This window comes from Cucumis sativus, chromosome 7 (assembly GCF_000004075.3).
Source record: "Cucumis sativus cultivar 9930 chromosome 7, Cucumber_9930_V3, whole genome shotgun sequence".
NCBI classification, from domain to species: Eukaryota; Viridiplantae; Streptophyta; class Magnoliopsida; order Cucurbitales; family Cucurbitaceae; genus Cucumis; species Cucumis sativus.
The window spans coordinates 19930708-19998327 of NC_026661.2; the positions used below are offsets into that span (position 1 = coordinate 19930708).

Genomic DNA, 67620 nt, shown 5'->3' on the forward strand with positions numbered 1-67620 from the left:
ACTGCACACGTTTCTTCAAGAAAAAATTTTGCACATTTCTGACCCGGGCCTCTAATATCTTGTCAAATGGCTAACTGAGCTTAACTCAATTGACACTTATATACACTCGTGGACAAAATGTCTAGCATTTAAATCTCAATCCATTGTATTTATTATAATACCTTTAAAAAAATATATTTTTTTTTTTGTCAAACTTCACACATATTTGTTTTTATTAACCGGATCTTAATTACGATTGGATGCATACACACCCATAAGGTGTACTTGTCCAAATTTTATACCAATAATTAAATAAATAAAAAAATGCTTCTAATCCTTGGATTTCCAACGAGACCGTCCAAGTGTTGTTAGGTTTATGGTTCGAAAATTATTTTGAAAAACAAAAAATTAAGTGAAGAAAACAAATTATTTTTCTTCTTGATGTATTCGAACACATGTTTGATTCCAATATAGCAAAATTTCATTTACTATATTGTATACATTGATATATGTTGATAAACACCGATAAATATGTATCACTTGTTATTGTTGTCAACAACAATAAACTATAAAATCTAGAATTAAAATTAGGGTAATTATAATTTATGATCATTTCAAAAATAATAATTAAGGATATAGCAACATTTAAAAAAATTACAAATATAGCAAAATTATCGCTGATAGATTCACATGGTCTACCAATAATAGATCAATATTTACAACATGATCTATGGGTGATAGATTTCTATCATTGATATAATTTGACAAATTTTACTATATTTGCATATTTATATATTTACAACTATCCCTTCAAATTAATAAACTCTAATTATGGTATTTTAACTTGAAGTAAACTTAATAGTTTTTTTCTTTCTCCTAGTTTTCACTCTCCTTGCCATTCTCCCATTTTTTTCAGTCAAAATTATCACTTACCTTTATATTATCCCTTTTCACCCTCACTCTCTCATTCAACTTTATCCCTATAGTAAGAGAGCCATTGACTAATTCAATGGAAGAGAGAAAAACGATTTAAACAGGAAATGAGAAAAACGATTTAAAAAGGAAATGCAATGGTAAAACTTGACAGCAAGAAAAGAACATGAGAACAGAGGAATATTTTTAAGGGATAGAGAAAATAGATAAATTAGAAGAAAAAAAAAATGGAGAATTTAAAAGATTCCATTGCTTTAGTCACAATTATTTCTTCACTTTAGTTGCTTCATCACATTCAAACCCTAATTCTACTTTACTCTATTATTTATCCACGAGTTTTCATATTCTCTATTCCAATCCCTACGACTCATTGGGAATAAAGTGTTCAACCAAAGCTATATATTTGTAAAAATTGGTCAAATTTTAGCTTTTGGTTTGCACGTTTCTCTCATTTTTATTTACCATATATTGTTCCTTTTAATGTCGAGTGTAAATAATCTACGATAATGAGTCTACGTAAGACGAGAGAATACACGTTTCCACGAATGATGGAGTTTTACTTAAATAATACTTAGATTTTAACCCATTTTAATTTGTAAGATAATTATTAGATAAAAAATGGATATATTTTGATAAATAGTAAGAACAAAAATCAACAATTAAGAAATTTGATGAAGGAGATGTTAGATGATATTTTCAAATATATGAAATTTAACAACACTAGAACAAAATTTAACAATAATAAACTTCTATCACTTTCATGAATAGTTTTACTATATTTTATAAAAAAAATTAAACTAAGTAGCTTTCGTATGCTTTTTCTTTTTAAAAAATGCATTAAGATATTTTTTCCTCGAATAAATTTAAACCAAAATCTCGATGACACCGATGCACGAAGCCGACGGGGAAAAACTTGCAGCAAAGGTCAAAATAATCGAACTTCACACTTTCCGAATCCGATAATCCAAAAGCCATAAATTTCTGACCCTTCACACCGCCGAAGAGCCGAAGGAATCGAACAGGAATGAGCGGTCGATCACGTCGGTTTCCGTCGTTCTTCTCCGGCTCAGCTTCTGGATTCAATTGAATCACCATCGTCTTCTTCAACCTCCTTAATCGGAAGAATACTGCTATTGATTCCATTATCTTTCTCTTCTGGATATTTCTATTTGTTTCCTTTTCACACGAACTCGTTGTTGATGGCTTTGGCGACTAATATGAGAAGAAATGCATGCGTCGTCACCAATTGGCTTGTAGCGTCTGGAAAATTAAATTTCCTATCGGTTTGTGCTTTCCGTTTCCATTAATTTGCTGCCTCGTTTTTTTTTTTTTTTTTTTGTATCGGATAAACTAGCTTTGTCTGCTGAAATTTTGATGATAATCAAACCATGATTCGTTTTTGCTTTAGGTGCTTTGAATTGCTTGTCTCAATTATTCCCGCTTCCTCGTCGATTTCATTTTTACTATTTTTAAAGTTGATTGTACTTTAGGAATAGTCGACATTTAATTACTGTTTAAATTATTTGGTTTGAACTTTCGGGAGCATTCTATATCCAATATTTAGAAATTTAGTTGAGATAGAGATATTTGCATTATCCTTCTCATATTCTTTCATTGTTTCTTGACATTTGAATTGTCATAACTGCTATTGAGCTCTTATATATATCTTATTTAAAATAGGTGGGATCTGAAAATCCATCTTTCTCCATCATCAGAAAAATGAATGGTCTTAGAATCTTTGGGAATCAACTGGAGGCTTCAAGAACGTATGCTACTTCTTGTGCTAAGTTGTCGGATGAAATCCAGAAAGAGAATTCAGACTCTAATATGTTGGTTGATTCATTTGGAAGGATGCACACTTACTTAAGGATATCACTGACAGAACGGTGCAACTTGCGATGTCAGTACTGTATGCCTGCAGAAGGTGTAGATCTGACTTCCAGCCCGAAGCTTCTTACTCGGAATGAAATTATTCGATTGGCTAATCTTTTTGTAAGCTCTGGTGTAAATAAAATTCGCTTGACTGGTGGGGAGCCTACTATTAGGAAAGATATTGAGGATATATGTTTCGAACTGTCTAATTTAAAAGGTTTGAAAACATTGGCTATGACCACGAATGGAATAGTGCTTGCAAGAAAACTTCCCAAGCTTAAAGAATGTGGGCTTTCGGCTATTAATATTAGTTTGGATACATTGGTGCCAGCAAAGTTTGAATTCATGACCCGGCGCAAGGGGCATGAAAAGGTTATGGAATCTATCAATGCTGCAGTAGACCTTGGTTACAATCCTGTTAAAGTATGTACTATCCTTCAATAGAAAACTGTCCTTTTTGGACTGTTAATTATTCTCATTTCTCTTCTATCAATTCTGTGTTGTCTTTGGAAGTTTGCTAATTCATTTTCTGGTTGATTCTTAATATGCAGACATAAAATGTTATTATTCATGTCTCATACCGGGCACATGCTCTTACAAGGAATTTTCTTTTACGTGACTTTTTTTCCAGGTGAACTGTGTTATAATGCGTGGTTTCAATGATGATGAGATTTGCAATTTTGTTGAGTTGACTCGTGAGAAACCAATTAATATTCGATTCATTGAGTTTATGCCCTTTGATGGAAATGTTTGGAATGTTAAGAAACTGGTACCCTACTCAGAAATTTTGCAAACAGTGGTAAGGTAGAATTCTCACGGGCAATCAATCTAAAAGATTTTAGATTTTTCCTCTAATGTTCTTTCTATATGCTAATTCCTTATATATTCCTATTTTGCTGCACAGGCTAAAAACTTCACAAACCTTACACGACTTGGAGATCATCCTACAGAGACAGCAAAGAATTTCAGGATAGATGGGCACCAGGGTAGCGTTTCGTTTATCACATCAATGACAGAGCATTTTTGTGCTGGTTGCAATAGATTGCGACTTTTAGCAGATGGAAACTTCAAAGTCTGCTTGTTTGGTCCCTCGGAGGTAAATTTTCTTCTAGTCTATTGTTGCACTTATCTTAGAATGAGAGTATGAGAGATAAATTTGTTTTGAGTGTAAATCCCCAATTGATAGTCTCCTTGGAAAGTCTTGTAAATTCGTTGATATTTCACGGTCTCGAAGATTTTATTTATTTATTTTTTTTCCAAAGGTGCTTTTGATTGGTTTGCTATCGACTAACATCTGTCCTTGGCTTTATAATGCTTGTGACAATGGAGGGGATGTAGAACATCACTTGGATATGTGATGAACCTAGGCCTTAAAAGATGGCCATGGTTAGTATTTATTTGGTTCTCAGAGGTACCTGGTTTTTCTTGTGGGCTTCTTGAAGTAAGGCCCACGTGTATCCTAAATCTTGATCTTAGTGATATTTAGATAAAATGATTTCCTCTTGCAATAGCTATTACTTTTTCAGAGGACGCATCCTCTAGACAGGGGAGAATTTAATATTATCGAACCTAGTGAGTAAGTACATGGATGAGAATAGTCTCTTCTGATGACCTTACTAATATTTCTTATTCATAAATAAATCAGTCCTCAAAAGACCCGTACTTTTTTCAGACCAAATTGAATTTCATACATATGCTGTTTCAATAGCCAAATGGCAGTACAAAAAGGTTTTCAGTTGAATGCCTGCAACCATAATTTCCTCCCCCTCCCTCTTCCTTATTACCTTGCTAACGACAATATGATGCCATTGTGCACAGAGAGAGTTGGATGGACTTTTAGATTAATTACCTTTTCAAAGTGTTCCATTTGCTACTTGATCTTCATTTGCTTAGTTTTACACCACCTATGGACCAAGTTATTCTGTAGTGGACTGATGGCATGGTTTCCTGGTAGGAGGCCCCATCCTGTGTTTTAAGTGTTTGATTCATTGATATTCCGAGCAGAAAAACTCTACTCTGCACATTAATATATTAGAAACCATTAATTTCAGGTTAGCTTGAGAGACCCACTTCGTCAAGGTGCTGATGATAACGAGCTAAGGGAAATAATTCGTGCAGCGGTACTCAACTATATCTTCTTAAGATGCCCAAAATTTCATATTCTCCCCAATTGATGGATTTCAAGCATTAACTTCTGTGTAACTTTCCATGTCATTAGGTATTGTTGTTAATTGTACTCATGTGTCTCAGGTAAGAAGAAAGAAAGCTTCACATGCTGGAATGTTCGATATTGCAAAGACTGCAAACAGACCCATGATACATATTGGTGGCTAGTCTAAGCTTGGTAATAATACCTTTGCCAATACTATATTGCCTCTCTCCCCTTCCAAACATATTCTAAAGATAAACACACATCTCTGTCAAATCTAAACTGTTTAACTCATCTCGTTAAGGACTAGATGTTTCAGGTTCCATGTCCGTCCAACTAGCTTGACTGGAGTACAAACCTGTTGGTGTATATGGAAACTGTAAAGAAACCGAAGTCAAACCTGTAGTGACAATATGAAGAAGCCTGGTAAGTCAAAATCCATTTAAAGAATAATATATTATTGTAAAATATATGTTTGGCTGTTTCTTGTGCAAGGTTGGTACCATGTTGTCATTTGTAACTTAAATGCTAATACAGTGGTTAGTATTGTTCATTTTGCACCATAACTTTAGTGCAGTAAAGCAAGATTTAATTTCAAATTCAGTAGATCTTCTGATTTTTATTAATATCACATGAAACAAGTGGGTTAGATCAATGAATTTTTTGGTATGACGGGGAAAATTTCAGGAAAATGACACAAGAAAACTGAAAATAGGGTAATGCGAGTAGAAGACATCCTCTTCAATATGTTCTAATATATATTGAATGATAGTAGATTCTTTTTTATTGGTTCAATTGTGATTTGTTACTACTGCATTTAATAGTTGAAATTTAATACGAAAAGTAGATGACACCGAGATTTGAATAGTCTGGTTTACTTTTCTCATGAAGGTATATATATATATTTTTTCTATTTTAACCTAATTAAATAGAAGAGTGTATGCAGCATAATTCTTATTTCATCCGAAGTTTTAAGATTGGGTTATACGCTTGACTTCTTAGGTGCTTAAAAATATTTCTTTTATATATGTATTTGAAAACACCTTTTAAGCACCCGGATAACATGTCCAGAATTCGACTATTTTTTAGTTTGTCCTGTCATGCCCTCTTTTATAAAGCAGGAAAAAGGAAAGAAAAATCTCGATTTGGTTTGGTTTCGTTCAGGGAGGGTGGAAACTACCATCAAACATGGTAAGCAACTTTTAATATTTTACCACCTTGACATCTAGAATATGCATAACAATTCACCAAATTAGAAAGAAAGAAAATGGAACACAAATGACAATTAACAGGCGGAAAAGAATCATTTCAGAACTGCATTCATCTAATGTCGTTTCACATTCTTCATGACTGCCACCGGTGCCAGAGGGAAATTGGAGGGAGCTTCAATAGTCCGAGACCGGACCCGTCGAAAACTGAGAGATCGGTTTGTATTTTTGGAGAATAGTTGAGAAGACTTTGAAAGAATTAGATAGAGTTGAATGTGCACAAAGATGAGGGTTACTTTGATTAGCCTAAGCTTCATCAACGCATGATCCGAAGAGACGGTAGAGTCGTGGAAGTTTCAAAGGTAGTAGTTTTAGTGTTTATGCATGTTCGTTCAATTTCATTCTACAACAAAAGCAATTGAATTTACAGTACTAACAGACTATATAAAAAAAAACCTATTATTTTTGCCAAAATTAAGGATATTTACAAATTTGAAGGTATGAGGTCAAATTGAAAGAGATGAAATTTCATTATTAAAAAAGATTAGATATAAGGTCAAATTGTTTTGAAAATTCAAACTTCTTTGTCACCCCTTTATAATTATGTCAGTGTAATATCTTTTGAGGAACTTATATTATAATCCAATTCTCTAAATTTCACAACCTCCACTTATTTATTATTGGCTCGAACTCGAAGTTCTAATTGAAACTCCGAAGAAGAGGATAAGCGGTGGAACCGTAGAAGTTGTGTACATCATTTGCCTCCATGTTCAAGTCTCAACAACATTCCTCGAAAAGCGTAAGATTGAATTATAATTCCTTTTTGGGTAAACAATAATTTGTTGGAAAATCCAAATGGCATTTTGTTTTATAAAACTAGCACTCATTTTTAAATTCATTTGAACATTTTTTCATCTAGAGCAAGATGGATCACTAAGATTTTATTAAAATATTTTTTTTTTTCAATTTTAAGAGAAGCTTATTGGTCCATCGAAAAAATGTTTAAACTATTTTTCAAGATGTGTGCTAGTTTTACCCGATAAAATCTATTAAGAATTATTTTTAATAATTTTTCTAATTTGTTTCCCCAACTTTCTTTTTATTTTACAATTGTATTAATTTATTCCATATTTTGGAAGATGTGTGAATTAAACTTCAAATTAAACTCTAAATTAATAATTATATCAACTTTTATAAACATATCAAAATTTAAATCATGAAAAATGTATCATCATCCAAATAAAACATGACAAAAGGTTTTAATGGATACATTTAAAATAGTTTAAAATTTAAATTGATATTAAGTGGATTATTGTTCTATTTTTTTTTTCAAACTATTGTTTTATTTTTTGGGTTAAATTACAACTTTTAAACTTTTTATTCTTTAGGCCAGGTCTCTAAACTTGTAAAACTGTAAGTATAATTTCAGGGCTTTCTATTTTTGTATGTAATGAGTTTTAGAATTTTGCTCTCTTACGTTCTTACGTTCTGTGTTAAATTTGTGTTTACCCATTAATTTAATCTTAAAATTCATTAGATAATGAAATAAACAAAACCCAAACACAGATCTAGGGTTCTTAGGGGAAGATTGTGAAAGACGTTGGGGCGTCACTTTCAATGGTATATAGAGGGAGATAGGAAAAAGCGTTTTTTAGTGTTTGAAAAGTGCGTGTCAGTTAATTTGTCTACGGCGGCTGTGCTACCTTTTATTTTCTTATGAAAGATTCCAATTTAAAAGGAGCAATTTGGCCCGACGACTGATGGGTTAACAGAAAAAAAGAAGAAGTGAAAAGGAACGATGAGGAAGACCACCATGAAAATGACTTTCTATGTTGCTTTTTCAATTTGTTTGCTTCTTTCCAAATGCAATGTCTATTTGGATCTAACTCGCACCTTTACCGAGGGCAGTTTGTATCGACTTAAGTTCCTTTACCGTTAATGTCGACCCTAATCCTTCAATACAAATGTAATCTATCTTAACAAAGTGCACTACACGTTTTGTAATCTATCAAATCACATGTTTATTGTAGTCCTAAAGTGAATAAGACAGTCGTCTACTGCAACAAAAAAAAGTTAACAATAAAGGTGAGAATATTTTTCTAATGAATCATGTATTTCTATTGTGATATTTATTTTTCATACAATAGATTGTGAGAACAATAGAAAAACACAATGAAGATGGTTAAGGCTACAATAAACATAAACAATCTTAAAGTAATAGTTTATAACTTATGTAGATTTCAAACGTTTGTTAAAGACAAGTTATTAATGCATGTGAATGGTCCATACAAAACAATTTGATTGAAGTCGATGTTAAAATGGTTTAGAATAAGTCGAAGATCTAATTAGACTAAACAAGGTTGGAAGTTTAGGATGTCAATTAAAAGTGCTAAGCAAAATGGAACTTTGTTTTCCTTAAGGGAATATTCTGCTTGAATATACCAAATGTGAAACTTTTACGAGAGGGGACCGATGGAGGAAGTTGGAATTCCCATGGATTCGTCTAGTAGTTAATATGAGTGAACAAATCTTTCAATCCATGAAGTTAAGTGATGGTGACTAACTAGCCACGATTTAAATGAGCCTTAGACCATATGTAAGTGGAAAAAAATTATATTTTGATTTTTATACTTTAATTTAATTTAACGAGTCTCCTTAAAAAGGGACATTTTGATCTTCATACTTTAAATCTTGATGTATTCATCATTAAATTTTTTGTTGTCCAAAATCACAAGAGAATCGCTATAATTAAATAATTATATTCAAAATTCTCATTAAAAAATTAGTATATGTCAACCTAATATCTATTAATATATAGTTTCTTTTTTTATTTATTATTATTATTTTGGAAAGTTAAGTAAAAAGTATCTTCAAACTAACGATGAAAACTAAGTTTATTGATTGAAAGTACATCAACTGAACCTCAAAAAATATAAGGATCCAAGTAACATTTCAATCCAAGAGAAAAAAAAAAAAAAAACCAACGCAAGTAAGAAGAAAGAAACAAAAGAAGGCACAATGAAATATGGATTATAAGTTGTTGAATCTATTTCTCAATAGATTGAAACTGCAGAACTTTATATATAAATATATATATATATATAGAGAGAGAGAGAGAGCGAGAGCCTCATAGACTCAAACCATGACTAAAAGAGAGAAGGGAAACATTGCTAGGTGATAAGATTAACAATGTAAACAAGGTTCATCTCTTATTATGTTGAGACATGGTTACCGAAGATGAAGAAGGAGAAGAATAAGAAGAAGATAGCAGAGTCTTTCTCTGTAGCAATTTACACTTCCAATCAATCATCTACTTGGGGTAGCTGCTTTCTAAGATTCATCTAACAACCATATATTCTACTATATTACCTGCATTAACAAAATAAATGACAGTAAAAGTAAGTTAATATTAACTAGATGAATCCTTGCTTTAAGGAAACATGTAAACATTAAGATTCCTCCAATACAAGTAAAATCATTAAGCATTGCTAGCATATGATACAACTTAGTAAAATATGTATACAGCACATCACAAATAAGTTGGGTGATGGGGTTTCTTCATGTTTAAGGTGCCTTTTTAGAACTCAAGGCCATAACAGATCGTGTTCATATAAGCTTTGTCCTATTCAAGGTTGTTTTAGAGAACACAGAAGCATAAATCTCACTTTTGCAGTTCACAAGGACTCGGAAGTTGCATAAAAACATGAAAGAAATTGTGCAATGCTAGAAAGAACTCCCATCTTCCTTTCAATTGGTCTAAGCGTTGGAAATTTGCAGGCATGAAGTAATGACTCATGTTAAAGTTTTAGGAAAGACGAATCATTAGGGTGGTACAAGAGCATAAGATTATAAGTTCTGTAGACTAACTTGCATTGTAAGCCTAGAGTCGTGAGTGTCCTTACGGCCCATTAACATATTCCTTGTCATCGCCAGGTATGTCTTCCTAGTAAATGTTTATAGTATTTAATGAATTAGATTTTGCAAAACTTAATGTCTTACTAGGTCATGTTTTACTTGACTGAGAATCTAATAGAAGCCAGTTGCATATGGTTGCTATGATATGGCAGCCAAGCTTATCCTCTTCTTCAGCCTGCTTATCATACCTTGTATTGGCGGAGAAATACTGCTCATAAAAACATTCCTTAAATCGTTCTCAAGTCATAGGTCCTGCTTTGGTATCAATTCATCTTTCTGCGAACTGCCACCAGATCTCATCACTGTTTGTAAGCACAAATACTGAACACTAAAGCTTCTATCATCAGGGCACTTTAGAAAACGAAAAATAGTCTCAATTAAGGACAAGCAAAATTCTGCCTTCATGGGGTCCTTTGATGATCCATCAAATGTGTGAGGATTATACTTCCTAAAGTCCCGCAAGTACTTGGCTTCAAGCGATCAATCTTGTTGGTCCTAAACCTAGACTTGAATCTGCTGGCTACCTGATCAGCCACAGCTGTTCCAACCATCTACTGTGCATTCTCACCATCATAGTTGTAACGATTGCCTCTACTTGTGCTGCCAATGCAACAAAATCACTTTCGATGTTGGATGGGGCTTGCTACTATGAAGCCACTGGCGCATCCTAAGTTTGACCTCCTGCAACGTTCCCTTGCATTTATGACATGAGAGGGTCTTGTGGCAGTGGAGGATCTTACAGCACTAGAGGGTCCTGCAACTTAAACTTTTCCTCTAATAAGCCAACCTCGTCTAACCCTTCCTCTTCTGCGTGGTGCCGTATCCTAAGAACCATACGTAACTAGCTTTTATTATTTTCCCAGTCCAACGAAACATGACCTACTGAGCCATTAAGTCAAACAAAATCTCATGCATTAAATATTGTAAACATTTACTGGGAGAACATATCTGGCGATGAAAATGGGATTTGTTAATGGACTATAGGGACATTATGGACTTACAATATAAGTCAATCTACAAAACCTATAACATTATGGTCTCATACCAACGATAATGAACCAACTTTCCTAAGACCTTTTACATCAGTCGATACTTCATACATGCAAATTCCAAAACAAAATGCCGAACCAATTTCAAGACTTTCGCTCAGCTTCATGATTCTTGCAGGTTACTTAAAGTTTAAAGATAGGCCAGAACCATCTTACGATAGTGCACATAAGCCAACGATCATCAAATAGAAAGAAGGCAGCAAAAGCATGGGAAACCAAGTTTGCGATGAGATGATAGTCGTATACATGCACCAACCATTGGTAATGGTATGGACGTATGGTTTATAGTTCAAAACCAGGAAGGTTATACAAAGTTAAAGTTCAATGGTCTTTTCTATGGGAGTTTTAAACTAGATTTCTAAGAATTCTTGAAATGTTTATAACAGGCCCTGTTGAATTCATTTTTAGTCTTTTTGCATTATCACCACAGAACCATTCGAAGAGCCATCAGTAGGAAATAAAAGCAGAAAGCTTGGATCAAGCTTCCATCTTTATCTAAGAGCGGTATGCTCTAGATGGATGTTTCAAGTAAAAAACACAACCATCATAAATCCTGAAAAGACTATCAAAACTGCCCAATCAATGAGTTCCTAAGCTCTAAGAACTCAACTCAGTCATTGGCACTCTATTTGTTATTACTTGTCAATTTAGATCAAATATAAACTCCTTCATTTATCATTTCCAAGCTCGGTGTAGAAATCCATCTTCTCAACACAAACTACAAGAACATGGAAAACTAATAAAAACAAAAGTCAAAAGAGAGGAGAACACAAACCTCAATTTATGCAGAAACAAAACTCGAAGGAGAAACTCCAATATCCTGAACTACAGTCCCAGCATCCTCAGTTATAGGTCCATCCATTCCCAAAAACCCATTTTCATCACCATTGCTATTGACAATTACAATCCCATCATCAGTAGCCACACTAGAAACAGTTTCAACACTGTCGGTCTGTTCCCCACTCTCCATCATAGCAACCCCAAACTGAGTGGGTGATTGAAACGAATCCACATGAATTCCCTCACTAGAAATAGAACTATGCCTTCTAGCCATGAGTTCCAAAGTAGTCCTCAACCCATAACTATCTTCTTGATGCATCAGATCTCTAGCCCTCAACAAGGCACTAGTCCTACATCTCACACGATCCGAGGGGTCATCAGAAGGAAGCTTAAAACGGCAAAGCGGACAAGAATCATGATTAGAAAGCCAAGGAAGAATGCAATCTGGATGATAAAGATGAGAACAAGGGAGCTGTTTGGCTTCAACCTCAAGAAGGAACTGATCCTTACAGATAGCACAAATTAAAACTGGGTCTTCATCGAGCAAGGCGGAGGTGACTTTAATAGTGGGAATCGCCATGACAGAGGCCTTGATCGGAGTAAATGGGTTGAAAGGGACAGATGGGACGAAATCAGACTCGGATGAATCTGCAAGGTGCTGGAAAAGACGGAGGAACTGAGGGCTATTAAGGAGGTAATTGTCATCGGAAGTGATCGGAAGTGGGTCGACAAAGACGAAGGATGATGGATCGGAATCTGTGGGGGGAGAAGAGGAATTGGGGTTGTCGGAAATGGAAGAAGAGGAAGTGGGTATGGTGAAATCCATGTGTTCGATGAAGTCAGTGAGGCAGTGGGGGCAAACAAGAGAGGAAGAGGAAGAAGAAGAAGAAGAAGACGATGATGAAGAAGAAGGGGAAACCAAAGTGACGCTCATATCGCACTCGTGGCACCAGTAGGTGTGGCGTTCGGCGGCGGCGGTGGCGGTAATAGTGGCGGAGGACATGGTTTTTTACCACACCTGAGGTGACGGTAGCGATGAAATTAGGCGTTTCAATCGATCTGGTCCCTCAAAATTGGGTAAAGATGAGAGATTTTGAGAGATTGGATGTAGTTTTGAAAATGGGTTTTAGCGCAGTTGTTAGTGGCAGAGTTGCCCGCGTGGGTCCGTCCCCCATTCCCTTACCTTTATTTGGTGGGTTGTAGCTTTCCATAGATTTCTCAATTTACATTTTATATCAAATTTACATTCTTTCATTTCACTGATTCACTCTCTTTGCCTATTTCCCTTGCATTTCATCTCAACTCACTTTAGTTTTAGTTACGCCCTATATCTAGAATCTTAATATATAAACCCTTTCATAAAAAATATACATATATCATCTAATGTTATAGCATAGTGTCACGCTCTTGTGTGTTAATTTTGTGTGACTAATATGCACTAAAACCTACCTTATCAGGGAGGTACAAATTTAAAAGGGTTAATTTACATTAATCGTTAATAGATTTAATGAAGTACAAAGGGGTCTAATGTGGGTAAAAAGAAAGTTAACAACTCTTGTGAATTAAAAATAATAATTACAATGGGAAGTGTAACTTCTTTTTTAAAATCACTCCAACACAAATTACTTTATATAAGGCCTCGATCCACGCTTTGGATTCCATCTAAAATTAAAATAACAATTAAAAAGGACTAATAGTAATCTTTACATTAAAAATTAATATAAACAGATATCTTATGACACATCCAAACTCTTCGTCAACATAAAAACAAATCCAAAGAGTGCATATCAAAGACACTTACAATAATACTTTCAATTGATCAGTACTATAAAGTAGTAGAAAATTTTAGCTAGGAGTAAAAATTCCTATTATTCCATCGTTGAACGTATGGGTTGTCTCGTTCGGATCATCACCGGCTCAAGAGAGGAAACCACCGTTCTTGGAAGTAAGATTGATAAGAGACCATGAAAAGAAGAAGAACCAACAGAAACCCCACGCCCCAAGGTGTTCCTCCAGCGCGATGGAGCGAGTCTTTTTCCGGTAGGGGGATGAGGGATGGCAAGTGACCGCTTTTGGTGTTGGAGAGCCAGTGGACGAGGAGGAGTAGGAGAAGAGGTGAGACGATGAGGAGGAGCTTGAGTTGGTCGAAAACGTCTTCCACCGCAGACTCGTAATTGGAGTACCAAGAGAAGGACAAGAACATGAGGAGGATGAGGAAGAAGAAGCAAAGATGAAGAGGAAAAGTGGGCTGAGAGTGGGTATTTGCCATTGGAACGAGGACGACGGCGGTTTAGAGAGGTTGCTAATGAGAGGCGATTTAGGAAGAAAAATGGTGTGTGTGTATGCGTTTGGTTTAGGACTTTGTTTTGTTTTTTTGGTGCATTGGGAAAATTTCATGTGGCTATTAAAGGCTTTATATATAAGTCGGAAATGGGAATTTGGGATTATTATTCATCACTTTATCTTTCTCATATTTCTTTATTAAACAAATAACATCTATCCCTTACTCTAATTAGGTTTATTTGACCCTTTTTTTCACTGAGTTTTTAGACTAAAACTTATTCTATTACATGCAACTCGGTTCATATCACCGTGATATCTTCTAATATTTATGAAGATAAATTTACAGTGTAGATAAAAATAGAGTGTGGTATGATATACTTTTGTAGAATTGTAAATTATTTTAAATGTAGAATATACTTTTAGTGAGTACGTACAACATATTCAATTAAGTGGTGTCTAATTAAAAATACTAGGAAAATTGTAAAAAATAGTAATTTTGATAAAATATTTATAGCATATAACAAAAAATTTAGACTTTGTTAATAATAGATATTGATAGTCACTGATATCATTATGTCAGTGCTAGTGATAAAATTATGTTAGTGATAGTACTATCATTCATAAAATTCAAAATTTTGTTATAGTTCGTAAATATTTTAATTTTTTTATTTTAAAAATACCTCAAAATACTATTATCGTATTCATAAATCACTTTGAAATGTGTTTTCGATATTACATATATTCAATTCAATTTGAATTTTTAAATAAATTTTCATACATATTGAAAATTTGATTTTGAATGATTAAACATTTTCACGGTGCATAATTTTTAAAAGTGGTATTTGTAAAAAGAGCAAAAAAAATTATTATAATATGATACATGTCACCACATTTTATAAATTGGAAAAGTAACAAATTTAAAAGTCAATAACACTTTGATAAACCTTTAATAGTCGTCTGGTATAATTAATTACTTATCATATTCGTAATATGTAAAAATAAATGTTATATTGTTATTATTGTCACCTGATGCAGTTTTTCTTTTAAAGATGATTTTAACTGTTTTAAAATTACTTACAAACAGATGGCGTCGTATCATAAATAGATGCACAACAATCATAGTAAAGAAATCTACTTCTACCTAATCATTCAATAAAATTAATAATAATAAAAACAAAGATTAATATAATTAAAATGTACATCTTCATCGAAAGGTTTGATGTCTATGTTTATTATTGGGTAGGTTAGTAATTAGTATTATTGTTCCTTTTACCTTAAAGAAAGAAAAAAATTTAAATTTCTTAAAGAATTATTCAAGTTTGGTGGTTACAATTATTGAATATATACTCCAACGGAAGAAAAAAATGAATGCAATTGAATAATTGCTCATCACCATTTATTTTTACTACATTTTTATTATTCAAACAGTAACTCCTTTCAATTTGTAATACTTCCTATTGATTTTAAAATTAAATTAAATGGTTCATGTACATAACATCAAATTTTGAATTATCCTATATGAACAAAAATCCAAGAGGAACAACATTTTGCCACGAAGAATTAGGTTGTAGACAAAAAGAAATATCGTTTTTCTATTAATATTTTTTCACATATCATTATATGAATAAGAACAAATTCTTGAACTCAACCAATCGCCAAGAAAAACAATAAATTTTATTTAAAATTCATCCACCCATATATTATCTAAGATATCAACCAAAATTTCACATCTTTTAAAAGTATAAAAACCAAAGCAAAAGAGTTAAATGTAAGTTCAATCACATCAATATAAAAAGTTCTCTCCACCATAATAACAAAACAAAATGGGAAAGCCAAATAAATATTTTTTAATTTAAAGCATAAGAAAAGAAAAATATAAATTAAAAATATAATAAAAATAAAAAGTGTATGGTGGAGATTGGAGTCAGAAACTAAAAGCCAACCAGAACCCGCCACGTACGACCGACCTTACATCTACCTAGGAAAAGTAAATATTAATTAAAAAGAAAAAGTCAGGAGAAAAGAAAAGACATAGGAGAGGTGGAAAAATCGATGGCCACGTCATTTTATCACTTTACTTTTCTTTAAATTATGTGATTGGGCCTCATCCATTAGCGCACTGCCATGTGTCCTTTTTATATTAATAATAAATGACGTTATAAAAGTATGTTATTATAAGTAGTTAATGTGTAGAACTCATCTTTTAAAGTTACCTGTCTGTCAGATATTGGAGATGAATGTAATTGCTCATCCACTTACCTTTGGAGTGCAGCTGTATTATTGTTATTACTATCAATCTCTCATTTTTCATGTGTCTATTCTCCTCATTGTCCTCTACTACCATAATTATTTATTCATCCTTCATAAATTTAATTCATTATCCAATTTTTTAGTTTATAGGAAAATTTTAGTTTTTTTTTTTTTTTTTACAGTTATTTAGTTTTTGATATTAATGTTTATTGATTAATTTATAATAATTATAAAGTATAATTTATAAATTATTTTTGATGAATATGTTTTTTTGATTCATGAATTTTAAAAATAGACGTTTTTTTGTTATCTCTCTTCTCTCACGTTCCTTTCTATTCTCTTCCATTCCATTATGTCTATTAGATTAGACATCATAGCTTTATTCCCATATACTTTTCATTTTTTTTTAAATGTAATGAAGATGACAATAATAGAACAATGGCTTCCCAGATGGAATCATCAATCATGCATGTGCTGTGTTGTATATACGTAGCTCAACACACACATGACTCACTCAGAAAGTTGCTTAATTAATTCATTACTTTTATCACTTTAAAGTAAACAAATTTGAAAACCTTAATGCATAAGCATATGAGAATTCTGCAACAAGAAAGGGACAAAAAAGTATTGGAAATAATTAGCTAAAAGATCAGAAAGATTAATGTATTAAAAAGAAAAACTAAAAGATCTCATACAGTAGTAAGTAATAAAGTGAATATATCATATTATAAACATACAGTGGTAACAGAAAAGAAAAATGATTGGTGCATGGAATCTAAACCTTATGTATATATTATAAGAAAAACAATAATACATATCTCTAAAGTTTAGAACTACATGTACTCGTGAAAATTCTAAACCAAATTTTGATGTCAATTTAAATTCTCAACTTTATAAGTCGTTGAAAAATATTATTTGAGACTCGTATTTGATTAATAATAGATTGAAATGTCACATTTGAAATTGTCTTGAAATATTTTCCCTCCATAAATTCTTCATATGTCGGATTTTTAAGAATATAGATGAATAAATTAAAGTTTAAACTGATTCGTGCTTGTAAAAATTTGGAAAGTTCAACAGATAGAATTATAAATTTTACACATATTGTTTGTTTAAATTGGACATTGAAATCTGATCACTCCTAAACCATAAATCAGGGTTTAGGGTTGTTGAACTAAAAGACATTAAAATCGAATCTTCAGGCTTCAAAGAAGCGGGGTTCAGGATGGCCCAACAGGCCACGGGACTGGAGACTATGAAGTTGGGCTTCTTCACGATATATCTTATATTGGGCTGTCTAGATGTCAATATGGGCTTTTCTTTGTTGTGAAATGGACCCAAGAGAGGAGGATGTCATTTATCAATGTTAGTGTGGAAAATGCCATTGTTTGTATATTAATGTAAATGTAGCTATGTGGTTCAAAAGTATACATAGGTCGCTAGAATGGTTAGAGCATATATTCTCGAACAAGAAATTAAAGTCGTTACTAATCTACCTCTATCGTCTACAATGGAGAAGCCATTATGAATAACACGAAATCTTATTTCATTATGCGATTTATAATTTTATAATTTGATAGTGATGCATTATTAGATGTTTAATTGAGAAGTGCGATTGAGATAACAACATGGCTGGACTCATTTTTTAAAAGGGCAAAATGTTTATATTTCAATTTAAACACATCTTTTTAAAAATTTCCTATTTTTAACCACCACGAGCATCAGCATCAGCATTTATACTTCAAACATTGACAACTCAAATTGTACTGTTTATAATTTCACATCTCACAATGTTGATTTGTTATTGAAGCTGAAGAATAAAAGTTGTATATGTCACTATTACGTAAATCACATCTAGAAATTGGAATTTATATCGTCATGGAAAAGCCATTAATTTGTCCCGAAATACACTAGTGGGTTTGGTGAAAGATTCCCACCACTATCCTTCCATTCCTCATTTCATGACACGTGTCCATTTAATTAAAAACGTCGTTTTCTTATTACATAATAATAATAATTCCATCACTTTCTTTTTCTTTTTCCTTTTTCAAATCACTCATTTTTAGTACATCCTAAAAACAATATTTGAATTTCAAAAAGTCAGAACCTCTATTCTTATTATATAACAAATATAAATATTATTCCATCCTTTTTTTCACCTATAAATGTTGGGTATATAGTAGATAAGATTTTCAATATTCTGACGTCAATTTTTATTCCCCAATTCACTCATTAAATTGACCCATTCACTTATTGCCCCCCACACACATACATAGGTGTGACGATAAATCAATATAATAATTTTAGTTGTCAAGACAACATATGAAGTGTTTTTATATTATTGAATATTTTGACCAAAATGATAAATGTTTGTTGATGGTAATTTAACGTATATATTTGTGCGAAGGAAAAATTATTTCAATAATATCTATTAATTTGTAAATAAAGTAGTTGGAGTTAAGATATACAAAGATGTTTCTAGAGTAATCAAAGGGGAAAGGCAACAAAAGAAAATGTGTTTTTGGACGTGTTTATATATAATTTATATCAGTGGAGTGGTATGAAAGCACAAAAAAATTTGTCAATGCAAAATGATGACTTCTTTAGTGCAACCACCACCATAGGATTGTTTTTCTTTTTTAAAAATAACTATATGAACCTAAAACAGGATGTTGGTTTTAAATCAATTTTAAAATACACAAACTATATTAAATCTAAATTATTTATAAGCAAGTTTGCACTTAGAAAAGTCAATTGATACTCCATATTCGTTTACTCGATGCACACTACTTTATGTATTATACGTTTTACAATTATCTCAAATACAAATTTTTTAGTTGTTATGGTTCATTTTTTTTTTATGAATATATAAAATTAAATAAAAATTTAGAAAAAGAAAAAGAAAAAGAATTCCTACTACAGCATTTACTTGCACACATAAAAGGAAGTGGAAACCTCTAAACTTTTCTCTTCATCTTGGCTTTCTTCTACTTTTCACCAATTACCAAAATGGAGGGTTGTCGTCGTTTTAGTTTCAAATGGCTTTGGTTAATAATGCTGCTGCTAAGGTCACCGTCGTGGGTGAGGTTTGTAGGTGGAGATGATAAGAAAGACAGAGAGGAATGCACACCGCAATTGGCTGGGATGGCCACATGTCTGCCCTACGTGAGCGGTGATGCAAAGGCTCCGACGCCTGACTGTTGCAGTGGACTAAAGGAAGTGCTTCAGAACGACAAGAAGTGCTTATGTGTTATAGTTAGAGATCGGAATGACCCTGACTTGGGGCTTCAAATAAATGTCACGTTGGCCTTAAGCTTGCCTGATATTTGCCATGCCACTGCCAATGTCTCCAATTGTCCAGGTAAATTCACCCAATCAAAATTACTGATCATTTTATTTTTTTTACATACATGTTTTAGTCCTTCTTCCCATTAGAGTATTCATTTTTTTGGGCTTAGATTTAATGTTGGCAGTGTTTGGGTTGTAACGAGTAAAGTTGTTTAGTTGTGGTTAATATGCTATTTCTTTAATTGTGACGTTGATAATTTATTTAAGTAAAACATAGGAGTAGAGTTAACATTTGAATCGAATATGTTTTAGAGTTCGGCGTGATTCTTCAGTTAAAGGTTCGGTCATAACGAAATATGATGCTTTGGTATGTAGATTGACAGAGACTTGAAAGATAAAAAACAAAAATTCTTCCTAAATTCTTAGAAATTTAGAAAAGTTGGAAAATTATTTGTTCCTTATTTGAAATTTGTTTTTCTTTCTTTTAGATGAAGAATTAGAACTTGAGATAACTAAGCTAACCTCCGTTAGTCTAACACCTACTACTAAGTGTGTGGTTCGATATCCATTTCAACTTGAAGTTTTTTTTTTATTACAAAAAGCAAACAAAAGAAAATTAGTTCAATTCGATTTTTAATCATAACGGTATAAATATTCAGGTTCACTTTCCAAACCCAAAATTAGATTGAACTTAATTTTCTCATATTTTTAAATTAAACAGAACACCGTCACTATTAATATTAAATTTTTAGTTCAATTTTGTTAAGGATTTCGAACTAAATTATTAAATTAATACAAATCAAAATTTGATAGATTCAATCATATTTAAAATCTATATCATAACATATATTTTTAAATATTTGTTTGTTTGTTTTTGATGCAGCTCTATTAAACATGCCATCAAATTCAAGCGATGCGCAAGTCTTTTATCAATTGGGGAAAGGAAAAAGCTCCTCTGCTTTAGCACCTGCTCCCATGCTAAGCCCTTCTTCTTCTCCTACCATTAATTCCACAGGTAATGTGCCAGCCTCTTCACCTTTTTTCTTTTCTTTTCCTTTTAATAATAATTTTAAAATTATTATTCATAAAAGAAAATTTATATGGTTATTAATGGTTTTTTTGTTTGTGAAAATTGTAGTTGGAGGGGGAAGTAAAAGTGGGGCAGAGGGTGAAGGTTACAAGAGAGGAAAGAAAAGGGTAGCATTGGAGATTTTGGTTGTTGTTGCTCCTCTATTGCTTTTGCTTTAGTTGGATTATATTATTCAATATCATGTGTACAAAAAGGCACACATTTTCAGCATATTCATGCTTTTATATTCCTATCACATATCTAAATTCATCTTCTAAAATCCACTTTGAGTATTGATGTATGTTATCTTAATTTAATAAAATATGTGTTTTAACCCATCATCTAAATTATGTTTCTCAAATTGTTCTTATATTAACAACTTTACCACAACTTGAACGCATGAAATTCACATCTCCTGTGTTTAGATTAAATACTAACCATAACTTTCATACAAATATATTTTGAACGTTTTTCAAATATAGTATGTAGAAGTTGATAGGTAGTGAAATTTCAATAAATTTTATAAATATTTTCAATAATTTTGTCATTATAAAAAATTACCATAGTTTGTTATCGTGTTTTTAAAACTTATAATAAAATTAGAGATATTTTTAAGAGATGTTTACAAAAATAGCAAAAAAAAAAAAAAAAAGTAACAAATTTAAAAATGGATAGCTGTATGATATATTGTTATAATTGCAATATGTAAAAAAGAAGTGCTATTCACTATCTTTTTTCTAAATTCTTTATTACACAATGCAATTTTTCTATTTTCAAAATTAATGAAACATTGAAATTATTTAACCTAAAAAAACAAATTTTCATATGAAAATGATATATATTAGGAATAGTTACAAATATAATAGTTATATTTAAAATAATTAATTATACAACAATCTTTTAAAAATTATAATATAATAAAATTTACAAATGGTAGAAATCTATCGCGAATAAATTTTACTATATTTATAATTTTTTAAAAATACTACTATATACTTTACTACTATATACTTAGATTATTATTATTACTAAAATCGTCAAGTCGATGTATTAAAATATGAGGAGAGGATGATCAAACAAAAGTCTCGTCAAATTTTTGTATTTTTGAAAAAAAACAAAAGAAGACTTCTCAAATTGTTTAGTGAAAGGTTAGTTATATAGTTGAAAGAATAATTCGTGGGAATTAGAATAAAATAAGAGTTTAGGGTTCTAATTCCAAAGACGTAGCCATCTCGTGCCGAATACTGAATACAATCAAACAGATTAATCCCAAACTTTTCAGAATCTTTGAATACAATTACTCACCGCAAAATCGAGTGCCAAAATGAAGATCATAATTATGAAGGTCCCACGATCCACACTCCAAATTTCGAAGCAATGCCCTAAATTCAACGGTTTCAAACCCATAATTGAAGCTTTTGTAATGAATCAATTTAACACCACATCATCAGAGCACTTCCACACGTCTTGGCATTGGCGGCGGCGGCAACAACCTAATGACGGTATCATCCGTTTCTTTTTGTGGCTTTGATCAAGTCTTTCCATTAGATATTTTAGTATTTCAATGGCCACGTTCTCGATAGATTAGAATCAGAGTATGGCTTATCGTCATTCTGTGGCGGTGCACGCATAACAATGAATGTAACAGGTCATAAAATAGAGAAGGTGAAGAAAGAGAATCAAACTAGGCGATGTTTGATGAAAAATTCGAGGCTGATACTTGTTTACACTAGATTTTTTATATCCACTTATCTCTCTTTTCAAACTGAACCTTGACTTGGGATGAATGTGCTTTTCCTTCAACTATAATACACAAATGGAGGCTTCAGCTAGGAGCTAGGGCTGCATTTATACCTTGCTTCTTCTGTATGCTTCGTTTATGATTGAATTTTCGTCCATTTTGAAAAAGCTTATTCTGGCTTCTGTCTGTGCGTTTAATTTCCATTTCTGTAGTTAGAAATTTCTTTGTGGCGTTTGGTGGGAACGGGGTGGAAACTACTATAATGGTAAAGTTTTGGTATAGGCTTATTTTGATTGGGTTTCGCTCTCTTTTTCTGCTCGTTCAATTCACGAAATTGATTGGTATTGGTATTGTAAATACTGAAATTGTTTGTTTAAATGTCACTTGATTGCTAGTAATTTAAATATGACTTCGTTTGCTGGTTCCGTCGTTAATTTAGGAACTCTCCTTTATTTCTTCGGTCTGTCTTTCCCTTTCGGATCGATGGGATCGGGTTTGATTTTTAGGAGCTAAGATTGCTGTATTGTTTAATGGTTATATTTGTGGGACAGCAGAAAAATGATCTTCTGGGTTATCGTAAGGAAATTCGTTTTGTCGTAAATAAATCACAGTTGATCTTCCCCCCTTTTTTTTGGTGTTTAATCGAAACTCTTGTTGTGATTACATTCTGTTTATTATTTCAAGGTGTAATTTGTGACTGTTTATTTCTTTTGTATCAGGTGTCGTAGGCTGAAGGAAGGGGGACATATGAAAAAGAAAAGGAAGTAAAAGAAAAGAAGACACTTAGGGGACGGCTCCTGTGGACAATACCAGGTTTGATGATGTTGAATTCCACTTAAATTTTGAGTTACCAGTAAAGCTCTTAACAAGTCAATTCGACGATCAATTTAAAGATGTAGTACGAACAACTTTGGTTTCAAATTCTTAGAAATGCTCTTTCAGCTAGTTAATTGAGAATTGGGAGCTTAAGTCTAGTTTACCAAAGCTTTTGATTCTTTCTTTTCAGGAAACCAAGTTTGTTAGTGTCATTACCATAATGAGTAATGATGATGAAAGCTCTCTGTCGTATACTCAACCCATTGGAAGATGGTCGATATTCTGTTTTGGCTTGGGGCATATGCTCAATGACATTACTGCTGCCTGCTGGTTTACTTATCTGCTACTTTTCTTGACGGATATTGGATTATCTCCAGGGTATTTATCTCGTAACAAGAACTTGATTTTATTTGCTCACTGAAACTGCTGTATTCTACTTTCTACCTTTGTATTCCACGTATACTATTGGAAACAAAGTATGTTTAAATTCTCTATTGTTTTTCTATCTCTCTCATCGGCGGACAAGCATTCTCTTTTCAAACATTTAGAATAGAAGTTTTGGGTACTTTTGATTAGGTTCTTAATATATACATGGAGTTGAAATTAAAATTAAGTTCACTATACTGTACGACATTTTTCTCCCATGTTCATGGAAAATATTCGTTGTTTTGGACCTTGTGCAGGATTTAATATAGTGGAACTATGCACGAATGGAATGACAAGCTTATGTTAATATAATAAATTCTAGATTTTAAGGTCACTTGCACAATACAACCATCTGTGTACATTTTCTTGACATAGGAATGCAATGATTGAATTTTCGCGATGTTGGTAGATTTGACTGGAAAGACGACCACACCCATCAGCCTTGCTTTGGCTGCTGACCCACTTTCAGGATTGAGAATTTCTAGAAATTAGCATCAGCACTTTAGATTCAATTTTACTCCTTTTTAATTTTGGAGTTAAATTGAATTTTTATAATTCCACCACGTTGAGGATTTCTCTTGCTTATTGTGAATTTATCATATCATAAAATTTTTAGGAATGCTGCTACAGTTATGCTTTCGGGTCAAGTAGCGGATGGAGTAACGACAATTTTTGCTGGTGAACTGGTACATCACTCATAACATATTATATGTGTACTCTTGGTTGGTGCATCATTCAAAACTTGGGAGACAGCTATGTTCCATTTCTTACGTGTTTTCCATTTTTGACGTTCCATTTTTTTTTCTAATGTGCTGATCGTGGAGGATTGAGATGGTAGATTGTTGCAGCTACCATATGGATTTTTAGTTGTTCTGGATGACTGTTACTTCTTGTCTTCCCTTAAAAATTACATTTTGGGGTAAATTACATGGTCCTAAGTTTATGTTTAGTGTCTATTTGATCAAACAAAATAATTCAGCCCCTGCGGTTTAAAATTAATTCTGAAGGTCCCTAGGGCAGTTGACCTATTGGAAATTCCACATCATGTAAGAAAGTTCTTTGCCATCTCACTTCATAATGGTACATTAGCAAAGGTCCATCACCAATTAACTGCTGTGTCATTTTTCTTTGTTATTAACTAACGGTCAACTAATCCTAGGGACCATTTAGAACTATTTTTTGATCTTCAAGGACTAAAATATTGCTTTTAGAACATTATTTATCAAATAGACATTAAACCTAAACCTCATGGCTCAAAAGTATAATTTACCCTTTATTTTTTATTGGTTCCCTCTACAGCATGTCTTTCATTTGGCTTCTAGGCTCTTCTATTTCAAATATTCAAGTTTTGAATATATTGAGGATGATCATCGTTTTTCTATTGATATATTTCTGCTTTTTTACTACTCTGAATCATTCATTTATTTCTATGTAAACCAAGTAAAATGTTTTGTCCTTTTATTACACAAAGCTTTAATAATTTTAATTTCCTTATTTATATGATAGATAGATCGGTTTGGACATCTCAAAATATGGCATGGTGCTGGATCTGTGTTGGTCGCAGTTTCATTTTCTTCTGTTTTTGGTGGTTGCCTACCCTGCATATTGTTTTCCAGAAGTTCGTCAACATTGCAAACTGTAGGCTACAGCTTTTTTGCGGCAATCTTTAATGTTGGTTGGGCTGCCACTCAGGTTTCACATATGTATGACCCTTCTTGATCGGACATTTTCAAATATAATACTTTTACTAAGAAAAATGTTGGAGAACACTAGACATCATAGTTGATCACCTTTATTTTCTTGAGTTTATTACATCCTCTGCCTTTGGAAATACAGTCGGCTGTTCTTAAATATGAAGCTCAATCTTGATTTGGTCTTGGTCACAATTCACTTCGAAAGGTCTTGGTTCTTTCAATCTAGAAGATTTAAAATGAAAATAAATCTCAGTTCTGGCATTGGTTGTACGCAGGTCTATGGTTAATTGTATTACATTAAATTCAACTAGTAGAGTGGCATTGGCTAGCTGCCGCAATGCTTTTAATATGGTAAGACCCTAACTTCTTATCATTTTGATGTATCTTGTGCATTTCATTGTTTGAGTTTACTTTAGATGTTGAACTGAATTCTTCTTATGTAGATTGCAAATCTTAGTCTGTATGCAGTGGCTCTGTTAGTGTTCAGTATCATCAAGGCAAAATCACATGCAGATATTGAATATCAGGTACTGTAATTTTGCAAGGTTTTTATCTTTTAAGAACTTTTTTCAAAATTTTGACGTTCTTTCATTCATACAGTATCGAGTGATAGCATATATTTCAATTTTCATTGGGTGCTGCTTTGTGGTCATATTTCTAGTGGGGACAAAGGAGCCAAGGTATGCTAAAGAGCTTAATTGATTTTTGTATATTTTTCTCCACAATCTGTTCATGCCCATGTCCATCTAACATTGCTGTTTGTGGCAAGGAACTTGCCTTTATTTCCGTTGACCTATATTTTTCGTTTTACTTTTTTATGATGAGATGAATTGATTACGTAACTTTGTTGGTCAGAAAAAACGGTGGTAATCTAACTATTTACTAGTTGTTGACATTGTACTTTAGGTGAACATTTGGTTGAAATAATCACTTTCTTTACTAAGACTTCCAGCTTTATTTATATGTTGAAAATAATTTTAGTTGACTAAATAACCTTTTGATGCTTGGTGTACATGTAGTTTGAAGGTTGCTGTACAGGGAAATCGGGGTTCAAGGATCTCATGGTCATATTGGTTCAAGAAAGTATTATACTATCAAGTTGCTCTTGCTTATGTACTTACGAGACTGATAGTCAATGTTTCGCAGGTGAGCAGACTATATTTATTCCTTTTCAGTCCTTATATTTTTAAATGAGCAAAAGAGGGAAAAAAACAATTAGGCTTGGTTCACAAATATATATAATGCACTTTGGTTATGTCGAATCTTTATGGTTGCTGTTGGTATTTGCAATTGCTTCCATTTTCTATCTCGGGAGATATCGAGTTTACTAAACTCAGAGAATGCTTGGTGAATGAAAAGCTTATAAATTTAATAATCAACATTCAATTTGAATTTCATCGTTTGTTTTCCTTCCTACTACATTATTGTGTTTTTCCCATACTTGATGAGTTTAAGGTTAGATTAAGTATATGCACATTAACATGGCTGAAATCTTAATGGGGTGGAGGGAAAGTAGAACTAGAACATATTTCAAACTTACTTAAGAATTGTTGGCTAGGTTAAACTAGTGGAAAAAATTCAACATGGCACTCAAATAGAAGGTTTATATTAATATTCAGTCCGATTATATTCAACCAAAAGTGCCAAAAGTAAATGGATCGAATCATATTGGATATATGAAGCAACTGTTCCTCGAAGGCCTCCAGTTTAAAAGGTTTTTACTAGGTCTGGTGATTTTGCCCCAGAAATTTTATATTCACTGTGTTCAAAGTGTGATTTCAGCTTGACTCAAATTTACTTTTTAGTAGCTGCCATTTAGCTGCCATTTCAATTTTGATTTTTGTTTAGAAATATGTATTTTTATGTTCATTGTTCTGGGATTTGACTACTAATTGCATATTTTAACTATATTTCTTTTTCATTGATCAGGCATTTCTGGCATATTATGTTATTAACGATTTGCATATGGCACAGTCGGCCACAGCTTTGGTACACCACTACCTTCATGCCATCAAATTTCTTCTAAATATAAAGTCTTGTACTTTCAATGCGAATTATGACACATGTTTTTTTGTTGATTGTTAGGTTCCTGCAATAATCTATGTCTTCAGCTTCATCATATCTGTGGTTCTCCAGGTCCCCTTTAGATACTAAGTCTAAATTATTGAATAAAGATTAGTTCCAGCTTCTATATCATCTTGATCATTTAAGTTCGTATTTTAGGAGGTTGTTTGGACCGGCCAACGCCTGAAGATCTATTATTCTGCTGGAGGCATTATTTGGATGTTTTGTGGTGCAGTGATTCTCATTTTACCTTCAAGCTTGAGTACTTTTATGTACGTCATGTCCACGTTTATCGGCATAGCAAATGCTTTGATGATGGTATGTCTAAGTTAAGAACCCTTGTGTTTATGCATATCATTTATTGCGGGAGTCTCTTTGGTCCTTGCGAGGATTTTTCATACCGGGAACAATTTATTTCATTGAGGATCTAGAATGGATTATAAAGGACTTGTTCATGCATACACACACATATATTAAAATTCTAACTAGTCAAAAGTAGAGTAGTTCCTTTATTCCAACAATCTCAGTAAAAGAAAAGGACGTCTATGAGTTTTTTTATGGCCTGCCCTTCTAATAGTTGCTTAGGAAGGATTGGTGGGAAGTTTATGAAATACCGTTGGAGATGAATGAAGCATGTAATTTGAATTTGATTTGGAAATGCAACAGTCCTCCCATGTCACTACTTGACTGCACCATGGGGCAAGTATTGTTTTGGAGACGGAATAATGGCAACATAGTCAATTAGTAATTTGAGGTAGACTAGTCATAAGACCCTTGGGAAAGGGAAAGGACTCTGAAGAGTTTGAAGTTGGAAGGACGAGTAAGAGTTCTCAAAATTTTCTTGGTCACTTTGTAATTTTTTCTAGTTTTATTGTGTTAATATGATCATCAATTTGTCTCCTATCAAGATCGTTTGTTAGAATCTGTTCTTTTAAGTGGGTCATTGTAAATTGAATGTTGATGTGGACAAAAAAATGTTTCAAGATTTTATGGGGAAAAATTAGATGGTGCACAAATAATATTTTTGCAACCTTTTAATGATAAATTATTTTAAATTTTTCATGACAGGTGACTGGAGTGAGTATGCAAAGTGTTCTAGTTGGTACGGATCTGAATGGTTGTGCATTTGTGTGTGGTTCATTAAGCTTCCTCGACAAAATCTCATGTGGGCTTGCGCTATATTTTCTGGAGTCATTTCAGAGTGAGTGTTTCTTTGCACAAGCTTTGAACTCAAAACTTTTACGTTCAGTTCCACTCTACTTAATATTCCTTTCCATTTGTAGGTATTTCTGCATTACATGTTTCCGAAAACACTCCTCTCGATGCCACCTATATTTCAGTTACAAGATATGGTCTCGGACTTGTGCCCGCAGTTTGTGCATTTCTTGGAGTAGCAGTTACAATCAGCATGAACCTTGGTGCCCCTTATGCCAAGTACTTAACAGAATCTCTACTGGAATAATGGTAGGAACGTTAGCCCCCAAGCAGAAAATCTGTATATAGACCTATCACAATTCACTATTGTCGACATTGATTTCACATCGGAAGAACAACAAAAAACCATCTGCAAAATAACTATGTACATGACAGAAGATCAAGTTGCCGAAACAATTTGATGAAATTCATCGTCAAAGCGATTTCTATACTGATATATAGCACAGGTATCAAACTATTTTCTGCTCAAAGAATTACACATCCAGTTAGTTTTAGTTGCTCGCTGAAAATGGATGGATCATTATCTGCTCGTCCCCAAGGGATTCTAAGATTAGCTCTGATTCTTGTTATTGACTGCCTCGTTTATTTTTTGCTGCCTCTAGTTGTAGAATGTTCATTTCAAGGCAACAATTTCATAAACTATTCTTAAGCCAATCTCTGGTTGGTTTGTATACTAGAACACTCATGTGGGATTACGATCTTCTCTGTATATTTTTTAGTTTGCTTTATTCCTTTTTCTATGTACTTTTGGATTCGTAATATTGATTTGATGATCTGATGGGAAAAACTTTGGTAAAGTCAGTGTCTTGTCTAGTCTAGTCTAGTCTACAAGTGGGGTCTTTGAGAATGGAATTTGGTTGTCTTATAATAGACAAGGAGAAAGGTTTCAGTAGTTGAAATTCACTTCCAAAGATTTGTTGATGCTGTTTTCAGCCAACTCACTGATCTCTTTCAGATTGACATCTACTCTTATAATTCAGTCAGGTTGATTAGTCATTGTCAGCTTTATTTGGAAGATATGGGAATATAACCCTTTTCATGTCACTCTGTCAGCAAATAAATGCATCACTACTCTCTCTTTCTCTAATGGGGTTTGTTCCCTCTTATGACTGTATCATTTTAAAGCACAATATACACAATTTTCTCTCTTTTTTCTCTTTTTTTGGGAAAAAAAAATTAATATTAGAGGTTTCTTCCCTACCTTGTGTGAAACTTTTGAGTTGATGCTTAGAAATTTGAATCTTTTTTGTTCGTTTAACTAGTTGAATGATTTTGAATACAACTCGTGGATGATGTCTTTGAACATTCAAATTAGTCAAGGATGTCTTCTAACTAGTTTAACAGAAGAACCATGTTTAGCTGTGAAGGAAATGAAATCAATATTCGAATCAGCCTGTTTAAGAAGGAAACTTTTACTTTTTTTTTTTTAATTTTCTAAATCGTAATGTATGTCCTTGATTTATTTTCTTGAAACATGTAACTTTTCATTTATAAAAATATATAATAACTTTTCATTTATAAAAAATTCGTATTATTACTATAATAACGTGGAATACATGAAATTATATTAAATGGGGTGGAATATATGAAAAACAAAGTATGAAAAACAATTCTTTTACGATAAAGTAAAAAGTAAGTGTGATATTTTTTAATAAAATGAGACATTCTTTAATAGAATGAGAAATTTTTTATTATAATGTTATTGTAATATAATTAATCACTTACCATATTTATCTAAAATATTTTTATTTTTTTCTATTTTTAATATATTAATATATTAACAAAGTGAATGAACATATTATTAATAATATAGAAAATGAATAAATTGATATTTGAGCTTATATTTGTGTAAAAAATCAATTTAGGACATTTTTTATTTTAAGCTATAGGTTGAAGCACCATTTAAGTTTTAACCCAATTCTCACTCTATGCTTGAAGCACCTTTTAAGTTTTAACCCAATTGTCAATGAGTTGGGCTAAATTGTGTATAGGTGATTAACTATTTTACTTGGATTTACGATGCTACCAAACAACTTAAAGAAAAGAGGCTACTGTGTCTTCACAATCAAAGCATTATTTAATTAATGTACAATCACTTTTGGATATTGGTTTTAAAGAAAATATAATTAATTATCATTATGTATAAGGGAAAAATATCGAAAGTTGATTCTTAAAAAGAGAATGATAGTGCAAATGATAGATCTATAATTTTTTTTAATGATTGACCATCTCTATAGACCATATTGATATTTATATGTAATAATGATCGGAAATACAACATAGTTTTAAATATTTATACAACATAGATACACACACACATATATACCCTTTCATATACAATCTCTTATGAGAAATTTAATCCTCTTTTTCTATGAAGTATTGAAATTAAACAACAAAGAAAACAAATACTCCATTTTCACCAACCTCTGCAAAATGATGAAGTTTTTAATGGATATTTTTCCTTTCAACGTGAATTACAGAAAAGACTTTTTTCTAATTGGTTTCTTCATCAGCTGGTGTTGATGATGATCACCACCACCTTTGATCAAATTTCTCAAAAATTTCCCAACTACTTTTTTCAGCTTCACTCCTTGTAATCCATCTTGATGTTGTTTCTTCACAATTTGAAGATTGTTGATCTCTTCTTTACTAAAGTGTTGGCCAAGCGAGTTCCTTTCTCGGTTGCCCTCGTCCGACCTTATTTCTGCCTTCCCTTCGCCACTGATGAGTTGTTTTAAGCTTTTATGGTCGTTGTTGATCTCGGATTGATCTCCTTTACCAATGATAATAAGATCGTCATCGTTTGTTGGGAGAATCTGAAGCTCATCTTGGATTTTGGCTGGCTTTCTAGTTCTCTTTGACATGGAGATATCATAATGTTGTTTATGAGATATGCTCTCACTCCCCATTTGCTTCACAAAATGGAAAGGCCATTGGCCATGTGTTACATGCTCTTTTATATATATATACATATATCTTATGAAAGGGATCGAGGGAAAATAATTGTGAAGATTGCTTAGCAAACAATGAAGGTGGTAGCTTTAGAGGCATTTCAAAAAGGTGGAAAGTCTTTTTTTAAATTTAGATTGATTTTTTTCCTTTACAGGTGAGAGAAAAATGGTCACAAATCAGCTGCATAAAGGAAAAAGGCTTGTGGGTTGGTGTTGTTTTTTAAGTATTACCAAACTTCTCTTTTCGTTCAAATGAATTGAGTAATGTTGTTGCCATTAATTTGCTTGGTCCAATCATGGTATGTGCTCAATTCCTTCTTCAATTTGGTTTTCTTGGGCTCTTTTGCTCATTATTCGGTAATTTTGTGTTTTAAAGTTAAAAGTTACAAATTCTACTTCCTTACCTTTATGCATAAATTTTCATATTTTATTATCAAAACGAGTCATTTTTGCGTTTCAAAAAACTTACGAGTCCGTCTTAACTAAACCATTATACAAAGATGTGTTTCAGTAGCCTACAAAGAACTTTGATCTTGATAAAGCTAAAATAAATTGTGGTGACACACTATCAATATTGACTAAGTCATTGAAACCGAACGTCTTTGTCCATACTTATAAAACAAGTCTAAAAACAATAATTTAAAATTTAAGATAAAATTAATGAGCGCAAAATTTTAAAACATAAACCTATAAACAAAATTATTACCACAGGAAACCTTTCGTTATTAATGGATATGTGAAAGAAAAAAAGATAGTCCAAATCAAAATAGGTTTATAGAAGTGTAAGTTTTGATTGCAATATTAGTTTAATCCATAGGTTTACGATTTGTAAAACAATTAATTTGTGAAGGAAGGTGTAAAAGACAATGATCAATTGAATGAAGTGTATAAGTCTATGGTGTAGAAGAAGAGAGGGTTCTAAAAATAAAAGAATTAGATCACTTGAGTAGGAGTTCGCACATATTCTACTTTACTTTCTTTCTATGAAGTACGTAAGAATGTGGACTTTTCATCTGAGAAGTATGAAGAAAAATAATTTCAAAGGTTGTAGGAATGGGTTTAGGAATGTTTTCTTTATAGATAGATCAAAATGGAAGGTCCAAAATGAAATCTAACCTACATTTTGAATGCAAAATTTTTTTTTTTTTTTTGACATTCTACCTGCTTCATTTCCCATTGCCTAAAGGACCAACAAATCATGCACTCCTACTCCTTGCTCTCCTTCTTCGTCTTTCATCGTCACTTCAAGTCTCAAACATTTCTTCTTCTTCCTCCTCTTTCGCTGAATTGGGTGTACCCTTTCTCTTGCTCCTCAATCACTCTCGTTTTCCTTACCCATTCTTACTTTTGCCTCTCTCCTATGTTTAGGCAATGACAAACCCCAACCTTCCTTGATAACCATGTTCAAGTCTTTTGGGTAGCCAACCCAAATTTCTACGTTGGTCCAAAAAACTTCCTTAGCCCAACCCCAACTTGTGTGTAAAACCTCTAGCAATCACACTTAGTTCGCTTGGTCCGACTAGTCATTTCAAATTTAAAACTTTTAGAGGGTGGATCATTTTCATTTGGGCTTCATCCATTTTGAACTATTTTAAAATAAAAACAAAAACATTCTTATAACAATTATATTTAAAGTATACAAGATTTACATACACCTCTCATGTGTTAATAATAGTATATAAGTGATAGGCCATATAATTAGTAGAAGTCTATCAATGATAGATTTTTTTTGTATTTTAATTCTTTTAAAATAGTGGTATACACTTCATTGCTATTTCTAAAAAATATTGTCAAATACTCTTATAAATATAAGTTGTGAGCTACTTAAGTATATAACAGAGAACACTCGTACTCGTGTAACTCATAATGATCACACAAACAAATATATATTTTGAAAAGAAATACCACGTAGTAAATTGTGGATGAAAATAAAATTAAAGTGAACAAGAAAAGTAAAAATCAAAATACACAAAAAGTATTCATAGTATATAATTATATGTATAAAAGGATGGTTTTGTAGTTTGGTGAGTGACAAGACATTCCGATGAGAGTAGCCTACAAGTAATATATGATGTTGAATAATGAGATGTGTAAAAACAAAGTAGGTTAGTGTGTGATTTATCATTTATGTATACTTCCTAATTGCTATCAAACAACTTATGTATACCAACTTCCTAATAACATGGCCTTTCTTTCTACCCTTTTGAGTTACTTGGATTGTCTATTAATTTTATTGAGCAGTCACATAAACGAGCGTGAAAAATTCAAAAGGAAAAGAAGAAGATAACATATTACATTAATAAATCACAAAAGAAGGAAAAGAAAACAAGAAGTCAATTTTGAAATATCATCATGTGTGCATACAAGGAGTCAATTTTGAAATATCATATCACGATGATATAAACAAAACGTTATAAACTCTATAGTTTAAGAAGTAGGTTATATTTCATTTGAGGATATAACATGTATATAAAGAAAAAAGAATGAAAAAAAAAAGAGTTGAATGTTGTTGAGGATGCTGCTCAATGCAAAACTTAAAATACCTACAAGCATGTCCAAACCCAAAGGATATTGGAAACAACATATGGAAGCACACATCCCAAAATAAAAATTAAGTGCTTGTTAATTTGGATCATCAATAACGAAACATCACCAACACCACTGTCATCACACATAACCGAAAACGTATGTACATATTTATAAATTATAGCCTCGTTTGATCATCCAAAATGGAAAAGTAAGTAATCTCCAAAGAAAATACATGACCATGCTCGTGTAAATACTTAGTTTAATAAACTATCATAGAACTAACTTAAACATAACATAGCAGTGTAAAAAAACTCGTGCAACGCTAGTGTAAGAGTCTTTACATTGGTCAACTAAAAGCATAGCAGGACTGGATGGAGCAAAAGTAGGTAAGAATTCTAAACTACTAAACAGTCACAATGAAGCCAATTCAAACATTAACAAGAAAGAATATAATAGAAGTTTATTTATATATATATATATATAAAAGGTAATATTGTAAGTGTCAGAAAATGAAGCAATTAGAGTTGAGTAAAAGAGAACATTGGTAAATGGGTTGAGTTTGGAATTTAAAATATAAATGTACATACACAGATGCATATATATAGATATAAGTGTATTTGTTTTTGAAGTGATGGATGATGGGGCATTGCTCTCGGCTACCGAGCTCTCTCTGTTTCTGTTCCTCCTTTTTTAACCTTGTAAATCTCAAGGCTCATCCCTTCCTTCTCCTTTCGACACGTCTCCCTCTCTCCTTCTCTTCTGTCTTCATCACTCTAATATTTCTACTCTCTAACTTTCACCCATGCTTCTACATATGTGTATATATTTAATTTAGCTTAACTGTAGTAATAAAATGAATTATTATTAGTGGAGGTTGGACTCTTCATTTCAACTTAATCTTGGCAGCTGCTACTTCCTACTTAGTGAGGTGAGAGCAAGGAAGAGAGGTTTATCTTTGTAGAGAAATACTAGAGTGCTTCAAATCCTTGGCTTTCTTGGAAGCTCTTTGTCTTTACCCAAGCGACTAAATTTAATATTTAGTAGCAATAAAATTGAACAAATGAAATGATGTTTTAACGATTTTTTCTTCATAAAGAAGAGTTACATATGGAGGAGCTGTAAGAAGTTTTTTATCCACTTTCTCTCTTTTTCTAAAGCTTTTTCACACAGCAACGATGGCGTCTCTCACTCCCGGCGTCCTCTCAAAGCTTATAGAAAATGCCGGTAACAAGAACTTCAAAGTCACCGGCCAGCACCGGTCTCCTCTTCTCCAAGTCCTCGAGATCGTCCCTTCACTTCCCGGTGCAGGTGACGACGACCAAAACGACCCCTTTCGAACCAGAGGCTTCTTCTTGAAACTCTCAGATTCTCTCCATTCCGCTTACGCTTCCATTTCCGACGACGATTTGGATTTGATTTACAGCGACAAGATTCAGTTGGGTCAGTTCGTTCACGTCTCCCGGTTCGACCCGGCCGGTTCCGGTTCACGTGTCCCGGTTCTTCGAGGCTTGAAGCCTGTTTCCAGAAGAAAGCCTTGTGTTGGTAATCCCACTGATTTGGTCTCCAGCGATGCCTTACCGATTTCACGCGCCGCTGTCTTGCCTAGGAGGAGGTTGAGTTTGGACTCGGCGCGCCGTGGCTGGGATCGAGGGTTTTCGCCACCTGCCTCCGCCGTCAAGGCTGCCGGTTCGCCGCCAGGTAGGGCCTCTTCCGAGGTTGGGTCGGCCAAGGCTCTGAAGTTTTCGCCGTTGAAAACTAAAGACCAGAGCTCTTTAGTACCGAAGCTGACGAGTACGGTTAAACGGAAAGATGTGAAGTCGCCGGCGGAAATCCGACCCGTTCCAGTGGCTGTGGATTTGAGAAGCGTGTCGGAGAAGAATATAGCGTGGAGGTCGCTGCCGTCAACAGTGGCCGTTGCTGGAAAGGTATTATTTTATTGTTTGTTTACCGCTCAGTTCTTGAATTTTGAATTTCTATCTTGAAATAAGTTTAGCCATTTTTAAATATAATTAAATGAATCTATATATATATAGAAAATATAACAAAATTTTAAATTTTATTAACAGATATGTTACTTTATACACCTTTTTATCATTTTCTATAGAAATTGATAAAAGTGTCTGTTAATTATTTTGAGTTTTTAAAAGTAAATGACTATTTTGGTTTATGACATGAAAATAACTCTTAAAAGTAAACCTTCAATATTGAGCTACAAGAAACAGAGATTTTTTTTTTAATCTTAAGATAGGAAAGGGTATTATTAAAGATAATTAAAAGTAGAGAAGAAATGAGTAGAGGGTTAAAGGAATGGGAAAGAAAATGAAGATATGGGAAGAAGTGTAAGTGTTTTTGGAATGTGAATATTTGCAGAAAGCAGTTAGAGGTCGAAATCTTGCATTTATGGCTGCCGTTGATGCTTTAGAAGAAACAGCAGCTATTGAAACTCTCCTCCATTCCATGCGGTATGTCTTCTTATTTTATTTTTACCTATTTGTTTTTTAATTTTATTTTTGTTTGTTACATACAATTACAAATGATTTTTTTCAATCTAAACCGTCTTTGTTCTTAATGTTCTATAAACTTTAAGGGTGGGCATTGGTACACTATAAACTTTAAGGGTGAGTATTGGTACACTGATCGATTTACTGCCAGTAGATCACTATATTTGGTTTAGTAAATGTTTAAACCGACCTCGACTATGTAGGAGTACAAAGGTTTATAGGTCAGTTTAAGTTTTGTAATTCCTAAAAAATGTTGTTAAGTTTGAATTTTTTTCGACTAACATTAGTCGAACCCCTCCTTATCTTTGGCTTGCCACTTTTAGTTCAATAGGTTCTAATCCGTCTGTTGAAATGTCACATGGTTCATACTTTTACTATATTTCTCATTTTTTCTATAATATATTGAGATGTTAATCCAACCTAATATGCATATGTATATATTGTTTTTAAATTTTTCATAGAAATCATTGCCAAAAGTTATTTTATGGTTAATTTTGTCCCTTTGTTTTCCAGCTTATTTGGAGAACTATGTGAAACTTCAAAGCAAGTTTGTAGTGGTAAATTGGCAGATCAATTTTTACAACTCTATAAGAGAATCCAAGAAGCACACTCAACTTTGAATTCCTTACTCAACAAAATGCCATCACCTAATCCAAACTTACACAACAACTCTAATGCCATTTCATGGATTCAGGCTGCTATTGCTACAAATCTTTCCAGTTTTGATTTGTTCGAATCAAAAGATCACAAGCTCGAAACTCTATCCCAAAACAAACAACTCTGTATTGTCATTGACTATGCTACGAACAAACTCAATTTGGAAAACCGTTCACCTAAACTGGTCCCTGCTAATCGCAAAAGTTGTCCGTCTAATTCAAGTGCTAAACTTTCACATTCTTCCAAAAAGGAAGATTGGTGTAAAAGGAATGGTTTAAAAGAAGCTGCTGAACTAGCAAACAAACTACTCTTAGTCTCACGTCGATGGTTCATGAAGTACTTAGAAGATTTACTTGGGAATGATTTTGGGCTAAGAGTAAAGGAAGAAAGTACTGACATTGCATATCTTCTTAGACAACTTAAAAAAGTGAATGAATGGATGAACGAGTTTATTGAAAGCAAAGTTGAGATCGATGATAAAATGGAGCAATTGAGGAAGAAGTTGTACAAGTTTCTTCTTACCCATGTCGATGTTGCCACTCGATCACGTTAGTAAAGATACAAGTTGAAAAGGATCACATCAATTCTAGACTTGAGTAACAACTTCAAACGCTAACTTCTTTCAAAGTTTAGAGTAGAAGATTTAATCAAATGTTGACCTTGTTACATGTTTTCATTTTCTTGTAATCATCTTAGATTTTTGTTCGTAGTTTTATTGTTTCATATATCAAATGTCATAGAATTGACTTTCTTAATACTTTCAAAGTATCTAAAAAGTCATTTGAAGCAAGAAAGAGCAAATTCTATTTCATTATTTGAAGCAGAAACTTAGCTCACATTTTTTACTACAGATCCTTTCTATAAAACTACTTTTTCCATAATATACTTATATATATATAGTCTTCTAGCTTTACATCATATTTGTAAAAGGAGAGAGATGTGATAAAACAATACTCTTAAAAAGTACTTATAAGAATTGGATGAGGAAGCAAAAAGGCTCAGTTGGTCAACATGTAAGTGGAAACCAAATCGTTGTCGGATGTAGTTGATTTAGACAAAGTGCTTTTGTCTGATGTAGCAGTATTATTATTATTATTATTATTATTATTCTTGGACGTCAAACACTTCATTCCTCTGCATGATTTCATGTGTGAATGCATCTTCTCCGGCCTGAAACTCTTCCCACATAACCTATGTATAAACCATTTCAATATTACAACTTCTAATATATATTGTATTTCAACTATAAACTAAGTTTTGACTTTGTATTAAATATTAAATAGATAAATTAAGTAAACATACATAATTAAAGATTAAAGAACGAGAAAATTCATAGTTTATGACTTAACACATATTTATCATAGTTAAAAACTGTTTTAAAATGACAGAGTAGTTAAGAAATATTTTAAACTTTAGTAAGACAGAAACTCTCTTGCCATTTGGTTATGTTTGTACACAAATCGGTAGAACAATAAGTTCAAATTTCAAAAGGTATTTTTCCTTTTCTTTTAAAAACATATATTTCATAGCTTTTACAAATAGCTTGCTTCTTACATGAAAGCTTTTAAAAATACTTGAGAGAGCGACTTTTAACATTTTCATGAAAAAGTAAAATATAATAAATAATAAATAATGAAAAATTGATCTTTCATGATTAAATGATATGGAAACTTACGAGCAATTTGGTCCTGCCATTGGCTTGTAAGTTGCCGTTGCGTTCACCTTTCCATTGCCATTTTCTTTTGGTCTCTTCTTTCTTAAATCATCAACACTTTTTCTGTAAATACGATCGAGATACTTCATTTATTTGTAGTTTGTTTATTCATGATCAAAATTTTCTATGAGTAAATTATATAGTTATATTTTGAAAGATGAGAGGCTTTACATCTAACATTTTCATTAAATTACAGAGGAAAAATTAATATAATAAAAGTATCATAAATGTTGGTATAATACTAATAAACTAGTTTAACTTGAGATTCAAAATTGAACTAAATTAATAGTGGGGAAAGAGGTATTTAATTATTTTCAAGAAGTTTTCTATATATATAATTAATTTAGATTTGGAAAGGTTAATGGAAAAGGGAAGTTTAGAAAATTACCGAGAAGTTTGACGGCGGATTTCGAGGTTCCCAAAATCCCAAGAATTTCCGATGACTCGGGCGGAGCCACCCAACACCTCGTCCCTACAAATCACGGCATCGTTTTTGGGTTGAGATCGGTTCTTCACCAAAACGGTGTCGTTGGTATCTTCTGCCCCGTTCCCGCAAGTGATCAATTGGCGAAACACGTGAGAAGCCCCGCTTGAGTAGCTCTTGCTCTTTGTAAATGCCGGTTGGGCTGATGACGAAACTGTCGACGTGGCTGTTGGTCCACCTGTTCATTTTTTCGAATTTTACATGAAAATTATTAGAAACTATAAGGCTTTATTTTTATTTATTACTTGTGGTATAAATTTTGAATGATTAATAAGTTGGTGAAAAATAAGTAAAGACATTAAGAGATATAAGAGTGAAATTTTACCTTCTTTTCCCATGAGATCCTTATCTTTATCTTTCTCCTTCTTGTTGTTCGCCAATTTTGCATACAAAGAAGAAGAAGAATATTGTGTCTTAACCCCTTCAATATCCTGTACTTCTTCTTCTTCTACCCCCTGTTTTTGGTTTGTCTCCAAATTCTTAGCTGTTTCTTCTTCAACCTTCATCGAATCCCCATCGTCGGTTACTGTCGATCTCTCCGAATCACACGGTGGAGATTGTTCTGCATTCGCTTTCTGAACTTTGGATGAAAAATCTTCACTTACTTCCAATTCTTCTCTGAATAATGATGTTTTAGTATCTGTGAAGAAAAAGAAATGTATGTATATATTAAAGATTAGAAATTAAGAAAAAGAAAAGAAAAGGAGGGAGGGCAGAAATGAGAGATGAAAAATAATAATTACCAAAGAGAGTAGAGGGAAATATGATTTGGGATCCTTGAAGAACATATTCGTTGTCAGAAATTGGAGTTATGAGATCGTCATCCACCAGATCTTGCCAAACGTACCCTGTTTTGTACTTTCTGCATGCCATGTATGTGTGTGTGTGTATATATATACTTTACAAAATCAACTATCAATGATGAACAGAAAATAAAAACTTCAAAGTAACGACTTGGTTTATTAATTAATAATGTTTTAGCTTCGTAGATAGACTCTTGTTTCATCCTCCAGATTTAGTATGAAGAAAGAAAGAGGACAAATGTGTGTGTTTTTACTTACCTTTTGTAAGACCATGAGAAGGCTTCTGCCATTTCCTTTCCTCTCAATTCCCCAAGCCATCTCTTTACATCTTCACACACACGCACACAAAAAAAGAAAAATATTCATTTCATATTAATTATGATTTATAAGTTAGATGTTAAATTAGCCGAAAACAAATCAATTCGAAGATTATAACTTATTTATTAAAAATGTTAGATGTTTCCATTCACACTCATGCAACAATAATTGAACTAAAACAACTCCTGTTTAAATTTTAAATCCTAAAATGATATAATAAGTGATTATAGATATCAATAATAGTATGAAGTCTAAGTTGAATACTTATTTCCTCATTTTTGCAATTGATGTACTTGAACAAATAAACAAATTTTAATTAGAGATTAAGAAATAACATTTAAGAATAATAGCGTGTGTTCTAATACACTGCTAATTTAAAATCACAATTAAATTCAAACATTAAGGCCCATAAATTATGTTATACATTTATAACATTAACTTCAATGATAATTCAATGGCAAGAAAGGAGACGAATGAAGAAAATTAGAAAAATCCCAGAGCACAGACCTCGAAGATAAACGCCGGCGCTTCCTCCGGCGAGATGATGAACACGGATGAGATGGGGTTGCTCCACGTGTCCCATACGGGAAAGAAAGTAAATAATATGGACTTTTCTAATTTCTCCTCCAGCTCTATTATTATTATTAGCCTCCATTAAAGCTCTCTTTCTAAGCTTCATCATCATACACAAAAACAAGAAAACAAAATGTCCCAAATAAATTCAACTAATAGAATGAACGATCACTCAGTTTATATACAAAAAGAAAAACCCAAAACCCCAAAAAGAAGAGAGAAACCTCTTCTTTTCAGGCAAAAACCATGTAGGAAAAAAGAGAAATCTTGGTGTGTCGGCCGGCCTGCTTATTCTACAAAAAGCCGAGAACATAAATTCTTAATTAATTACCATTTTGGGGTTTGGAAATCATTAATCTATTACTAAAATTTTTATTTATGCAGCAGGCCTAGCTACCTTATTAAACAAAAAAATTTTAAAAAAAATATATGGAGACTACAAAAAATAAAAGGGGAAATGAAATCACTCACCTTGTGCTTTGTCTCTCGTTCTTGTTTTTCTGATTCTTTTAAGAAAGAAAAAAAAGTTCCACTCACTTGGCTTCTTCTTAATTGAGGTTTGTGTTTAGAGAGAACAAAAAAATTAATTAGCAGAAAATTTGGGTTTATTATTCTCTAATCTAATTTTACGGATTTTGAACAAATTTAAGACACACAAACACATATATATGGCTTCAAAATATGGGAAGTTGGATCTTTTGACCCACAATTTTATTACTTTCCTAAACTGATTTCTTCTTCTTTTTCTCTCTAATCCACACTTGGAAATTGGAATTAACTCTCTTTTTTATCATTCCTTTTTACACGAGAATTATAAGGTAGAAAGCAAGTATTCAAAAAATGCCCTTAAACCCGTTCTAAAACTAAACCGAATATAGAATCCCTAGTGTAACTTTCTATGAATTACTTTGATGGACTTCCAAACTTAAATGTTTATAACTTCAATATTTTGTATTTAATTATTGTACAATTTAATTTAATCTATGTTTATAACTTCGTAAGACTTTTATTTATGTATAATATTTATAAAGGATTTCCATTTTAATATTTATGTATAACTAATTCGGTTTCAGTTTGGTTTGACACAGATGAACGATTGAATTCGATTTCGAATGAGATTTTTTTTGGTATTTTTCGATCTGGTGCGGCTTTAACTTTAAATCGAACCAAATCAAACTGTGAACACTTCTAGTAAAAAGTGTAAATGTAAAAATTCGTTGTTTAATTACATATTTCAATTTTATTTTTTAAGTTTAATACTTCTTCTTTTTTAATTTGGTTTAGGTGTAAGTGTAGGGATATGGTTTGTGCAAAGTTAGGTGGACTAATATTAATGTAAATATTCAACAATAAATAGAAATAGGTTGGTAAACCTGAAGCACAAAATAATTTTTAACATTGTTTATGTGTTTTAATTTGAGCTTTCCTACCAAATGAATAATAAGTTTGATATTGACCTAATTACATTTTTTTATTTAGTTAGTTATTTTCTTTTTGTAGATGTTTGTATACAAGAAACTGTTTGTATGTTGGTCACATGTATAATAAGTTTGAGATTAACTTAAAAAAAGAATTAAGCTTTTTAATATACTAATTAACAAGGCCAGTCGTGTTCTTTATTTTTGTTCGACTTTTAAATCGATACTAAAACGATTAAAATATGAAAATTGACTTAAAAGGTTTGAGGAGAAATAGATTATGTATTTGTCTTTTGAGTAAATCAAGAGTCTTAGTCTCCTAAGCCCTATGAATTAAATATATAAAGGCCAAATCAGTAGGCTAACACATCCTTTATTCCCTTCCTTACAAGATAATTCAACACTTTAGATTATTATTAAGTTATCAAGTACTAGAGGTATAATAAATTATGTAGTTTATTATATTAGAAGAATGTTTAAACATTTTTTTTGTTATGTTTGACACTTGTCTATCTAGAAATAAATAAATAAAATTCTTCCATTTAGTCAATGTATGTAGACAACCAGAAGAACAAAAATGACTTTCATCTAAAACAATTAACAACAATAGTATTTTTTTTTTTTAATCTTATTGAAGTTTGATATGAAATATACAAAATTAGAAATAGTTTGAAAGTATAAAGTGAAGTTCAAACTTTGAAAAAAAAAAAAAAAAGACAAAGGTAATTATATTGTATAAAATAGAGTGAAAAGTTTATTGAAATGGGAGAAAGGGAGGGTTAGTTCACCCAAAGCAATAAACAAAAGTTGATTGGTTGATGCAAACTCCAATCAACATGGATGTGAAGTGTACTTATTCTGTTATTTGTCTTTAAAGAAATGAAAATTGGCTCAAACTACAACCTCTTCCTTCTTTCATTTTTATTCCTTATGTTGAATAGGAATACCACTTTCTTTGTGAGAAAGCTGAAGAACAAGAAGAAGAAAAAACATTAAACATATGGTTTAGGTAACGTTTCTATTGAATGTTTTAAATATTAAGTTTGTTTGTATCAATCTGCTTAAATTTTTAGGTTAATTAGTAATTTATTATGGTATCATAAGAGAATGTTAGTTCAAAGAAATTCTGAGTTATTTTTCATATTTTAAGTACCCATCAATTTAAACTTTGATGGTTTGGTGATTTAATTTGTCAAAAAGAATACTAATATTATTGTTCATTGCTCATTTGTCCACCAAATGCTTACAATTTTAACCATTGGATCCTCGTGGAAAAGCCCACTCATATGGGCCTCCTAATTGGGCTTCAAATCTCCAATGGGCTAATTATAGTCATGGACTGCAAGCACAACTAGGATTGGCCGTGGCCCGTTATCATCATTCTTTGTAAAACGAAGCACACAGTAAAAATATCAGTACAATATAATCATAAGTAGGGAAAAATATAACAAAAAATTGGACCTTTTGATTTAATGGAACTTCAAAGAAAAATAAATCTGATTGTTTTAAAAGATGCACTCTCTTGCTAATATAAAAAAAAGCTTGTGAGGGATAAAAACTACCACAAAACTTGATGAAATTGATAGACCTTAAACTCTTACAAGTGTATCAATTTAAATCATGAAATTTTATAAATGTATCAATTTAAACTCTTCACTATATTTTACTTAGACACACTCCTAAAATTTTAGGATTTAAATTGATATAATAATCTCTAAGGGTTGTAATAAATAAATATTTTACAAAAAAAAAAAAAAATAATATGATATAAAGAAGAGAAGTAGTAGTTGAAGAAAAGAGACAAAGACAGCTATAGAACTTGTTGAAACGTCAAATCTTGTGTTTGTAATCAAACATTATTTTGTACATTATCGTCCCACACACACCCAATGCTTTTATCAATATCAACAAAAATCAATGCCACCTTCCTCCTTCTATTACAATACCTCTACTAGATCACCTAACCAACTCAAATTATAGTGATCTTAACAAATCATTTACTCATTAAATTTATAATTTAATCTATCTTTTACTTCTTTTTGTAGTAAAATCAGTTTTTAAAAATATTTATACTTGGATCACATGGGTACTTTTAAATGTCTTCAAACCTTTTGTTGAAGATTTAGGGAATAAGATTTAGAATCAATTTTTTATTTAAAATTTTGAATAACCAATAAATACTTCTTGTTCATCCTAGTTAATAAGATTAAAGTATTAAAATTTTCAAACAATTGATTATCCTTCCAAATATAACGACATTAAATACCATTTTCATTCACAAATTTGATTTTGTTTGATTCTTTAAATCCAAAATTCAAACCAATAATGGTTTAGTTTTCTTAAAATAAAAGAAAAAATGCCCAATTTCACACTAAAAAGTTTGAACAAACAAGTAGACCAATTTTGGTTTGATTTGGTTTGAATGATTTGGTTTTTATTGGACTCCCACACTTACCTAATTTCTACTAACCAATATCCAAAAACCCTCTCTTTCTTGTTGTGTGTTATATTAGTACTAGTAGAATACAGCACCACAATTCTCTAGGGTTTGTTGAACTTTCCCATTTTGAGTGCAAGAAACACCAAAATCATTCAATTCAACTCATTAACTTGTTTGGGGCATCATTAACATCCCAAGAAAACACAATTAAATAAAAAAAAAAAAAAAGCCCATTATACTTTGTCAAACAAGCTACCATTTTTCTTTCTTGTACTTCAAAGCTAATTTCTCTTATATATAAAAATCATCACTACTGAAATTTTGAAATCAAGTTCAAACCCAGCCTCTTCACCCTCCATAAGTTTCCAAAAGCACATTTCCCATAAAGCAGTTAGCGCCATGGTAACACTTAGAGCAGCCATTCCAAAGCTTGGAGCTGTACTATTGTTTGTATTTTTGCTTCTTCAAGTCTCAAAGGCTACAATCTCATGTAGTGATGTGACAAAGGATTTGATGCCATGTGTGAGTTATCTTATGAGTGGTAGTGGGAAGCCACCAAGTGCTTGTTGTGATGGTGCAAAAGCACTTTCTTCAGCAGCCACAAGTAGTGCTGACAAGAAGGCTGCATGTGAATGCATTAAGTCAGCTGCTAGTAATGTGAATTACAATGTTAAATTGGCTCAAGATCTTCCTTCCAACTGTGGCATTAGTCTGCCTTTTAGCATCTCTGCTGGCATTGATTGTTCAAAGTATGAATAGTTAGACTCTAAAATATGATTTAAAATTTTCGTTATTGTTTTGCACGATCACTAGGTCTATTATATATTCATGTTTCAGAGAGAATTTCATACTAACGTGGTGTTGTGTCCAACATACTCTAATGCTTAAATATAGTGCCGAGTACACCTTATATTAGAGACTTTTGTTGTGTTAATGGGGAGAGTCTAATAACCTATTAGTTGGTTTAGGATTTCTTTATCTCTTTTTTTGTAAGGGGGAGTTGTCTCCGCTTTGTTAGTTCCATTTTACGAAGCAATCTTTTATTTCCTCTTTTGAGATCTATGTTCATGTGATTGGGGCCCTTCAATTTCAACTCTTATAACCATTCTTCACCATTCCTTAATTAACAAAACTTAAACTTCAAACTATTCTTTAAATTAACTCTCATATATATACACATGTAGTTTCTTCCTTAATGTAACTTGAACAAACTAATGCTAGAATTAACTTAGCTAATTATGGGGTTTTTTTTTTGTGTTTTTAATTTTCAGGATTAATTGATGATTATGAGAGAGGATTTGATCAGAAGAGACCAGAAATGACAGAATTCTACCTATAAAGTTGGAGAAAAGTACTACATCATTATATTATTATCATATTATCATATATAATGCAATAAAATAAAACTAGCTGGAATGGAATCTAATCCCATGGATTTTTAGATTCCTTTTTGTTCTTTTAATTTATACCATGTGATGAAGTGTGTGCCTTTTGTTTTTGTTCTTATATATATTTACTTATAAAAAAAATGCATTATATCCTCTTTCCTTATTAAACTTTTTCATTACTATTTTCTTGTGGATATGGAATAATTTAATTTATCTTAAAATATTATTTAGGTTAAAATACTTTCTCTAAAAAAAGTTTAAAAAAAAAAAAAAACTATTTTGACCCATACTTATCCTTTATTTTAGTCTATAGCGTTTGTTGAAATACAAAATAAACTTTGATATAGACAAAAGTAAACTTACTAAACTTAAATTTATGACACTAATAAGACTACATTTATTGTCAACCTTTAGGTCAAAAAATTGATTCTCCCATCCTCTATGTATATGATTATTAACAATATTCTGAAAACATGAACACAAACAATATTGAAGATGGATTTTTTGCTGATAAAAAAAAAAAAAAAACTCTTTCTTACATGCAATAGATTAAAATAATGAGCCATAAATACCAACATTCTACTATGTAAGTTGGAAAGAAACATATTTATAATAGAATTTTGTAATTGAAAAAATAAAATAAAAGGAGCTGGAAATGGAATCTAATTAATCTGAAATGAATAATTTTTTAGATTAGATTCGTTATGTTTCTTGATATCATGTGCTGAAGTAGTGTACTTTTTGTTCTTCTTAAATTATTATAAATATACACATATATACATAAAAAGATATTATCCTTTTTAATTTTCACTTCAAAAATTTGAATTATTTTCTTGTTGAATATTGTTATTATTTGAGTTGAAACTGAAACATTATCTGTCAGAAGTTCTACCATAACAATAATAGTTTGATCACATGGATCCAACGACCCACATGCTTCTCTCGAAATAATAAGGTTGACTTTGACTCTTCTGACTCACTATATATATGTGTATGTATGTATGCATTTTTTTTTAATTTATAGAATTTGGGATATGAGCAAATTAGAAAATTGATCTAAATAAAACTATTAAATAATATGTTTAGTAATATTCCCAACAACCTTTTTAGTATATTCTTGACACCATCCATTATTGAATAATAATAATAAATTGATAATACATGTGAATAAAGTTTTTCTATCTCGAAGACTATCCAAATTTAATGAAATAAGAGTTTGAATCCATATTTGACATATAAATTATTTGCTATTTTATTTAAAGGAATTAAGATTTTTTAATTTTATGCATACAATTAAAATTACGTAAGTACCAAATTTTTACATAATTTTTACATATAAATACATTATACATCTACGTCTTTTAAGTATAATTAGTTCAATATTATTTCAAAAGGTAAAAATTATTTTAATAACAGAAAATATTTACCGATGACTAAAAACTTATTTTAAAAATTTGTTATATTTGTAAATGAGTTAATTATCTCAAATGGTTATATTTGAAAACATCTCATAATTAAAAAAATAGTATAATTCATTTGCACAAACAATATTGAAGTATGAGACCATGAAATGATTTATTAATTTCAATTGATTTAACGACTAGCTAGTTTATTACAATTACACATTACAATTACACATTTGAATTTTTAATTTGATCAATTAACTAACTGGCAGTCGTTTGTTATTTGTTGCAATCAAACTCCGTAAGTTGTATTGATATTGATATCAATGTATAGAAAATGAGATGAATAAGATTCTACGATGTAATGGCATGAAATTAATCCAAAAGATAAAAAGAAAGAAAGAACACAGAATATGGAAAGAAGAAATAAGAGAAAATAAAGCACACTAGCTTATACACATTTTCCAAAGAGATAAAACAAATCATCAGCCTCTCTGTTTCTAAGCTTTAGAGAAAACAAACAAATTAAGAAGAAGAAAGAAAAAAAAGCTTTAATCATCAGTTAAAACATCTAAAGAAAAAAAAAAAAACCCCCACTAAAATATAATTAATAATAATGCACAAGAAATGCATTTATATATATATATTTATAACACTATATATATATAATTATATTGAAGAAGAATCCAAATTAGGGGCAGTTAGGATTTCTGCCCGGACCGCCGTAGAAGAAATAATTGCCCCAGTCGTCGGACTTGCCGTTCTGAACATCGTAACAACTTGGTTGCTCCGTGAAAATTCCTATGTCCTCCGGCGCCCTTAGGCTGTTTGATTCTCCTACAATCTGCTTTATGCATTATTATATTCATTAATCAACAATTCCTAATGCTAAAATTGTCACCCAAGCTTCACTATTTACAGATTATTTCACTAGTACGTGGTTGAGCATAAACTAATCTAGCTTTAATAGAAAATAGTACAACAAAGAAAACTATTTAGTAATTATATTAGATTTAGTAACTTTGTTGTAATCTTCTTTCTAGTTGTTATAACCTCTCCGGATTTTCATGATAGTCCGTTGTAAAACCTTACGTGCACTCTACCATCAATCATAAATGGAAAAATTATTATAAATAAGAAAAGAAAAAAAGAATTCAAATTTTGTTAATATTTAAAAACTCAAATTCAAGATTAAATCGTAATTAATATACTTTAGGAGCTAAACTTAGTTTTGCGTTTGTTTGTTGATTAAAATAGACCCGGAAAAATATAATAAACTTGAAGATAGAAAATATAAGTGTAGATGGAGTAAGTTTAGGAACCTGAATGTTACGGAAGTAGCCGGCTTTGCCGAAGCCCTCACCGGGGAAGTGGCCGCTACCCATCTGGGTGGAAGTATGTTGGCCGTCGGATTCAGAGTTAACGACTTCGCCGCCCCATTCGATCATGGAGGCGCTGTCGGTGAGATAAGAAAATAAGAAGGCCGGCCAATACCCTAAAACGTACTTATTTCCGAATTGCATCCACCAGTTTCCTTCTTTAGGGTCCTACAAAATTACACTGCCAGTTAAATTTAATAACCAATTTTTTTAACTATTATTCAGAACCTATTTAATGGATGAACGTTAAAAGTCGGACATATTTGTCAGAGATTCTCTGTTTTTTCAAACCTTTAGAATAGGTGGCTACAAGCACTTGTAATTCTTTCCTTTCTTTTTTTTTTTTTTTTTTTAATTTGAGGTGTTTTGATGAATATTCAAGTGGGATGGTTAGTGGGGTTTTGAAGAAATTTTCGAGTGTGCGAGTGGGGTTTTTCTTTTTTCCCCTGTTCTTATGAATCCTCTAAGTCAAATTTTGAAGGAAAATCAAGTAAGTGGGTTTTTTCCTGTTTTGATTAAAACCCAGTTCAAACTTGGAAGAGAATTCGTGTGGGTATGTGAGTAAATGAATTTGTTCACTGTCTTGAGAAAAATGTAGAGATCAGTAAGTGGGTTTCCTCCTAATTTGACTAAAACCCAGCTCAATTTTGTAAGAAAGCCTAATTTTTTTAATAATAACCCTTTTTATTTAGCTATAATGAAGAACCAATTCAAAATGTAAAGAGAAAATTACCTTCCAAATGAGCAAGCTGATGTCATATTGAGAACTTTTGTAGGAAGAAATAGGAAAAATGCTGGCACCCATTGCTATTTCATTATTGATTTGAACAAACCCAGAACACAGCAAATTATAGCAACCAGTTGCTTGATATGCATCACTCTGTTTGAAATTAAACACAAAACAAATTAAAATCAATAATGAAAAAAAAAAAAAAAAGAAGAAGAAAGCTCATAAAATTTTGAAATTAAGAAAATAATAATAACTCACGGTCCAATAAGTGAAAAGTCGAGTGTTATTATCTCCATACAAATCAGGGCTGACCTGCACATATAATCAAAATCTTTTCGTTCTCAGAAAAAAAAAGGATAAGAAATTAGAGAAACTATAAACATTTTTACAAACCTGCCAACCAGCTTCAATACTATTAAGATCTTGCCCAAAAGTTCCTCCAAGAATCCAGATCTGTGAGAGGCTAAATTCATTTGTTTGTTGAATTTTTGGTGACCAAACATTAATAGTTGCTTTAGCTCCATAGTATTGTCCTCCTTCAACATATATGATTGCATGCTAACAACTCCAAAAGCAAAGGCAAAACAAAATATTGTTTTTAAAACAATTATATTTGATAATTTTGGAAAAGAAGAAATTACTCTGTTTTTTAGAAGTGTACCTGATGTCCATTTTGTCCATTAAGATCAACTTCAATGGAGTTTGGTTTCACAGTTGCATAAGGCTTCTTTTTTCCATAGCTTTTCACTGAATTTCCTCTTAAAATGTCTTCTTTTTTTGTTCTTCTAATGGGAATTGTCCCTTTTGGACATTTTCCTTTTAAGTGCCATAATTGAGTTATATCCTCTGATTTTGAACCTTTTATTGACACTTTACTGTCACTTAAAATCCCTCCTTCTGGATGAAAAGTTGGTCTCATCTGCAAAAAAAAAAAACCCCAAAAAGAAAACATTATAGCACAAAAATACCCAAAAAAAATTAAAGAAATTTAAAAGCAAAAAACAAAACCTGAATTGTGTGGTTTTTGAGAAGAGGATGATCAAAAGCTGGTTGATGAGCCATACGAACACAATCAATAATATCCCCATCTGGACTCTGTTTTAAATTCAAATGTTAACAAAACAGAGGAAGAAAAGAAAAAACCAACAAAAGAAATTGAATTGAATTGAAGAATTGAGAATTTTTAAAACCTTTATGGATTTCACAGCAGGTTTATTCAGTTTCTTCAAGTGGGAGTGAACTTCAAGGCGACGGCGGCGGTGACGATGGCGGTGAAGCGTGGTTTTTCCGCCCACCGTGGGGAGAGTTAAAGAAACCAGCATTAAGAGGAAAAGGAAGAGGAGCTTAAGAACACCCATTTTCAGTGAAATTTTGAGACGAAAAACTAAAAAGTAAGAGAACTTTATGGAATTGAAAAGAAAATTTTGAGAAATTGTGAAGAATGGGAGCAGCTAATTTCTCAATAAGTGTGTTTTAGAGCATGACTTAGCAGAGAGAGAAAGAGAGAGAGAGAGAGAAGAGAGATATTAATATTTTAAGAATTATGGCTGCCCAGAAATTTTCAAAATCACTTTACAAAATTTTACAATCATATAAATTAAAAGAAAAAATCATATTCGGAAGATATTAATATTATATTTTATTTTTCTAGTTTTGAATACCTAAGTTTAGGTTTGCTAATTTTAATCACGCTTAAACTTAGTCTTACTTTATTTTAAATTTTAATGAGTATTTGTAAAAAGAAAAAGTATAATTACATGACAAATTGTAGCTAATTGAATAAGTAAATGGATGGTATATAATTTGAGATGTAATTAGCTAGTTAGTACCATAATAAACATAAACTGAATGGGTATAGTAGTTAAATTATTAATGTGAAAGATATCAAAAGTTATAAGTATGTAAGTGTGATAGATAGTTGAATAATAATTTTAGATGAAAATGAAAAGAATTGGTAGTTAAGGACAATTGTGGTATGGCATTATGTGGTATGTCTCTACCAATGATGTGTACAAGAGAAGAAGGGCAAAATTTGATTTAAATTAAATTAGTTTATTATTTATTATTTGCACCATGCCCTTGGCTCCTTTGGAATAGTCCATCACAAACTGCCGACGCCATTTTGTTTGTCCCCAAATACCCAAGTCAAGTAGGGGCATTATGGACCATCTTTACCTTTATATTTATAAATTTAAAGAAAAATAAATGGTGGAAAAAGGGAGATAGGCAATTTGGGAAGAATGTGGAGAGATGTAGAAAAGTTTTAGCCCACTTTCTTCCCTCTACGAGAGTTATTGGAAATTTTTTAAATATTTTCGGGTGTTTGATTGTGGAATTTATTCTATTTAATTTAAACACAATCAACTTTTAAACAGTGTGGAATTAATGGTATAGTGTTACAAATAATTGGCCAGAACTTAGATGACTTTTAAGCGTAATCTCTACCATCTAATCAAGTTTTGGAGAAGGAGACTTCATTCTCTAAACTCTTTTTGCTATAATGTTAATACTAAACATATATTATAATTTTATTGTTAAAGTATGAAAATAATTGAATTCTATTTTCCACTTTTGAGATTAGTTTTCTTGAAAATTTTGATATGGCTGTTTGTGTTTGTCATGTAATGTAATGTAGAAAATGAAATTTTATATATATACATATGGTGTGTTGTTGAGTTGCTATGTTAGGGTTGTAGCTGTGTTTGTTGGGCTTTTATTATATTCCTATTTCTTGGCTATATTTGTATTTACCTTTTTCATTTTATATATTTTTTCTAAGTGATTAATTATTGCTTTTCAAAAGACTTTAAAACCCTAATGTGATTACAAATAGTATAAACCTTATGCAAAAACCTGTCTCTTTTAATTTCTTTCTTGATATTAAAAGTCTATTTTCAAGTCTACAAAACAATCCCTCGAGTTTGTATTAATTTGGTTTATACACTATGGATAACAATTTGGTTTCTTTTATGGAAAACTTTTATAAAAACTACAAAGCATCAATTTTATTTAGTTTCGATCTATTATATATAATTTATACATATTTTACTATGGATGGATTTGATGATAAAGTGAAAGGACATTTGTGGCTTTGGCCACAATGCATGGGATGATGCATGGGTGGTTTGCTAATAAGAGGAAAAATCCATTATGGGTGGGCAACTCTTTGATAAAAGTTTAAATGAACTATGGATTTAATTCATGGATATCTACCTACCTATCTAGGATTTAATATTTTACAATAGTTTTTTAAGGTGAAGATAAAAAAGAGATATATTGTGAAATTAGTTGAAATGTGTATAAGTTGGTTCAGAGATACTTACAGATATAAAAAAAATAGGATTAATAAGAAGGAAAAATGTGAGGATGTACGTTTATTAGATATTGATTTTTTTAGGATGTGCGTTGTATTAGATATTGATTTTTTTTTTTTTTTCATTTAACTTAGAAAGATAAGGGTTCATATTGTGAAAATTTATGGTTAGAAATACAAAATGAGATGAAATTGAATAACTATCGTCGAGTTGATACAAAAACTAAAATTTTGAGGAGAAAAAGAAAGGAAGTGGTTTTGGGGGGTTTCCATGTTATGTATTCATGTTGCTCATTTAATGCTTTTTGTCTCTCAGCCTCCATGCTTTCAGACAAATGCATGCCCTAACGTGGACTCCCTCTCCCTTCAATATGCCTAAAGTTTTAGCCCTAACCCTAACCCTAATTCCATTGATCTTTGACACTTTCTTTGCTTTTTATATTATTCTTTTCTAACAAAGTTAATTAAGTAGTTTACTTAAAAATAATAATTTAAGATTTCCTTTAGTAATTATTTGTTTTTTTTTTAAATTAGCTCTATTTTCACTTCATCTTTTACTATGATTTACATCTTTATTTCAAAGACTACTTTTAATTTGGCTTATTTTTTTAAAAAAAATAGGTAACAAAACATACAATTCAATCCAGAGTTGGGGAGATAATATTCTTACGCTTTATTTTCAAAATAAAAAGAAAAAGAAAAAATTGATTATCAAATAAAATCTTAATTTCAAGAATTTGATAATATTTTTTTTATAATAATAACAAAGGTTTCTTATTACACATTTTATCATAGTAGTTTAAATTGCGACATAATCCGATATATTTTTGGAGTAAATTAAAGCAAGAAATAATCACTTTCAACCCACGTCATGCATGTAACTTATTTCCTCATTAAACTTTATCCATAAATTTTGAATATTAATTCAACTTTGATTATTGTTTCATTAATTATCAATTTATTTAACCCATAACACAATCAATGTAGAGTACCCTTCTTTAACTAGTTTGTACAATATTAAAAAAGCTATATATATATGACTAAGAAAGACCAAAAAAAGACAAAGATGATACAAAGGACACTAGGTTAAAAGTTTTAGAGAATTGTATTTATTAAAAAGAAAAAAGAAAAAAACAGCATAATTAATTATTTAAAAGGAATAAAATTAGAAAAAAAGATTATGATAACATGGCCAAATGTAGTTGGAAGATTGTGAAAGTGGGTAATGCTGTCCAAATCCAGCTTTTAAAGCCACTAATTGTTGTTAAGATTAGAAAATATATTTTAATTAATCAGTTTAATTAATAATACAAAAGTGGGCATTTGATTGGAAGATAATATAAATTAAACTCACATTTTAAATATTCTCTCAAAAAGACCTCTTTTCCATTGGTTTATATATATTTATATATATGGTGTAAATAAAAACAAATCTTAATCACTCCACCTTTAATTTTAAATATATATAAAAACAAATGTCTTTGTCACAAGAACAAGCTCATCAAAATTACTTCTTTCTTTTTCTAATTCAAATTTTTATGGCTAACAGAATGAAGGGTTGTCTTACGTTAATATCTCTTTTTCGTTTATTATTACTAGTGAAAAGGAATATATTGATTGAACATAGTCTTTTCGTTTAATAGACTCCATCAATGATATACATATTAGAAGAAAAGGAAATAATATAATTATTGATAAAATATTATCAGTATTATCAATACGCATGGTGATAAATTTGTGGAATATATAACTTTAATAATCGAGGTCAATATCGATTTCATATATCATGACTTAAGTTGAATATCAATGAGAATGATTGATATCTCTCTAAAAATACTCGTTGGAATACATCCTAACATACCAAACTATTGAAGTCAAAATTTAGTTTTTCTTTACCTAAAATCTGATCAAGAGAATGGACTTTGAATTTCATTTTTTCCCTCAAATTCATGTGGGAGATCAACCATTGAAAATTGGCACTTTTCCACTCTCCCACTATATTTGTGGATCATTTGAAAGTCAAAGATCACTAAAAAAACCCAAAGAAATAAAAACAAAAAAGTAATTAAATTGAAATAAAAAAAAGACATTTATATTATTATTATTGCTAGTGGATTTGAGAGAGGAAAATGTAATGGAAATGTGCTTTAAGAATGTGTTTTTTTACTATCATTATTATTTCAAATAATTATGTAAAATTTTAATTAGCAAAATCGTTTCTTCACTCTAAATTTATCTTTTTAAATTTTAAATGTCATTCAATCAATAAATTAAGAAATAATTTTGAAATCTAAATGTATTCTTAATAACTTTGTGACTAAAAATGTATATTTTTAAAATTTATAAAAATAATTACACATAGTATAGACAAAATATATATATATATATACTTTAAACACTTAGAAAAGTAATCTTTTAAAAAAGAAAAAGTCATTAAAGGGATAAGAAGTTTTAAGGTCCATTTAGAGAGAATATTTTAGAATATTACATAATTTTAGGTATAATATTGAGATATAATATCACAATTAATTAGATTTCACCAAAAAAATATACTTTAGCGGATTACTTTATGTTGATGATTTGACATTTTATTTTTCTTGAGAAAATGTATTTTTGAGTGATCTGATCTCTCTAAAATCTTATCTTCTATATATCAACAACTTTATAGTAAAGTATTGAAGGATGTTCTAAATTAAGTTTGCATAAATTAATTGTTATATATATTTTCTCTCTTTTATACTTTGAACTTCTTAATAACATTGTTTTCAAAATATTTTTTAGGAATCATATTAAAACCTCTATTCATAATTAAGTTAATTATTATTTTTATACCAATAAAAAAACATATTCATTTACTATATATTTATATGAAAAGATTATTTGTTCGTTAGTCCACGTATGTCTCCTCAAGATGATGCATGTCAATTTTAGTAGCGTACGATGAAATTGACAATAAAATAATTTCTAACACAACTTTCACCCATCTATAACTTACCTTCAAAGTCATTCATATAAGACTTTTGAGGACATTTTTTACTCATAGCTTAGAAATTCTATACTACGAGTTAAAATGTTTGTATATTATGTTTGCATGCATTACTAACATTTTATATCCTATGGTTTTGTTTTTTGTTTCGCTCAAAAGATCATCATATAATATTAAATATCATTGTCTTTGTTTATATACCATAGATCTTTCTCTTTATATAACCAATACAAGACTTAGGGTGCACTCTAACAAAAGTACTCCAACTCATGAAAAATGTGGGAAAAGTATGAATGAAAATAAAGTATTACATCAACATTTTGCAACTGTTTTTGAAATATTAATGGACAGTGACATTTTGAAGGTATTTTCATGGAGATTTTGAGGTAAGAAATGAAGTGAAATAATGATGATAAAGGAAGGGGTTTGGGGACAATAATTGATAGATTATGAGGTGAAGAGAAAAAGGGTTGGTTAAGTCTGGGGGAAGGAATAAACAGAGAAATGATCCGTGAAAAGATTCCTTTGGGTTTTACCCATTTTTCCCATTTTCCAATATCCCAAATTCTAACCTTTAATCATTGACTCACACACACATCACCCAACCAAATACAAAACAAAACAAAAACAACTTTTTTTTCTTTCTTTATTACCCTTTTTATTTCACAAACGTTTATATTTTTTAATTTTTTAACTTCAATAAGTTCCATTTTTTCTTTTTAAATATTTTTTAGTTTTGGTTGTGTTATGTGGTGGGAGTAATTTGAAAAAATAAATGCAGTCACCAATCCAAAGAAAATCAAAACTAATGATATTTAACGATTTCGAATTTTTCAAAAATAATTTATTAGACACAAACTTAAAAATTTAGAGATTGATTTCATGCTCATTTTTATCTGTTCGATAACTAAATTTATAGTTTAATTGGTTGTTTAAGAAATGGTACGTACTAGTAAAAATTTTCCCTTTTTTATATACATAATCTTTCACTTTAATTCAAAATTGTGATTTGGGAGAAAGCAACTAAAAGAGGAAACTTTAAATAAAATAATAGACGTTTTTAAAATAATTGTATTGAAAAGAGAAAGAGAAAGAGAAAGAGAATTATTTTTTAGAAAAAGAAACATATTAATTAATTTTGAAATAATAATATGTATAGAGAAATGATAAAGTGCCTTTTTCTTTCATTGTCCGTCATGAATTGCTGTTGAATCACATGCATCAATTGTAGAGTTGCTCTCTTGGGGGAAAAATCCAAACCAAGAAAAATGATAAAAACCTATAACAACCCTAACTTTGAATGTGAATCATATATATATATATATAACCTCATAAACATAACATCAAATTCAATATATCCATATATCTACATTCACATGTCCAGTTAAACTAATTACTTTGATTATTTTCAACTGTTTTCAAGATATAGTATTGTGAAACCTTTGACTTTAAGAAAATGATCGATACATATAAGTTATTGCTAAGCTATGCATACTTTAAACCTAATTTAATTGATTAGAGAATAGTATACTAAGTTGCTAGCTTGACAGCATTTCTTTTCGCAACCAAACCTCATTGGCCCAATCAGTAGTGTCACTAGACAAACTTTTTTTCTTTTTCTTTTTTTTTTTTTCTGTTTGCTATGCATCTCTTAATTTATTCAGCTATAAAAAATAGTATTACTGTTGTTCACTCAACGGGAAAATATTACTCTTCAGTTAAACATATATGTCTTGTACCAAGAGGTCAAAATGAATGTATATTTACACCATTTGTTAACAACATCATAATCATCAATAATAATATTGGTTATTGTATACTTCAATCAAATAGTCCAATCATCCACACCAACCGCAATTAGACCTTCTCATAATTAAACAATGAGTGCCTCTTTAAAAAAATGTATACGTTAATAATTATGATTTCTTTCTATATTTTTAAGATTTTATTAATAATGGATACTGATAGACACTGACAAAGTTCTAATCGTGTCCATCAACTAGTAAATATAAAAATTTTACTCTATTAATTTTATAAATATTTTAGTTTAATTATTATATTTAAAAATTTCTAAGTTATAATAAAAAATTGCTATTAACAACAAAAAAAACGATTATATTTTAAAATTCATTGGGAAAAAGATAGAATTATATATAAATATATAATGATGATTAAAAAAACACTTTTAACTATTAAAAGTGAAATGAAATGGATATAAATGTAAACTTTTTCACTTTTATATCTCAAAGAAAGAAAAATCCAAAAATTAAAAGTTGATGATATTGATAAGTGTCAAAATCAAAATCCATTAATTAGAATGGGAAAAAGAAAGAAAAGAAAATGTAAAAATCTCGTGATCATATTCATAGTCACAAGCTACCATATAATATCATTTTTTATTATTGTTATTATTATTCCAAGAAAAGGTTGTTACATTATTACATGTGTGTATATATATATATATGATAACACAACCAAAATTATTTCTACAAAATTTGTAATTATATGCATAAATAACATCGGTGATTGAGCCACAAAGGCAATTCTTTAGATTCTAATTGACTTTAGCCCCATACTATATTTATATTAATGTTATATATTTGATAAAATTATACCAAATTTAGTCCTTTCAATTTTGACATTTGTCTATTTGATTACTGACGACGAAACCTAAAAAGTTTAGAATTTTATTAGACATAAACTTGAGAGTAAATGCAATAGGTAACACTCATAATTGCATATGAATGTCTTAAAAAGTTGTAAATATAACAAATTAAAATCTATTATTGATAGTCACGAGGCCCTGAATCTCGCTATATGTGTTTTTTTTCTTCATTGTGTTATATTTGTTAATATTTTAGATATAATTATTAGGGGTTTTTTGAAAAATATAATAAAGCAAAAATATTTACAATTATCAAACGATTTCGAACCACAATAAAAATACCAAAAATACTTTCATGATTAATTGATACCCAAGACACGTAATATATTTGATAAACGATGGTTTAGATTTAACTTTCCTGGTACACATTTTTTTCACAATTTTTTATATTTGATACACGATTTAAACAATCAAACAACAATTTAAAAAAAATTAGAAAGAAGAGAAAAAGACAATGAAAAGGAAATAAAAATTGGAAAAGAAGATAAATAGAAAAACAAACTTAAAATATTAAGAAAATAGTCAGCTTTATCAGTTTTTTTATTTCGCTATACTCGGGTGTATATTTTGATTATTTGTTTCATTTATAAAAATTTTATATAAATGCCATTAAAATTAAAATCTGTATTTAATAGATAACTAAATTATTAAAACATGAAAATTTGAGAATGACACAAAATTAAAAGATTATATTTTGAAAAAGTAATAATAAATAAATAAATACTTAATCCAACCCAATAGGAATAAAAAAAACTATGAATCAAAGCAAATCTTCAACTCTTTTTTTTTTTTTTTTTCATTTTTATCAATATTTAACACAAAATCCATTAACCCCCTTTTTCTTTTGTCTCTTACAGCAAAGCTCACTCAAAATTTCTCCCATTTTTCTTTTCTGGGAACCAAAACAAGAAAAGTATACACACAAACCACTCGTATAATGTACAAAAAAATAAAATAAACGAATAAAGAATTAACACGAGAACACTCGGTCTCTCCCACCCCAAAAAAAAACCAAGGATGGAAAATTTCAATTTGAGAAACAAATCAACAAAAGTAAGTAAATATATCTTTTCTTACTTCCCCATTTGTGGTAAACTTCCAATATCATCATTCAGTCAGTTGCTGCACTAGAAAATGGAAATCTGATCTTTGTCTTATAAGTGGTGGCGGGTCGACGTTGGACAGGTTAACTCCGCCGTCCTCGCCAAAGGACCGGCATATTTCTTCCATTGAAAATGGTATGCTGAAAATGGTTTTGCCCCCACAGTAGAATCAATGAGTAATATACTTAGACTACATATTTAAACAATCTCAATGGGTTTTAAAGATTTCAGAATAACTTTGGATATATAGAATGTAAATTTGTACCTTGAATCCACATCAAGCAGGAAAGAGTTGTTTGGGATGTTTATGGAGTCTTCTGCCAATAGGAGTCTCATTTTTCCAATTATCTGCAAAACATGTTAAAGTTCAATAAGTTTGTGTTTTGAAATATAAAATTGTGGTTTATTATATGAGATACAATTATTGTTAAAGCACAGATGAGGATGCATAATCACTTACATCAGGAGATAATCCCTGAGTTCCATATTTGTCGTCCCAGAACATCGTGCCTATGCGATATATTTGTGGAATGCTTAGAATCTGATACAAAAAGAAATAGCAGAGAAGTCAGCTTAACCATTATTGGTTCTTCCACTACAGCCAGTTTTTGAGCTTTAAAGATTCAAGTTTGATGTCTTCATATTGTTTAGGCCACAGGAATTGGAAATTGGTTCAGTACAAAATAAATAAGAAAAAGAAGGAAAACTATATAAATATAGGGAGAAATAATTAGGGGGTCAAAATGCCAAAAAGTTCTTCACAAATAAAATTAAAGCTCCAAATGTTTGGAACTAAGAATGGACAATGCACGTTCACTAGATTTGTCGTTGAGAAAAACTTCCAAATTAAAGTTCAGATGCTTTTTTCAAGAATATAATGTCATTACCGGGCACAATTCATCTGTGATCTCATTCAAACTTTTCTGGGACTTCTGATGTAACACCTGCAGAGATGGAACCGAGAGAAAGAGTTAACAATCGAATCTTAGCCTGATTGGTTTAATTTTTAAGATTTTAATTAAGAGAAACTTACCAGAAATCCTACTGCCTGTCTTATGTGTTGAAGTTCATCCCAGGAATTGCCAGCATGCTGTTGAAGTATTGGAAAAACATTATATATGTTTATTGTTTAAAGTGATTTTATTTTGAAGGATCATGTGTTTAGCTCACCGTATCGGTAGCTTTGTTACACCATTGCTCCAACTCCTGCAGACCCAACTTTAAGTACTCTCCATTACTGAAGGAACAACACTCACGTCGTAGTAACAAGCTGCCAACCAAAAACAAAAGTTGATAAAAAAAATATATCTTTTCTCATACAGGTTTTTGGTAGTATAATATGATCCATTTTAAATGGCAATATGTTCAAAGAAGCTATGTTGTTACTCACCTATTGAAAAGCTGAACATTTATGAATGAGAAAACTTGGAAGAAGATTTTTCTCATGATCATGGAGGGAACCTGAAAATTTGTAATAGTCAATTTTACATGGAGATAAACCTGCTCCTAAGAAGGTTACATGGTTTTCCGATTAATAGAAATAACTGATAAGTTTAACTTACATGGTTTTCCAACATTATATCCAATGTCTGGTCTAGCTTATTGACAATGCTTTGCCAGTGAATACTTGATGCTTGCTGTTTTGCAACAATGTTTGAATGAATATTTTTAGATGACCCTCTTATTGATCTGGCCCTCACTGATCTTGGTGCCTGTCAGTGTTCGTTAAGAATATTGTCAAAGAGAGAAAAAGAAGTTGAAAGCCGTTTTTCTTTTTCTTTTCTATCTTTTTTCCTTTTTCAATAGCAAGATTTTGGTTTTCACCTGTATGCATAGATGCAAGAAAGGGCTAATTTCTTTCTTCAAATTATCACGTATCATCCCAAACAATTTTTCAATGCATGCAGCCAGATGTTGCTTAAAAAGCAGTGCTGGGTACTTGGCTTCAACTTTAGATTGATTGTTTGTCTTGCCCACCATTCCACTGTATCCACTGGACATTCCCATGCCCACTGACGATGATCGAAGACCCTGAAAACTTCTATATTTAGTTGAAAAATTCAAACAAATGAAATCTGTTTCATACCCAAAATTTTCAGGTAGGAAGCATACATATGCCATACGACCAAATAAGGTTGCAGGAGAAGCTCGGTTGCGATTTGAAGCTACAGTACTTGTATTGGTTGCCTTGAGTGAACTTTGAAGAAGGTAGAGAAGGGTGGAAGAGGTTGAAAGCCAATAGGCAAGATCGCTGATATTTTCTTGACTCTGAAAAAGCAAAATGTAAAATTCTATTTCATAAGATCAATAGGATTTATCAACCAAGTTCCGGAGCCAACCTTCCTAAAATAAGAATGCACAAGAGACTATGTCGATTTAGTTACACCAACCTCTATAGAAGATCTGATTGTGTGAATAATTCTGTCAAATATATTTGTCTTCTCTGCTTCAAAAGATCTCCATTGAAGAAGTGTCTTGTAGACAATACAAGCTGCAACCGGTCTGCCCTTGTCAAAACGTTTGTCTTCTGCTAAGCACTTGATCAGGACATCATGATTTTCCTATTGATGAAATAATTTTGATATGAGTTGATGAACAATTGGGACCCCTTCTTTGTTTGTACTTTTGTGATATTATATTCCCATACATGACCATAATATGAAACTAAAGCAATATACCTGTTGCTTTTCTGTAAGCGAGCCTTGTTTAGCTAGGATGGGAACAGTAGATTGTTCCTGATAGAAAAGGAAAAACATCACTCCTCATGTCAATGACAAAGGGATAAACGAGCATTTATTGACATCTCAAGTTCACTATGAAACTCATTCTTACCTTTGTTGATTTAATTGGAACAGTAGATGGTTCCTGATAATGAAGGACAAAGATCACTCATGTCAAAGACAAAGGGATAAACAAGAATTTATTGATTTCTCATTGGCTATTGAAGTTCGCTACAAAACTTATTCTTACCTTAGTTGATTTAATCTCTTCTTCAATTAGATGCCCATTATCTAAAGTCTGCATACATTAGAAGCTTGTAAGAATCGAAGGAATATTCTTCTCACAGAAAAATATGGAATCTAGAGATTTGTACCTTGCTTTCTGTAAGGGCTGCAGCGGGAACAGGTATATGTTCAACAGCCACTGTCCGATTGCGGAGAACTTCATTCTCTGCCTCTAGACTTCCAATCTTACTCTTGAGGCTGAAACAGTAGTATGCTTTTGTAATATCATCCAGGAAATTAATAGTACAGCAGATCGTTATTTCTTAAAAATATGATTTACATTGCATTTAATCATGTAACAATCTGCGTATTTCTTATCCTTTGTCCAAAAGATGAAATTGTCCTTCAAATAAAAATGGAAATCCTAGCATGAGCGTGTGTGTGAGTGAGAGAGAGTCCCAGATCCTACAAATTGATATATTTGAAACCACCTTCGGATTTTTCCAAAGAAACAAGTTTCCAAACGGACATTTCGATCACCCAAGTTTTTTAGTTAAGCAAAAATGTAGAGAGAACTATATGTACACATGCAGTGACTCCAGAAACGGGTTTCAACTGTATAGTAAGCACTTACGTTTCCAGTTCTTCTGAGAGGGACTCATTGTCTGCTGCAACCAAAGCCTGCTGGCGCAGAACCTGGTTCTCCGACTCAAGGCTAGATAAATTTGATTCCAATCTGGAAATAGTAAAGAAGATAAGACATTTTCAGATCATTATCAGCAGTTGTCAGATGTAATCATTTGTCAGTTAACTACCTCTCAATAGTCTCTCGAAGTTGCATTGATTTCAATTGTGCCTCTTCTGCCTCCTTGAGTCTAGCTTTACTTTCCCTTTCCACTTCAGCATACTTTTCTTCGAACTCCTCAACTTTCTTCTTTAGCTCTCCAACCACACCCTGAAAATTCAGTTTATTTATGATATCATATGCAACAAAAATAATGATGTTTTCAAAAGGCTTGTTTGCTTCCTTCTCGTGTACCTCAAGTTCTTCATTATGATTTTTCAGTATTTCTAGCTTTGTCTCGTCTACCACAGGTACTTCCTTAATGACTGGTGGAGCTTGTTCTATGGCCAATTTTGCTGCTTCTCTCTCACGTATAATTGCAGCATTGGCTTCATCCAGCTGCCCTTGCATTTCTTCCAAAGCATTTTGTAACTTTGCGACCTCTTGTCCCTTAGCTTCTTCAACATCCATCTACAAAGATAAACCACGAAAAAAATTTATTAGTAGAAAATATATGATAGCTGATTAAAGTGACATTAACCATGTGCTTCTCAAATTCCAGGCATCATCAATATCAAAAGGTATAAAAGATCCATACTCTCAAGTGCTTCTCAAAGTCTAGGCGCCATGTTAGCTCCTCAACACGCTTCTCCAATTTGTCCTTGGCCTCCTTGAGTGCTCCTGTTTCTCTTGCAGCCTGGACATAAAAAAATTATCGACTTACCATCTAGTTACTTTGTCTTATAGGTAGGTAGCGGCAGTTCATGACTTTGGATGCTTAATGCATAATTATAAAATTAAATGTGCCTATAAAAATACAAACAAAAACTCACCATCTTTAATTTTCTAAGCTCCTTCCTTGCAACTTTAGATCGCCAGAGGCATTGAAGGGCAAGAGTTGCCTTCTGCTGCTGTTTGTAAGCTGAAATAGCCGATGCCCTTCGCCATTCAGTCTGTAAAATTAAATTAATTGAATTACCAATACTATAATCTAGATGTTTTTAATTACTTGGATGATGGATTCAAAAACTTGTAGTGTTCTTCCCCTTGGAAATTCCTTGTCCCCGACGTCTACATCATGTATTTTATCTTTCAATTAACAATAATTGTCAAGAATTATTACCTGAACAATGATAGCTGCCTTCGTTCTTCTTCGGTGCCTGTACTCATTTCTAGCTGCCATTGCACGCATACCAGTTTGAATAACTATAGCTGATGCAAGTAATCTTTTGTAAGATTTTCTATCTGCATGAGAACGTGCATGCTTCTGTATACGGATTGAAGCTGCTTCTCTCCTCATTTGCTCATACAGCTTACGAGCAAGTTGCCCTGGTAATTAGCAAAGAAATCAATCAGCTTCAGTTACAAAAGTATCTGTATACCTATCAGGTTTGAGATTTACATCAGAGCTGTCTAAAGAAGTACACACCCGCAGATATAAACCAAAAGGTATAACTAAATAAACTGATAAAATTTAGTCCATCCCATTCTATGTGATGAACTGACATGGTTTCTAAATTCTGTTACTCCATGTGCTTATGGAATTATGTTTAATTGAAGAAAAGAGTACCTCTCCAAAGTTTCTGCATATGAATTGTAGCTCTCCTCAGCGCAATGAACTCTTTTCTAGTTAGATAGGTTCGGATTTGCCGCTGGATGAGTCTGACAGCATTAGCCAAAATTTCAGTTCGTCGTGCATCCAACTCAGCCATTTGTCCAGCTCTGAGGAACACTTTTGTTTTTCCAATCTGGAGCACACCAAACGAAATGAGATCTCTTAAGATGAAATTGGGGGTAGGGTAATGTACTTGATAATGCCATTTTTCTTGACACCCACGTTAATATTTTCAAGTTTTACCCACCTGATAACCCTTTAAGCCCATTCTGTCACATATTGCAATGCATGCTGATTTTTCGTCAGACCTGCAAAAGTTAACACGGTCATTGAACTTAAACTAGAAAAGTTCCATACACAAAATGAAAACCTCATATAACCAGTCCGCTTGAGTGCAAGTTTATCTATGCTGCAAATGGAGAAAGCCAGCCCAATACAAACGTGAAGTTAAGAATTTATTTTTCTGTACCCGTCCGAAATATCTGGAGCAAGCATTCCAAAACGATCAAGGAACTCATCAAATGTTCTTTTTGTTGGGTATCCTGCACAGCTTATTCTAATTGCCTCGAGCACTCCCTGTCAAAATTCATCAAAAAGAATGTTCTTGAGAAGGGCTAGTAGCAACACCTGCCAAAACATAAAAAGTTCAGTTTTTTAAATTTAGGTATTTGGAGAGTTTAACCTACCCCACACCTCAATTGGTTCAACACGTTGTAGTTCTCAAAGATACCGGGTTTCAGAACTGTGTTGGGTTTTACACATCTAATATAATGTGGTTCGGTAGTATTCAATGTTTCCATGAGAGCTTGTAGTTGTTGCTGTTGGGAAAAATGTAAGTCATTATCTAGAAACTAAGAGAACTACACGAGTATGCCACAATTGAAGTAACTTTTACCTTGAACCGCGTACCAATAGAAGAAAACTTCGATTGCTTTGAAGTCTCCTCGGGAAGTGGAGGAAAAAGATTAGCAACAAAAAAACATTGCGAGGCATTTAGAAGAGCCTGATGTTCTGCAACTACATAGTCCTTGTTTTTATCTAGAAATTGATCTGCTTGGTACGTAACCTGTTCATTCAAGGCTTAACTAATAAGAACCTAACCACTTATCTTGCAAGCTCAATAAAACAGTACTCGCAATATTTAGCCTACATCTCCAGCATAATGGTTTATTGTGAAGTCTGTTCGAGCAAGTTTTGGCTTGCTGAACCGCTTATGTCCTTTGTACGTCTGATACATCTTTTGAGCAAATGTTTCATGTGTTGACTTCGGAAACATACTGCAGGACAGAAAAACAACTGAACAGGTGCCCTTTATGCACTCTAAAGTAAAAGTTAAAGTTCATTTCTTCTATGCTGCTTATCTTTCAAATAACTATGCTATCGTTGGAACTAATATTAATTACTAGTCCTCGTTCCTAATATCTATACTGCACTATAGTTTATCATTGTATGTTTTCATATGTTAATTTTAATAGATCAAGTTGAAATTAAAATACAGAGTTATTCACAAAGATTAAATTAAATATCTTATATAGTTGTATCTATCTAGATTCAAATAGTAAGTGTTCATGACATTGCAAGAAGTAAGAATGCATACCAGGCTTCATCAAGCAGGGCGATTATACCTCCAGGCTTCTGTGAGATACAAAATGCTCTCATTACTCAAGGTACAGTGGGTGGCAGCATGCACAATATGTTACAAATGAGTGAGCCAAAAAAATTCAGTACCTTCTCAATAAGATCAAGCACATCCTGATTATCAACAAACTCAACATAGCTCCAGTTTATTTCTTCTTTCGTATACTCCTCTTGCTCCATCTTGAAAACATGCTGCAAGGAGAAGGCACATTTATTTTTGTGTAACTAAAAAGAAAAGGTTTAAACCACGTCTGGAGGCTTCAGCCATACCTGATTAAAATGTTGCTGCAACTTCTCATTGGTCAAGTTGATACAGAGCTGCTCAAAACTGCAAGACAAGGAATGTATTAGATATTGTAATCAAGATAATAATAGTAATCCGTGAGGGAATATCTTTCATAATTTTATTGACCTGTTGACCTTGAAGCTTTCAAAACCATAAATATCAAGAACACCAATTAAGCTGGCTGCATTAGGATCTTGGCCAATTGAACTATTAATTTTGTCCACAATCCTGTCATAGTTCATATTTGCAATATGTCAATTGTTTTA

The 67620-nt window shown here is 31.6% G+C and overlaps 11 protein-coding genes across 20 annotated transcripts in view; 5 read left to right on the forward strand and 6 right to left on the reverse strand.

Annotated features, from left to right (window-relative positions):
* The first annotated feature begins 1771 nt into the window (after positions 1 to 1771).
* On the forward strand, positions 1772 to 6801 carry LOC101220174 (GTP 3',8-cyclase, mitochondrial). Of its 4 annotated transcripts, none has more exons than XR_004218439.1 (9): positions 1772 to 2195; positions 2593 to 3207; positions 3416 to 3583; positions 3689 to 3880; positions 4836 to 4904; positions 5035 to 5128; positions 5244 to 5359; positions 6055 to 6124; positions 6300 to 6801. XR_004218439.1 is itself a non-coding variant. In XM_031889282.1 (7 exons), the coding sequence occupies exons 1-6, from the start codon at positions 2112 to 2114 to the stop codon at positions 5116 to 5118; spliced, it is 1212 nt and encodes a 403-aa protein (XP_031745142.1). In that variant the 5' UTR covers positions 1772 to 2111; the 3' UTR covers positions 5119 to 5128; positions 5244 to 5559. The 4 variants fall into 4 exon arrangements, 2 of the variants coding, with proteins under 2 accessions (XP_031745142.1, XP_004135901.1); XR_004218438.1 differs by having other exon boundaries at positions 5253 to 5359; XM_031889282.1 differs by lacking the exons at positions 6055 to 6124; positions 6300 to 6801 and having other exon boundaries at positions 5244 to 5559.
* A 2364-nt stretch (positions 6802 to 9165) lies between these two features.
* On the reverse strand, positions 9166 to 13093 carry LOC101219937 (E3 ubiquitin-protein ligase RING1-like). 2 transcript variants are annotated; one of them, XR_970130.2, is made up of 3 exons: positions 11881 to 13093; positions 10245 to 10880; positions 9166 to 9510 (listed from the first exon to the last, which is right to left on the reverse strand). XR_970130.2 is itself a non-coding variant. In XM_004135852.3 (2 exons), the coding sequence occupies exon 1, from the start codon at positions 12886 to 12888 to the stop codon at positions 11887 to 11889; it is 1002 nt and encodes a 333-aa protein (XP_004135900.2). In that variant the 5' UTR covers positions 12889 to 13078; the 3' UTR covers positions 9166 to 9510; positions 11881 to 11886. The 2 variants fall into 2 exon arrangements, 1 of the variants encoding a protein (XP_004135900.2); XM_004135852.3 differs by lacking the exon at positions 10245 to 10880 and having other exon boundaries at positions 11881 to 13078.
* Positions 13094 to 13457: 364 nt separating this feature from the next.
* Positions 13458 to 14287, reverse strand: LOC101219783. The gene has a single exon (XM_011661172.2). The coding sequence runs from the start codon at positions 14152 to 14154 to the stop codon at positions 13795 to 13797; it is 360 nt and encodes a 119-aa protein (XP_011659474.1). The 5' UTR covers positions 14155 to 14287; the 3' UTR covers positions 13458 to 13794.
* A 5079-nt stretch (positions 14288 to 19366) lies between these two features.
* LOC101219542 (protein YLS3) lies at positions 19367 to 21122 on the forward strand. The gene is made up of 3 exons (XM_004135851.3): positions 19367 to 19779; positions 20590 to 20721; positions 20845 to 21122. Exons 1-3 carry the CDS (start codon positions 19428 to 19430, stop codon positions 20952 to 20954), a joined length of 594 nt encoding a protein of 197 aa, XP_004135899.1. The 5' UTR covers positions 19367 to 19427; the 3' UTR covers positions 20955 to 21122.
* A 936-nt stretch (positions 21123 to 22058) lies between these two features.
* On the forward strand, positions 22059 to 29691 carry LOC101219302 (major facilitator superfamily domain-containing protein 12). Of its 4 annotated transcripts, none has more exons than XM_011661176.2 (14): positions 22059 to 22277; positions 23236 to 23329; positions 23523 to 23710; positions 24375 to 24444; positions 25265 to 25461; positions 25728 to 25803; positions 25896 to 25979; positions 26053 to 26132; positions 26472 to 26598; positions 27382 to 27441; positions 27538 to 27588; positions 27676 to 27834; positions 28585 to 28717; positions 28800 to 29014. In XM_011661176.2, exons 3-14 carry the CDS (start codon positions 23553 to 23555, stop codon positions 28976 to 28978), a joined length of 1374 nt encoding a protein of 457 aa, XP_011659478.1. In that variant the 5' UTR covers positions 22059 to 22277; positions 23236 to 23329; positions 23523 to 23552; the 3' UTR covers positions 28979 to 29014. The 4 variants fall into 4 exon arrangements, with proteins under 4 accessions (XP_011659478.1, XP_004135898.1, XP_011659477.1 ...); XM_004135850.3 differs by having other exon boundaries at positions 22064 to 22641; positions 28800 to 29691; XM_011661175.2 differs by lacking the exon at positions 22059 to 22277 and adding an exon at positions 22306 to 22440.
* A 1248-nt stretch (positions 29692 to 30939) lies between these two features.
* Positions 30940 to 32147, reverse strand: LOC105436185. Its single transcript, XM_011661178.2, has one exon. The coding sequence runs from the start codon at positions 31701 to 31703 to the stop codon at positions 31206 to 31208; it is 498 nt and encodes a 165-aa protein (XP_011659480.2). The 5' UTR covers positions 31704 to 32147; the 3' UTR covers positions 30940 to 31205.
* Positions 32148 to 34833: 2686 nt separating this feature from the next.
* On the forward strand, positions 34834 to 38196 carry LOC101207708. The gene is made up of 3 exons (XM_004136058.3): positions 34834 to 36136; positions 36582 to 36673; positions 37226 to 38196. Exons 1-3 carry the CDS (start codon positions 35387 to 35389, stop codon positions 37920 to 37922), a joined length of 1539 nt encoding a protein of 512 aa, XP_004136106.1. The 5' UTR covers positions 34834 to 35386; the 3' UTR covers positions 37923 to 38196.
* On the reverse strand, positions 38161 to 41869 carry LOC101207468. 2 transcript variants are annotated; one of them, XM_031888409.1, is made up of 8 exons: positions 41733 to 41869; positions 41196 to 41361; positions 40629 to 40698; positions 40311 to 40429; positions 39893 to 40207; positions 39472 to 39745; positions 39045 to 39146; positions 38161 to 38560 (listed from the first exon to the last, which is right to left on the reverse strand). In XM_031888409.1, exons 2-8 carry the CDS (start codon positions 41341 to 41343, stop codon positions 38368 to 38370), a joined length of 1221 nt encoding a protein of 406 aa, XP_031744269.1. In that variant the 5' UTR covers positions 41344 to 41361; positions 41733 to 41869; the 3' UTR covers positions 38161 to 38367. The 2 variants fall into 2 exon arrangements, with proteins under 2 accessions (XP_031744269.1, XP_004136105.3); XM_004136057.3 differs by lacking the exon at positions 41733 to 41869 and having other exon boundaries at positions 41196 to 41509.
* Positions 41870 to 45428: 3559 nt separating this feature from the next.
* Positions 45429 to 46639, forward strand: LOC101219063 (non-specific lipid-transfer protein 8). The gene is made up of 2 exons (XM_004135849.3): positions 45429 to 45868; positions 46391 to 46639. The coding sequence occupies exons 1-2, from the start codon at positions 45519 to 45521 to the stop codon at positions 46398 to 46400; spliced, it is 360 nt and encodes a 119-aa protein (XP_004135897.1). The 5' UTR covers positions 45429 to 45518; the 3' UTR covers positions 46401 to 46639.
* Positions 46640 to 48324: 1685 nt separating this feature from the next.
* LOC101218833 (hypothetical protein) lies at positions 48325 to 51577 on the reverse strand. The gene is made up of 8 exons (XM_004135848.3): positions 51210 to 51577; positions 51028 to 51114; positions 50681 to 50938; positions 50413 to 50577; positions 50278 to 50331; positions 50023 to 50169; positions 49233 to 49457; positions 48325 to 48754 (listed from the first exon to the last, which is right to left on the reverse strand). Exons 1-8 carry the CDS (start codon positions 51375 to 51377, stop codon positions 48602 to 48604), a joined length of 1257 nt encoding a protein of 418 aa, XP_004135896.1. The 5' UTR covers positions 51378 to 51577; the 3' UTR covers positions 48325 to 48601.
* An 8186-nt stretch (positions 51578 to 59763) lies between these two features.
* The window catches only part of LOC101207221 (myosin-12), an 11386-nt gene continuing 3529 nt past the window's right edge, over positions 59764 to 67620 (reverse strand). For both annotated transcript variants that reach the window (XM_011661179.2, XM_031889142.1), the window contains exons 11-41: positions 67481 to 67582; positions 67339 to 67396; positions 67159 to 67260; positions 67028 to 67065; positions 66581 to 66707; positions 66326 to 66496; positions 66117 to 66248; positions 65900 to 66006; positions 65678 to 65738; positions 65386 to 65563; positions 64939 to 65144; positions 64649 to 64768; positions 64414 to 64512; positions 64071 to 64286; positions 63847 to 63986; positions 63666 to 63767; positions 63181 to 63289; positions 63057 to 63104; positions 62919 to 62951; positions 62765 to 62821; positions 62477 to 62647; positions 62199 to 62354; positions 61911 to 62117; positions 61649 to 61798; positions 61477 to 61547; positions 61257 to 61356; positions 61120 to 61176; positions 60974 to 61030; positions 60547 to 60627; positions 60352 to 60434; positions 59764 to 60226 (exon numbers count right to left, since the gene is read on the reverse strand). In XM_011661179.2, the coding sequence (XP_011659481.1) occupies positions 60091 to 60226; positions 60352 to 60434; positions 60547 to 60627; positions 60974 to 61030; positions 61120 to 61176; positions 61257 to 61356; positions 61477 to 61547; positions 61649 to 61798; positions 61911 to 62117; positions 62199 to 62354; positions 62477 to 62647; positions 62765 to 62821; positions 62919 to 62951; positions 63057 to 63104; positions 63181 to 63289; positions 63666 to 63767; positions 63847 to 63986; positions 64071 to 64286; positions 64414 to 64512; positions 64649 to 64768; positions 64939 to 65144; positions 65386 to 65563; positions 65678 to 65738; positions 65900 to 66006; positions 66117 to 66248; positions 66326 to 66496; positions 66581 to 66707; positions 67028 to 67065; positions 67159 to 67260; positions 67339 to 67396; positions 67481 to 67582 (3475 nt within the window). In that variant the 3' untranslated portion in view covers positions 59764 to 60090. The remainder of the gene's footprint in view (positions 60227 to 60351; positions 60435 to 60546; positions 60628 to 60973; positions 61031 to 61119; positions 61177 to 61256; positions 61357 to 61476; positions 61548 to 61648; positions 61799 to 61910; positions 62118 to 62198; positions 62355 to 62476; positions 62648 to 62764; positions 62822 to 62918; positions 62952 to 63056; positions 63105 to 63180; positions 63290 to 63665; positions 63768 to 63846; positions 63987 to 64070; positions 64287 to 64413; positions 64513 to 64648; positions 64769 to 64938; positions 65145 to 65385; positions 65564 to 65677; positions 65739 to 65899; positions 66007 to 66116; positions 66249 to 66325; positions 66497 to 66580; positions 66708 to 67027; positions 67066 to 67158; positions 67261 to 67338; positions 67397 to 67480; positions 67583 to 67620) is intronic.

Coding starts and splice junctions, on each gene's coding strand:
- LOC105436185 (XM_011661178.2), bottom strand. CDS start 31,703: ATGTATATATATATAAAAGAGCATGTAACACATGGCCAATGGCCTTTC.
- LOC101219063 (XM_004135849.3), top strand. CDS start 45,519: ATGGTAACACTTAGAGCAGCCATTCCAAAGCTTGGAGCTGTACTATTG.
- LOC101219937 (XM_004135852.3), bottom strand. CDS start 12,888: ATGTCCTCCGCCACTATTACCGCCACCGCCGCCGCCGAACGCCACACC.
- LOC101207468 (XM_004136057.3), bottom strand. CDS start 41,373: ATGATGATGAAGCTTAGAAAGAGAGCTTTAATGGAGGCTAATAATAAT. Junction 40,208..40,310: donor ATTTCCCTCTACTCTCTTTG/GTAATTATTATT, acceptor TTTTCTTCACAG/ATACTAAAACATCATTATTC. Junction 39,147..39,471: donor ATCCGCCGTCAAACTTCTCG/GTAATTTTCTAA, acceptor TCGTATTTACAG/AAAAAGTGTTGATGATTTAA.
- LOC101219302 (XM_011661176.2), top strand. CDS start 23,553: ATGAGTAATGATGATGAAAGCTCTCTGTCGTATACTCAACCCATTGGA. Junction 26,599..27,381: donor TGATAGTCAATGTTTCGCAG/GTGAGCAGACTA, acceptor TTCATTGATCAG/GCATTTCTGGCATATTATGT. Junction 27,442..27,537: donor CACAGTCGGCCACAGCTTTG/GTACACCACTAC, acceptor GTTGATTGTTAG/GTTCCTGCAATAATCTATGT.
- LOC101220174 (XM_031889282.1), top strand. CDS start 2,112: ATGGCTTTGGCGACTAATATGAGAAGAAATGCATGCGTCGTCACCAAT. Junction 3,881..4,835: donor GCTTGTTTGGTCCCTCGGAG/GTAAATTTTCTT, acceptor CATTAATTTCAG/GTTAGCTTGAGAGACCCACT. Junction 4,905..5,034: donor GGGAAATAATTCGTGCAGCG/GTACTCAACTAT, acceptor CATGTGTCTCAG/GTAAGAAGAAAGAAAGCTTC.
- LOC101207708 (XM_004136058.3), top strand. CDS start 35,387: ATGGCGTCTCTCACTCCCGGCGTCCTCTCAAAGCTTATAGAAAATGCC. Junction 36,137..36,581: donor CAGTGGCCGTTGCTGGAAAG/GTATTATTTTAT, acceptor GAATATTTGCAG/AAAGCAGTTAGAGGTCGAAA. Junction 36,674..37,225: donor ACTCTCCTCCATTCCATGCG/GTATGTCTTCTT, acceptor TTTGTTTTCCAG/CTTATTTGGAGAACTATGTG.
- LOC101219542 (XM_004135851.3), top strand. CDS start 19,428: ATGGAGGGTTGTCGTCGTTTTAGTTTCAAATGGCTTTGGTTAATAATG. Junction 19,780..20,589: donor CAATGTCTCCAATTGTCCAG/GTAAATTCACCC, acceptor TTTTTGATGCAG/CTCTATTAAACATGCCATCA. Junction 20,722..20,844: donor TCCTACCATTAATTCCACAG/GTAATGTGCCAG, acceptor TGAAAATTGTAG/TTGGAGGGGGAAGTAAAAGT.
- LOC101219783 (XM_011661172.2), bottom strand. CDS start 14,154: ATGGCAAATACCCACTCTCAGCCCACTTTTCCTCTTCATCTTTGCTTC.
- LOC101218833 (XM_004135848.3), bottom strand. CDS start 51,377: ATGGGTGTTCTTAAGCTCCTCTTCCTTTTCCTCTTAATGCTGGTTTCT. Junction 50,332..50,412: donor GTATTGAAGCTGGTTGGCAG/GTTTGTAAAAAT, acceptor TTATATGTGCAG/GTCAGCCCTGATTTGTATGG. Junction 48,755..49,232: donor GCTACTTCCGTAACATTCAG/GTTCCTAAACTT, acceptor TGCATAAAGCAG/ATTGTAGGAGAATCAAACAG.